The sequence below is a fragment of the Peromyscus eremicus genome, chromosome 15 (genome assembly GCF_949786415.1).
Source record: "Peromyscus eremicus chromosome 15, PerEre_H2_v1, whole genome shotgun sequence".
NCBI classification, from domain to species: domain Eukaryota; kingdom Metazoa; phylum Chordata; class Mammalia; order Rodentia; family Cricetidae; genus Peromyscus; species Peromyscus eremicus.
This window is the reverse complement of record NC_081431.1, coordinates 23008547-23060193: the sequence shown is the minus strand read 5'-3', so window position 1 is coordinate 23060193 and position 51647 is coordinate 23008547. Positions and strand designations below refer to the sequence as shown.

The 51647-nt window shown below is 42.6% G+C and overlaps 1 protein-coding gene across 2 annotated transcripts; it reads left to right on the top strand.

The window, feature by feature from the left end:
* Positions 1-10613: 10613 nt before the first annotated feature.
* Positions 10614-44763, top strand: Slamf1 (signaling lymphocytic activation molecule family member 1). 2 transcript variants are annotated; one of them, XM_059280512.1, is made up of 7 exons: positions 10614-10689; positions 18919-19257; positions 21099-21371; positions 31571-31687; positions 35690-35763; positions 42046-42141; positions 43402-44763. In XM_059280512.1, exons 1-7 carry the CDS (start codon positions 10614-10616, stop codon positions 43450-43452), a joined length of 1026 nt encoding a protein of 341 aa, XP_059136495.1. In that variant the 3' UTR covers positions 43453-44763. The 2 variants fall into 2 exon arrangements, with proteins under 2 accessions (XP_059136495.1, XP_059136496.1); XM_059280513.1 differs by having other exon boundaries at positions 21099-21389; positions 31595-31687.
* Positions 44764-51647: the final 6884 nt, after the last annotated feature.

Below are 51647 nucleotides of genomic sequence, written 5' to 3'. Positions count from 1 at the left end.
AAGGCTCTTAGCTCTGATCTCTTGGCTTTCTTCTTTGCATTGGTTCTCTGTTTCTTATTTAATAAGACAGTTGGTTACGTCTACACATTGAGGCTTCGGTAACTGTCACGCCTACAAGGTGGGGCCAAGAGAGGACCCTGAAGACCTGAGATCCGGATGTGCTGTCTCTCTTGGTTCCTGGACCCTGAACGCTGGAGGTAGACCAAGCAGAGTTCTCCAGAGAACACCACCGGACTGTGCCATGCCTTTCCTAGACCCTGCAACCTACCTATCCCTTCATTTGTAAGTTACGCCACTAAATAAACCTCCCTTTTAACTACGTGGAGTGGCCTTAATAATTTCACCAATAGCAGGACATAGACAATAGAGAGCAAACAAACATACTAAGAGAAGCAGAGCAGAGAGAGAACATAGTGAGAATAGCAGAGTTATAAGGAGAATGAGTAGCTACGAAGAGAGAAGCCTGTGAGCTGGAGGAAGTTCAGGGGAGGGGAGGTTAGACTTCCTTTTGGAGTTTGGGGAATTGGAATTTCCATTGGACGTAACTCAAATCTGTTTCTGGAATGAGTAGTACAGTGAGGTCTCCATCTCCTCAAGTGCTCCCTGGTAAGGGGTTCTTCTTGCAAAGCCTTTTACCCTAGCACTGGTATCTTGACTATAAATATTATTTAATGATAGAATAACTACCAGACGTCTAATTATGATGATACATGTCACATCCAAAAGATACCCCATCTCCCCTCAAAAAAAGGAAGGCCCACTGACTCCATCCAAAATTGAGTCTAGGCCCAGCTCAACTTAGACGATAGGAAGATGGCTGGTGGCTAGATAAAAGCCAGCATTCCCCAGGAACTTGTGAAACTGGTTCTCATCCGCTAAAAGAAGTCATCTCCCTTACCTCTGGCAGAAAGGACATATGGCTCCATTGATATATACCTGTGGCTATATATCAAAGCCCATGGGGGTCTCCAGGCTCCCTCAGTTCCCACCCACAAGTACTTGTTACATGCTTCAAAGTTCATGCTAGCTTCCTCAGGCTTCCCTCATCCCAGATACCCATCTGTTCCCACCTATCTGTTCCCATCTATCTGTTCTCTTCATGATGTCAAGAGTTTTTTTTCCCCTCCCACTGCTATTCTCACTGACCTCTCTCTCTCTCTCTCTCTCTCTCTCTCTCTCTCTCTCTCTCTCTCTCTCACCTCACTCTTGCTCTCTTGCTATCCCATATTCTCTGGCTATTCTCCCTTTTCCCACAGATAACCCTGGCCTTGTTCAATCAGTTTTTTAAGAAAAACCTTTGCTCTGGATATTTTCTCTTTAACTACAATAAAAACCTTCCCTTTAGCTGTACTACGGAGCAGCCATTTCTGCTTCCTTACTTCACCTCTCACATACAATCTTCAGACTCGTTTACTGACTTGAAAGTTCACAGTACTGCAAGAGGATAAATCGAAGTGAACAAACCTCTTACGGGTAGTTTACAATTAAACTATCCTTGCAATTTATACCCTTGTGATTTTGGCGTTGACTCCAAATCCCTCCCCATGTGAATTTTGTGAAATTGAACCAAGTATGGCCAAAATTAAGTTCATATTTTCACTCTGCTTTCAGTTTTTGGCTATGATTTGTATTTTTCTGTTCCTATTCTGTACTGATTTTTTTAAAAAACATGATAATCTTTTAGAAAAGTTTGAGTTCTTTATAACTGGAGTTTTAAACATGTAATCCATAAAATCTATCTCCCTATGTTTAACTATTAAAAGTTCTTCAGCCGGGCAGCGGTGGCACATGCCTATAATCCCAGCACGCAGGAGGCAGAGTTAGGTGGGTCTCTGTGAGTTCGAGGCCAGCCTGGTCTACAGAGCAAGATCCAGGAAAGGCACCAAAACTACATGGAGAAATCCTGTCTCGAAAAAAACAAAAAGAAAGAAGAAAAAAAGAAAAGAAAAAATTCTTGAGGATCCTTAGTGTACTTTTATTTCAGATTTCTGATGCAAATTTGTTGTGCCTTCTTATAGAGAAGCCCAGGAATGACATTCATCTGAAAGATACCTGAAGCATTTTGCCATGTCTCTGAGACTGTCCCCTAGCTTGACCTCAAAGAAGTACTTCCTTTCCATCGCTAATTGCTGCTACTTGGGATTTTCACTTTCTCCCTTGTGTCCTCTTCTTGGAAACAATAGATCTAACGACTGCCAAAGAAAAATGGTTCCTGCCTGCAAAACACTATGCCTGACATCTTAATTGCATGAATGTTCTTGTGTTTTCCTAACAGTTCCGATATGGTTCTGCAGTTTAACTCTGCTGCTCATGAGGAAGGTGTGGCTGAGAATGATGAAACAGTTTTTGGAAGGTGGCATGATTTCTAAATGTAAGAGGAGAGTTTCCAATCCAAGTCTGTCTGGCTATGGAGCCAGATGCTGGACCAGTAAAGTGGATTTGGAGGAGGTTCGCAAACTTGGAAACAAGTCATGACAAAGCTAGGAAATTATGGAGGATGATATTTTCTTAAAAAAAAAAAGTTCTAAGCTAAATTGAATGATAGTATCCCTCAGGGCTCTCCAGGGCCAAACAACACTCTATAGAAATATTTATAATAGAAATATACACTGACTTTTGTGGTTTGGGAAGCTGAGAACTGCTGTGGTCTCGGTCAATAAGGTGGTGACCCAGCAAAGCCAGTAGTGTAGTTCAATTCCAACCTGAAAATCAAAGAATCTGGTGGTAGAAATCCAGTCTGAGAGTTTGCAAGGAGAATGGGTGTCCCAACTCAAGCAGTCAGTCAGGGAGCTACAGGGATAAATCCTTTAGTCCTCTATTAGCCTTCAAGGGATTACGGCAGTCACAAAGTGGGGTGTCATGAACTTTGCTGACTCCACAGACTCCAATGCTGATCTCCTTCAGGAACCCTCACAACACATTCGGGGGGTGGGTGTTAATCCATGTTCCCCATGCCATCGAACTGAGATAAAATGAAACATCCTAGGATGGAACTCTAATCTTTCAAACCCCTAAAATCTTACCTGCTGAGATGGGTCAGCATGTAAGGGTACCCAACATCAAGGCTGACTATCTGAATTCAGTTCCTGGAACTCACATTGTAGATGGAGAGAACCAACTCCAGCAAGTTATCCTTTGACCTCCACATACACGGCATCACCACACACACACACACACACACACACACACACACACACACCCCTAAAACTTCAACTCCTGAATATTTTCTTTTAACTGGAAATGTTCTCTGATAGTCATCCAAGCTGATGATAAATTACTTCAGAGTGTTATACTTAAAACATTTTATAGATAAAGCATTGTATTTTAAACCAATTTTACGCTCCCCCTACCCCACAGTTAATGCTGGAGCATGCCAATGGATGGAAGGGAGGAGGTTATTGGATTTCTACCATTGCACTTTATCTGTGGTTATTTCCCACAGTTCGTCTTGCTCTGTACAGAGAGACACCACTTAGAATTCCTCATTAAAACTTTGTAGACTACAGCTAAGCTTGCCAAACTACTGGGGTGTCCAAACTTTTACTCCTTGCCTGGACTCACTTCAGGTCAGACCACCTTATCAGCATGCAGTAGTCCCTACTTCAGATTATATAAATGACCTGAAAGCATCTCGGGGGCTGGGGGGGGGGCACTGAATGACCTCACAGAACCACCACTTCCCCTGCTGTCTCTCTCAGGAAGTAGCAGGGTAAGTAAAGACCTGAACTTCTCAGAGACAAAGGAATGAGTTCTGCTCCTCACTAGCATTTTCTGGAAGAACACTCAGCGGCTTTATTCAAGAAAAGGAAACAGAAGTTTGAACTCTGTGTAGAGGGAAGAACAAGGCTGGCAGTAGTTATCCAGGTTTCTAGACTACTTTGCAAATATCACCATGTCCACCATTCGGTCTAAAAGTGTGGGGGATGGTCGTAGGAGGCAGTTTTGGGTGTTCAGAAATGATCTGAGGCCGGTGACTCAGCATCCACTGTCCCTGGTTCCTGAATTCCGTTCTTTCCTAGAAGGTGTAGCATGACATAGGCATTTCCCTTTCTCTAAGGACTGTTGCCAGTAACAAGCAGGCCAGAAAACTATGTGGTAAGGAGCACTAGGTAGCACCATAACCCTAACAAGAATGATTCCAAAAGTGCCGTGTGGGGAGTCTGCCAGTCAAGTGCTCTTGGATGAACAGGGAGAGGTCAATCAGGCCAGTTGGCCCCCAGAGGGGAGGATCTCCACACCACATTGGCTTTGATGGCAGGAGTAGCAGTGAAAAAGAAAGATGCTCGGAGAGGAAGTCCACGGAGTCTCTCGATCCTCAAATGTTATTGTTCTGAACTGATTCTGGAGCTCTGGGGGAGGTACTGGTGTGGAAAACTCTGTGGTGAAGAACTTGGAGTGGGTCAACTCAGCCCCCAAGGATGGTATAAGGGCTGGGTGAAGCCCGGGCCTGGATCTGAGCCAGAGACCCTCTTATCCAGTTTCTTAACAGCTCTCTCTTTATCACAACCCCCTGGGCCCCACCAAACACACACACACACACACACACACACACACACACACACACACACACACAGCCCAACAAGAAGGCTTTCTGGTTGACTGATCTGCTCAGCCCCTGTGTCAGATACCTGCCCCCTCTACTCCCATCACCCGAGGGCTTCCTCATCTTACCCAGCAGGGCATACACAGGGGTATTTTTTCCCAGTGTTTTCCCCGGGCCAGTTTTAGACTCTGCAATTACGTCTCCCAGGAGATGCTCAGAATTTGGGGAAATTTTGTACTTTCATTTTGTTTTTGTGGGTTTTTTTCTTATCCAAATAAATGTGCTCATCATGAGGCCCCATTTGGCTTGGTGATCTGGCCCGCCCCTCAGTGACTCTTTTCTGCCAGGATAGCTTGTGTAATAGAGGACTTTTAGTTAGAGGTCATGTTGAAGATGGTCATTGACTGGGAAACCAGGATGGTCAGAGGCATGAGCCTCAGATACTGGCAGGCAGGCAACTTTGCCACTGGTAGCCGTGAAGTCTCAAGAGAAAGAGAGCGGGGGTAGCAAGTCTTAGAAGACAGTCTATCTTTGCATTCAAAAGATGGGGACTGGGAAGATGGCTCAGACAATAAGGGGCTTGTCATGCAAGCTTGGGAGCCTGAGTTTGGATCTCTGACACCCATATTAAAGTGAGGTGCAGTGTGCCAGTAACCCCAGTACAGGGAGCAGGGGAACAGAGACAGGCAGATCCCAGGGCCTTGCCAACCTGCCAATCTAACTGAAACAATTAGCTCCTGGTCCAGTGAGAGACCCTATCTAAAAATATAAAGTGGACAGCTATAGAGGAATATACCTGACATTGATCTCTGGACTCCACTTGTATACACGTGTGTGAGTGCACCTTCACACACATGCATGTACAACACAAACACACAACTAATTAAAAATAAATAATTGGAGATGAGCTCACTGCAAAGCCCACTTGAAGTGTAGGAAAAGCTGTTTTCTGTATGGTCCTGATTGCTCTCAGGGTGAGGCATTATGTAGCCAAAGGGAAAGAAGTGATGCTGTGCCACAGATGATGGAGACTAGGAATGGGAAACCATACCTATCCAAGATTCTCCCATTGGTCAACTAGAAGACATATTAGATAATAAGTTATTGACCGTCATGAGCCCAAAGATTGATGAGCATTCTTGCCTAGCATACTCTACTGGAAATGGTACAGTGAATAGAGAAAGCATAGATATAGAGTTAGATGATCCAGGATTCTCTCTCTCTCTCTCTCTCTCTCTCTCTCTCTCTCTCTCTCTCTCTCTCTCTCTCTCTCTCTCTCTCTGTGTATGTGTGTGTGTGTGTGTGTGTGTGTGTGTGTGTGTGTGTGTGTGTAGAAACTCTTATACCTCTATCTATAAAATAGAAAGTTTATATATGCTTCTTACTGTTTCGAAGATTTATGGAATAACATATATGGAGACCCTGGACCTGCAGGGACTTCAGTTAATGGCATTCCCTTCCTTTCTGCCTTCTGGAGTCTTCAAGGAATATTAAGTGTACTCTAGAAAAAGAGAAAACATCCTTTCTTTACCTAGAGTCTGGATACTTGGGTTTGGCTTAGATCCAACTTTATACCCCAACTAGCTGTCTGTTCCCAGGATTGCTGTGAAGATAAAATACCAGTAAATGTTTTGGCTTCAGAAAAATGACTTTGTGAATACAAGGTGTCCTCAACTGTATATCTTTCCTCATTGGTCTGATCTGTTAGCATGAGCTCTCTACCACTGAAGGGGGCAGCTCTGTGCAGAGCTGCATAAATTCTGAAAACTTTGAATTAGCCACGTTGCCTATCTTAATCAGGATTTCTATTGCTGTGAAGAGACACCATGACCACAGCAACCCTTATAAAGGAAAAACATTTAATTGGGGCTGGCTTATAGGTTAAGAGGTTTAGTCTATTATCATGGAAATAGTCCATGGCAGAAAGCATGGTGGCATGCAGACAGCCATGGTGCTGGAGAAGGAGCTGAGAGTTCTTCCAGGTTAGCAGGTAGCAGGAAGACAGAGTGAGCCACTGGGCCTTGAGCTTCTAAAACCTCAAAGCCCACCCCCAGTGATACACTTCCTCCAACAAGGCCACATGTCCTAATCCCTTCAAATAATGTCACTCCCTATGAGCCTATGGGGGCCATTTCTACTACCACATCATCCAAGGCCTTATTAGCTTCCTGAAGCTGTTATAACTTATCACAAGATCATAAGTTAAAACAACAGAAATCCATCCCGTCACATTTATGGAGGACAAAAAAAAGTATGAAAATAAGGCATCAAGAAGAACAGGCCCCCTTAAAAGTTCTCCAAGAGATCCTGCTTCGTCTCTCCCAGCTTTGGGGGTTCTTGTATGTTCCTTGGGTGTAATTACATAAATCCAATATCTGCTATGTCTTGGTCTTGTATTTTTTTCTCTCTTCTGAAGATACTCTCATTAAATTTAGGGACCACTCTAGTTGAGTTATTGGGATTTTATTTATATTTACACTGAAAATCCCTATTCCAAGTAAGACCATATTCTGATATTTCAAGGAAACAAGAATTTGACTTGGGACACTATTCAATTCACTTACATCTAAACTATCTGTGACTCAGTGTACATTGATGGACTTTAAAGATTGCCCTGAATAATCAACCCCTTCATACTAAAACCCTGAATTACCTTGATGTCTGTCTGAAGAGAGAATCATGGGGCTATAACAGGACTCCAGAACACAGTAGGCCCCCAGACTTTAGTACAACTGACTCCATGATGGAAGTACCATTCAGGCCATAAAACTCAGCATGTAAACAGCACCTCCTGCCAAAAAAAAAAAAAAAAAAAAAAAAAAAAAAAAAAAAATCCACCACAGTCCTATTATGGAAAAATCACTAAATGTACTAACCTTGCTTTTTTTATTTTTTTTGTTTTTTGTTTTTTGTTTTTTGCTTCTGTAGATTCAATTCTGGCTAACTGTTCTAAGTATGTCAACTCAGAACATGGTTTTTGTGCTCAGAAGCTCACCGTGAGAAAGGCTCAGTGTTGCCCTTGGATTCTGAACACATAGTATAGTCACCATCTGGCAAATAAAGGCTTTCTATTGGCTTAAACCCATGTCTGAGCAGTCTTTTTTGGTGAATACCATACAACAGGGCATAAAGTAGAAATGTCTCAAGGTGAGGCTAGAGGAGGGTTAATTTCTAAACTTATCATTGCACCCATAGATTAATATGTCTCTCAACCCTTGTCTTAGTCTATGTTCTATTGCTGTGAAAAGACACCATGACAGCTCTCATAGGAAAGCATTTAATGGGGGCTTGCTTACAGTTTTAGAGGTTTAGTTCATTATCAACATGGGAGGAAGCATGGCAATGTGCTGGCAGACATGGCGATGGAGAAGGAGCTGAGAATTCAACATCTGGATACACAGGCAGAAGGAAGAGGAAGCTACTGGGCCTGGCTTGGGCTTTTGAAACCTCAAAGCCCACCACCAGTGACATGCCTCCTCCAATAAGACCACACCTCCTAATCCCTCTAAAGTAGTGCCACCCCTTGATGACTAAGCATTCAAACTTACAAGCCTATGGGGCCATTCTTATTTAACCTCAACTATTATCAGAGAAACCTTTATACGTATGGGTGACTAACACAGAGATCCCACAGCTGGCCAAGGTCCAGAGGGTAAGAGTTTGTAAAATGCTCATCTGTAAATTGAACATCTATACTGCACTCCCTCTTCCCAAAAGTGGGGGTAAAGAGTGTTGCAGGATATTTGATCTCACTGTGAACCCTAAGATAGTGTTATTTACTGGAAAAACCTGTTTCTAGTTGTGGTGTGGCTCAGCCCCAACATTCACCCTTAATACGAGAGCTTTCTGCTTGAATATTGTAAACAAGATTGAATGAAGTCAAGTATAGGTCAAGAGGCGGGGCAGGCAACCAGCTGACAGGAAGTGAATATAGGATTATTAAGAAAAAAACATAGAGAATAAGGGGAGTCAGGAGGATGGAAAGAGAGATGCACAGGAAGTAGAAAGGAGGAACATTCAGTTTGAGAAGTCTGTTTTAAGATGGCAGGTAGAAGGAGGGAGGCTTCTGGGCCATAGGTTGAGGAGGAAGGTCAGCTGGGTATTTATCTGCCTTTCTGAGCTCTGACCCCAGCACCTGGCTCCCGAGTCTTTACTGGTAAAATTGAACAATTGAGATTTTGTTAAAAACAACAGGATAGAGTGTACGAGCCAGAGGTGGTAGACAGTGGCAAGGAAACTGTCTTCAAGACGCAGCAGAGCAGCTGCACCTATATGAACTCATGGGGATTGTACCGTCATCCATAGAACCTGGACAAGCTCAAAGGAAACCAAATCTCAGCTTGGAGATGAGAGGAGGGCACAAAATCCCACCCCTGGCCACGGAAGTATTAATAGTTGTCAGCTTCTGGCAGAGTGTAGTCCCTGGTAAGTCAACTGTGCTCCAGGGGAGACCACACATCCAAGGGTATTAGGTCAGCACAAAATGGTTTTCATGGGTTGAAAAAGAAAGGACACAGAGTTGGGTGAATGTCCTTGGAAGACTTGGGGGACATCAATATGATAAAAAAAAATCAAAATTTTTAATGAGAAGGGGGTTCATTCTGGAAGGATGAAGTAAGTATTTGGAAGAAAGGGCGGGGACGGCAGAAGCACACTGGATGGAGCACGCGTTCCAGTAGCTCTGTAACTCAAAGATATGCATCATTTTTGAAAACTCCAATTTCATGGCCAGATGTGGTGGTGCACACACCTGTAATCTCAGCCCTTGGGAAGCAGAACTAGGTGAGTTTGAGATCAGCCTGGTCTACATAGTGAGTACAGTTTAGCCAGAACTACATAGTGAGACTCTGTCTCAAAAAAAAAAAAAAAAAAAAAAAAAAAAAAAAAAAAAAAAAAAAAAATGGCAGGGGGAGAATGAAAGGAAGGAAGGAAGAAACTCTAATTTACATCATTTGCCAATTTCTGTGGTATTGACTCCAGATGTGGCAGATTTCTAGCTCCCACGGTGATGACACCGAGTGTAGAGCTGGGAACACACCATACCTAAGTCACCTCTATGAAGGTGGATTCTGGAGGAAGGAGGAAGGCAAACAAAGAGGGCAAAGGACCAGTTTTCCTCCATCATCAGCGCTTTGTACCCTAAGGCCTTTGGGGAGACCAAGAGAAGAGCACCTGTGATTACAACAATGGATTCCAAAAGCATTAGCCTGGGGACCGGCAAGATGGCTCGGCGGATAAGGGTACTTGCTGTACAGGCCTGGCAAATTCAGTTTAACAACAGGAGCTCACATAATGGAAGGAGAGAAGTGATTCCAGAGGGTTGTTCTTTGACCTCCACATGCACAACTGTGGCAGACACACACACACACACACACACACACACACACACATCTAGCCTCATCTTTCAAAATCTCCTTGTGAGCCCTGCCACACTGTGCCCATCAGGGAAATGGGCTGTTGGTCAGTGGTCCATTCTTGCTTGCCCCATCAGTCTGTGACTGTAGCTCTGGATCTGACTTGCAGAGGTGTTCAATGAGATCATGGAACAGGTAAAAAATAGACATCCTATCATCTCACTGAAGGTTAGTTACAGAACTTGAGCTCTGATGACCTTGTTTGTAGGTGGTCTGTCCAAGGTCCGTGGTTTTTGAAGACCCAAGAAGAGTTACCAGACGATCTACTCGGAGAACTTGTGACACCCATTTCCTGGAAACAGCTTAGAAAAAGGAGGGTTGGGGAGGGATCGCAATTCTGCCCCAAACCAGAGTTTAACAGAAGTGACTACACAGATCCTTTCCTGGCTCCCATGGGTCCAAACACCTGACTTAGGCTTCTCAAGAACAACCAAGTGATTAAAGCCTGATCAGATATGAGCAATCCTTGAGACTCAAGCAGAAAGAAAAAAAAAAAAACCCTGTTGAGACAGGAAGCTGGTTCAGGAACTCAGTGGTTCCTGATGTGTAAACTTGACGGCAGAGGCAGCATTGTCTGATCAGAGCCTCTCCGCGGGACAACCGTGAGCAGCTGCCCGGCTTCCAGCCAGGCACCGTGTCCCTCTCTTCGCTGGCTAATGGATCCCAACAGGTCCATTTCCTTGGGCATGCTTCTGTTTCTTTCTCTGACTTTGGAATTGAGCTACGGAACAGGTGAGTGTCCGTTTGTTTAAGGGTTTGAGTCCAGTGTTTAGAAGTTTGGAATCAGCAGAGCCTCGGGGATAGTGAAGAGATGGGTGGACTGGGGCTTGTGGTTCAGTTACCTCTTCCTTAAGGAGTGTCTCTGGGTTTCTACAGTGTCTTTCAAAGGGGAAGAAACTTATGTATTCCTTGAGCCTCGCGTTCCAGGGATTCGCCCCATCGACACTGGTTTCTAAGGAAACCAGAAGCCAAATCCACCTGCTACATCCATAATTAGCCTCTTGGTGTAAGGGACTCAGGCTGAAGTTCTGAGTGGTTGGTTTGGGGTGGGTACCTTCTGGCAAAAACTCAGGCTATGGAACAGAGCCCTGGGAGACTTGTCCTGCATCCCTGCTATTGAAAGTGACTTTCACACATACACCAGCAGACAAAGAAGAACATGGTCCAGTGTAGAGCAGAGGTGGCAGAGGGAGACAGGTAGAAGTGAGAAACCTCAGACCTTTGGCCGACAACAGATGGTGGCTGAAGTGAGGTCACACTTTCTTATAAGAGATGATTCCAAAGCAGTAAGAAGGGGAGAGGATGGGAATTTTGGAACCCAGGGCTGGTTATAGAATGCGGAAAATGCAAACTGAAAAACTTAAGGTCAAAGAAGCGGCTACAGTGGAGCCCAACTGTAGCAACATTAAAGGAGCCTGACTTCTCTCCCATCCCGCTGACTCTTCTTCTTTCCAAAGCAAGCTATTGCTTTCTGCTTAGTGGGTCAGAGCCATAGGAAAAGATAATTGAGAGCAACAGCGCTAAGTGGTGATAATGGGCTGACTATGGAAGTGGAATGGGCAACTCCACCTTAGGATTTGATTAGATTGTGGGAGACAGCCTGGCGTGGAGAAGGCTTAGAAGGGGGATGGGGAAATCCTGAGGGCTTGAGCGTTTTGGTCTTGGAGTTTCCATAACTGCAAATCCATTGTGGACTATTCTAAGAAAAGCCCTGGAATGTGCCAGGGATGTGGGGATGCTGTAAAAGGAATCTCTTGCTCAAGTCTCAGATGAGGAGGCCCTTGCTTAGCCCCACTTTGAGAGCTTAGATCACCAAACCAAGCATCTTTGTAGGTAGAGCTTGGCCTTCCTCACTGAATCCTGTCTGAACCCTGCCATTGCTGGGCTCCTTGGTGACTAATAACTATGAGATGAATTTCTGTTTTTCTCCCTGGCTAGCCTTGCCTGTGGCAGCTCAGGTGTAGCTAGCAAATGTTCTGCTTAAGGGTGAGAGGTCATTTGTTAGTTAATGACAGCCCAGCCCCAGAACACTTACATGTCACCCCACTTGGCAACTATTCTTTCCTTGCTTTCCGTCGTCTAATATTGGTTCAATTTTTGCCAGTGTTCTATTTTTAATTGTGTACTCTTTTGTGAAACCCCAATAAAACCCAAATAGAAGTGCTTTGCAAATGAGACAGATCAGTCGTGTCAGAGCGACTCAACAAAGAAGCTTGATTCTTGTAAAAATCAGCACCTTCCCATTTCAGCTCAATTTTCAGTTCCCAGTCAGAACTGTAAAAAGAAAAAAAAAAGTCCACATGTCCCTTCCCAACTAAAACCAATTCTCCTAAATGACAGTTGATTTATTTATTTACCTTGAACATTACATGCTTATTTTGTACAACTTCTATAAAACATCTTGACTTAAACCCAAGAGCCATAGTGAAGAGTTACTATCTTTGGGTAAATAACTGCAAGGTAAACTTTATGCCTTTTTCTTCTCTGTTTTACTGGGAGTCGTCTTTAATCTCTTGCCCTTAAAGAAGGCAGACATATTGTGCTTATGTCACAATGTTAGTATTTATTAGACTCTCAGGAAGCTTCATATTCTTTACAGTGGATACGACCTAGGCTGCTGTTTCTGTTGTGGTTATTGTGTATATTAATTTGTTCAACAATATCATTTTGTTGGTCTCTGATACTGCTTTCCCCTTCATCATTCCTGCCAGAAGATTATGATCCTCATCTGCATAGACCATTAACTCCAATTCACAAATATTTTCATAACAAGTGCCTGAGGTTTCCATGAATTCTTGAGTTAGATGTAAAATGCCAAGTTCATGTTCTGAAGAATACACACTGAAGACCAAATATATTGTCACATTACATCTAGAAATCGGTTGGTTCAGATCATTCAATGTGTCAATAATCTTTTAAATTGGGCTTTATTTGTAGAACAATTTTAGGGCCGTATGTGAGTAGAGCATCCCCTGACCCTATATTTTCATAGCCTCATTATTAATATTGGTGCTACAAGGATATATGTGTTATGATGGATGACTCTCCAAAAATGAGGTGCTTTATTCTTCCATGTAGGTCCTTCCCACCCCCTCCATACATGTTGAGTAAGAGAGAAGAGACAAAGCCTGGGTTCTAGGCTTGAGCCAACCTAATGCAGCTATTGGCCCATTCTATGCCAATGTATTGACCCAGATACTTCTTCAAAATAATTTAACCTCATGATCTAAAACCTCACCTTTCTTTATCTGCAGCATTGGGATAGAGTTCAAAGCACCAGGGATCTGATTATTACTGCCTTTCAAAGATTCCATTCAGTACCTATCTACTGAGTGTATCTGACATGGCCAGGCAAGGTGTAGGGGTAGGTAGCAAAATGAGAAATCATAGCCTCTGAAAAGCACCTGACATAATGTCTGATGGGTGAAAGCCATTTAAAAATTATTGTTGAATAAATAATAGTAGAAAATACTATATGTTTGCTTTATACAAGACATCATGCTAAGTGTTTTATCATTTAATTATCACACCAACCCTATGACATTATTGTCACCATCATTAGTACTATTACAACTTTGTAAATGAGCAAAGATAAGTAGGGTAGATTAACAGTCTCTCTACACTCTAGACATGTCAGTGAATGAAACTGGATAAGCTTCTGTTTGAGAAATGGGAAGAATGATACAGTGTATCTAGGTCCCATGAGGAAAACTAGACTATAATATCTATAATTAAAATATATATGTTGAGTTGAATTGGAACTAATTGAAGTATAGACTATTTCAAAAGGTGAGAGGAATTGATAAATTATAGGAGAATGTAGAAAGTACATACGGAGTGAAATTTAGAAAGTAGATAGAAACTTTATTTAGCGTACAGGTTTTATTTTAACCTTTTTGTTTTGTAGAGGAGAGGTGCAGTTGCATGTGTGCCTCTAAAACTTCAACAGAACAAAGGACATTAGAATGAAGATAGCTTCTTTCTATAACCCTTGCTGAAGACAACATTGCTGCCTGTTGTTGTGTGTCTTTCAAATACATAGGTTGGATTCTGCTAGGGTTGGGAAAGAGTATTTTAGATGGAGATACAAATACAGACCTAAAGTGATGTAAGCGGAATGGCAAAGGGTCTGTTGTAGCCAAAAACCAAGGGTTTATGACTGAAGAACTTCTAAATACTCACCTGGAAAGTGGGGACAAATACTGTCTCTCATCCCACGTAGGAATGCTACAGACATAAAATGGAATTCATTTTGATGTGGAAAGAGAAGAACTTAGACTTATCTCATCATTCATTCATTCATTCATTCATCCCATTTCATTTCACTCATTTGCTTTGACGACAAGGATTTCCTGGGCTCCCATTGTGTCCCAGGTACCTGTTAGAATACCACAATGAGTAAAAGACAATCCCTCTTCTTAAAAGCTTATAACTGTGTGAGAACGACAAGTACTAAACTAGTTGAAACTGTGATAAGTGGTGTAATGGAGTGATGCAAAGTAAGATGGAAGCATGCAGTTGGAAAGCTAACTGGAGCCCCGAGTCCAGGAAGAATTTCCTCATAAAAACAAGTCAAGCTGAAGAAGACCTGAAGAACGGAAGGAATTGGCCGAACAAAGGGTGGTCCAAGCTTTTAGGCTGAGAAATGCTGGATGCAAACAGACCGAGCAACAAAGACCCAGCACTCTCAGCTCTGTGGAATAGGGATTTAACTGATATTTAGGTTAAAAATAAACCTTAGACAAGCTATTTTTCCTTCTTGAGTTTGCATTTACAACTAGAACTTTGAAGCCTGTGAAACCTATCTCTTTTCTACAAAAAAAACAAAAGAAGGAAGGAAGGAAGGAAGGAAGGAAGGAAGGAAAGAAGAAAGGGAAAGAGAGAAAGAGAGGAAGAAAGAAAGAAAGAAAGAAAGAAAGAGAGAGAGAGAGAGAGAGAGAGAGAGAGAGAGAAAGAAAGAAAGAAAGAAAGAAAGAAAGAAAGAAAGAAAGAAAGAAAGAAAGAAAGAAAGAAAGAAAGAAGAGATGTAGCAAGATGCTAAAAGCATCTATAAAATATCAGAATAAAGCCAAAAATAGAGTTCTGAGGTAGAATCCCACCTTGTGAAAGGGTTAGCTAAATCCTGCAAATTTGTTCACTTGCCTGTATGAATCACTCCACCTTCAAAGTAGAGTTACCCGTGAAGGAAAGTGAGTCGGTGTGAAGAACATAAATGTTTCCTCCCAGCCTCTTCTAGTAAACAGGGCTGACTGAATCACAGGCTCACTGGAAAACCCTCATCAGGCAGTAGGATGTTTCAGGAACAGACAGTCTACTTGAAGGGCTTTACAGCCCCACTTGTGTTTCCATTTGTGCTTGGGTGGAGATGACCTCAAGCACCCCTCCAGACTCAGCAGTCATGGGAGCAATTACATCATCATCCTTTGTGTGTTTGGGTGTTAGGGTCTCCTCCTGGTGAAGTTCTGGTTCCATTCCTTGTGCATGCAAGCTGTGAAGTCTGTCTTCATCTGCCCCATTTCTATTCGTTCACCCTTTCTCCTCTTACCCACTATCATTGATTGATTTGTTTATTTGGCTACTTCCTACTACCAATTCTGTACTCTGAAAGTACAAAACAGCCTACTGGGTCATGTGGTAGGAAAGGTTGTATGGGAGGCATTTGGAGAGTGAGGTATTAACAGTCTTGGAGTGGGTAAATTTCCCCATTTCCCCCTTCTTCTCCATATCAAAATTAGTTTAAAATGTCAACAGTAGCAATTCGGTTTCGAAAATCTCATATCTCTTTCAGAAATGGCATTTAGAGAGGTGTTCCCCAAAATGTACATACATTCAAAGGTACATGTATGGCTCTCAGTCTTCCTTCCTTCATTTACGTATATTTAGAGCTCAAGAGGTCACTATCTTGGGTACATTTTCACAATTCAGGTATGAAGCCATCAGAGGAACTGTGTCATCTGGAATTGTCAGGTATTTGTGAGTGTGACTGGAAGAAAGTTCAATGTGCTTCCCAATGTACCCATGTAAAAATAGTACTAAACAACCACAGTAAAAATAAGAGTCTTCTTCCAACTGAGCAACAGGGTGAGCACTCTGTTTTAAGAGGAAATATTAGCAATGCCCAAAAGACCAACTTCCTTGTCACCTACCCCACTTTCCTGTAACAACCATGCCTCAAACACACTCATCCTGACTTTAGCCCATGGAGACTGCATCTTTTTTCCCTGACATTAATAGTCTTTAATTAATTTGGGCTGGGTCATTTAGTAGATAGTGTAGGCATTTCAAGGCACATTAATGTCAAGAATATTTTGGGCAGTTTACCCAATTTTCCAGTAGCTCAGCTTTACCACAGTGGAGAAGGGGTCTCTTCTAGACAGGCCCATCACAGAAGCAGGTGTTTTCATTTTACTCTTTTGAATCTCTTATCAGCTAGAACAATCTATGCTCATCGAGTCATGTGCCCCTACCATGAACATTAACTTAGGGTTAAATTCAGTTATATACATGTTAGGCTAAGCTAAATAAAAGGTTTGCCAAGGTCATATGGCTTTCAGCACTTGTCAACTGAACAGATATTTATTTCAGAGTGTCTCTGTGCCAAACACTATTTCAGGCTGTCAGACATAAGCAGTGGTGTAAGGTTCTTTCTCTGGAAAAGACTGTCTTCAAGTGGAGCAGACAACAATAAAATGAATAAATGTGCACTATGCCACCAGGCAGCCACAGCAAGAGCAATGGGCAGAGGGGTTGTCCTAGATACTCCATCAGAGGAGGCCTCTCAGAGGAAAGAGTTCTCTGAGCAGGCGCCTAAAATAAAGTGAGGAACTGGGCAGTTAAGGATATAAGGGAAGAGATTTCCAGAGGGGAACAGCACACGCAAAGGCCCAGAGGCAGGAGAGTTTTTGATGAGGTTAAAGAACAGGAACCATAGTTCTATGACAGTCCAAGAGTGGGCAGGGAATGGATTTGGAGCAAAGACAGGTTTTCAGTGAGCAGAGTCAAGGACTGTGAACTTTGTGAGTGCTAGAAAGCTCTGGAAGATTAAAAGTGATAGAAGAAAAAAAAACAATAAATTAGACATGGTTTTAAAGGATCTCTCTGTCCATGGTACAAATGCCAGGAGATTAGTTGGGAGACGGTGGCAGCAGTGGTGTGGGTGGTAGAAAGGAATGGCATAGGAAGTGATTCTGCATCAGACCCACATGGAAATTAGAGCTAGCAGGATTTCCTGTCAACCAAATGTGGAGTGTGAGAAAGGACAGACTCAAGGATGCTCCCATGTTGTGGCCTGAGAAACTGGACAAATGGTCATGTTTGAACAGAAAGTTCTTTGCTAAAGTCAGAAGCCATGTAAAACTCTAAGTGCTCCTCTATGGAGGCAGTAGAGGATTAGGCAGTGAAAGGATTAGCCAACATATGTAACTGTAAATACTGCGGAGATGTGTCAAACTGTTCAGCTACATGAGAAATTGAATAGGTGTAAATAAGGAAGAGAAGGAAGCCCGAGCCTAGGCATGGTCTCATATTTTGATATCTGAAAAAAACAGAAGTTTCCCCAAGGAAACTAAGAATGATAAAAAGAAAAAATAGCAAGTCATGGAAGTGTAGTATCTCAGGGACCAAATACAGACAGTGTTTGAAGGAGAGATGATGAACTATGTCGAGTGTTCCTGAGAAACACTCAAGGCAATGATGGAGAATTAATTGATTTGGCTCTGTATAACAGACTGATCTTAGCAGGTGTGATCCAATGAGAATTTGGGAAGAATATTTGGATGGGCACAGGGGAATTGTGTCAAGAAGTTAAAGCAGAAAACATAAACAGACATGCAAGAAGCTTCCAAAAAGAAAATAAAAATGGCGAAGAGGCAGAGGATTGGCCTGAGATCAGAGGAGAGGTTTTTTATTTTTGTTTTTTTGTTTTGTTTTTGTTTTTTGTTGTTGTTTTGGGGTTTTGTTTTGTTTTGTTTTGTTTTTAGATGAGGGCAATTAAGTGATTGTATGTATATGTCGGTGAAAGAAATCCAGAAGGCAGCTGATAATGCAGGGGGTTGGATTACAGAGGCAAAACCTGAAAGCATGGGATTGTCCCTTGAGGGGAGAGGCTAGCCTTGGATAAGAAACACCGGCCATTCCTCCAGGTAGATAGATCCATTGGGATTTCCATAGACTGAAATTTGCTTTTTATTTCTTCTATGTTTTTTTCAGTGAAACAAAAAGGGCAGCCACGCCTGAGAGAGGAGGCAGAAAGGCAGGCTGTGGGTTTGAGCAAAGCGGAGGTATTAAATAGTCAGCACTAGAGTCCCTTATAGTGGTTTGAAAGGCTTTTGGGTTTTCGTGGGTTTTTTTAACCTCCCCCCTCCTTTGTTCTTGTTGGTTCAGCTTTTTTTTAAAAGAGAAATAAAATAATCTCTTGCCCTCACCATTATTAATTATCTCAGATATTTTTGGAGAACTAGGATTCCAGTTTGGATACGAAGCACACCACCTCCCTAATTTTCACAGTCCTCAGACCCGTCTCTATTTCTTATCACCTGGCTTGGTGCTTCTGGAACCATGGTCCCCTGGGCTCCTTTTTACTGTTATCCACTCTTCACCGTGCATACTGAGTGCTGGCAAGAACCTTGGTAGAAAAATTATAGACTGAGGTTCTAGTCCTGGCTCTGCCACTTACTAACGCGACTTTAAGGAAGTCATTTACCTTGTCTTCTGCGCCTTCACTGTTAAGTCTGAGTTGACAGAACCCTGGTGTAAGTAATTCTAGAATTTCCACTGGATGCTTTGAAATACTGAAGTTATGGTTAGGGTCCTGGTGGTAGTCCTTGTAGACCACCACCTGGTAATTTGAGATAGTTCAACAGGAGAGGCGAGCCTCAAGCCTGTCCGTCATTGTCTGTCCTCTACACAATGTATTCTCCAGGTCTTTCATCATAAGGAGTTATCGTCCCTTCCTTCCCACAGGTGGAGATGTGATGAACTGCCAGGTGATTAACAGGCAGCTAGGAAACGACACTTGGATGCCCCTGACAAATGAACAGATAAATAAAAGCGTTAACAAAAGCATCCGCATCCTTGTCACGAAAGGAACGTCTTTAGGAAGCAAAACCAACAAGAAAATAGTGTCTTTTGATTTCGCTAAAGGAGGCTATCCAGATCACCTGGAAGATGGTTACCAGTTTCAACCAGAAAACCTGAGCCTGAGGATCCTGGGAAACAGGACCGAGAGTGAAGGATGGTACTTTGTGAATTTGGAGGAGAATGTGGCAGTTCAGCAATTCTGCATGCAGCTGAAGCTTTATGGTAAAAATGGGAGTTTTCACACTTCACATAGGAGGCCTAGAAGACTTAGTCCTTTCTCAGAAGTAGGGTGTCTGGAATTGGAAGCAACTTGAAATATCTGGTCCAACAAGTATTTAAGCTTAAGGGAAGCATTTTGACAGGCTGATACTATTTATTTGTTTGTTTGTTTGTTTGTTTGTTTGTTTATATTTATCTTCCAAACTGCACCTCGGTGGAGGCTGATTTGATTCCTGTTTTGAAAAGAAGAGAGCCCACTGTGTGGGGCCTGAAGAGCTGGCTTTCACCTCTAACAGGCTTAGTTTGCATATCAATTTTTTTAAAAAGCGTTGGTTTTTTTTTTTTTCCTATCAAGCCCGAAAGTACAAAGTTTGAATACAACTGAACAAACCTAACTTCTCTTTCATCACCAGGGACCCCGACTCCAGGGGCAAGTGGTTTTGCACGTGCCTACCCATATTTGTGTAGGATGTTTGCTGAAGCAGAGGTTCTGAGTGAAAGAGCTGACATTCCACCCACAGCCACTCACCAAGCCCAGAGCCCTGGGGGAGTTTTCCACCTACATGGTGAAAGAAACACCTTTTTTTCTCATTTGAACCAGGATCTGGTGATGTAGCTGTTTAGTGGTGGGACTGTAGAAGCTACATCTACCTGAGCCCAGCACTTTCCTGGGCCCCTTTAACCTCTGCTTCTGTCCTTGAGACGCCTAGGATTCCTGTCCCTTAGGCCTGGAGGCTCATCTGCTTTCCAAGACTGCCTGACGTCTGTGCTGACTTCACAGCCAGCATTTCATTGAAACCTTCAGTTACCTAGGAGAGAAACAGAAACGTCTCGACTCTCTCCTGCCCCAGAGTTTCCCTCCTGAAAACAGAGAGTGCAGAATTCCCATAGCCCTCTGCTGAGTGTGCATGGAGGCCGCACATCATGTGTGTGTGTGTGTGTGTGTGTGTGTGTGTGTGTGTTTAATAACATACATATGTCATATAATTGTCCCTTTGTTCTTATAAGTTTATTGACTTTATCACACCTTATATACTCCGCTGGGTACTTTGGGAAGTGTGGTCTCTGCAACCATGACTTTCTTTGCTGAGAGAAAGGGGCAGGCTAATTTCAGAATCTGACTAACGTACTTAACTCAGCTTGGCCACTTAGAAGTTTCCTCATCCACAAAATGGGAATGATTATTTTTAGTTATAATTATTGACAGAATTAAAAGAGATGGATATGAAATGCCAGCAATGTGCTGGTCTTATAGTAGCTGTAATAAGTATGACCTCCTTTTTTTACCTTGCCTGTCTCATGACTTTAGAATTGTATGGATCGATAGGGCCTGTGGCTATGATTGAAAACCTACCACTGCCTTAGACCCACAAAGCCCTTGTTACACACACACACACACACACACACACACACTCACACACACACACACACACACACACACACTCACACAGAGGCACGATGAAATCCCACCACTGAAAACTCATGCTTCTAGCTCTAGGAGATTGTACTTTAAGCCAATCAAAACCTATCTTATTCCTGATAGAATATGGCAGAACAGTCTAGATGGTAAACACCAGGAGAGACTGGTAGGACCCTAATGGTATTAGCAGAAAGCAACTAAAAACCAAATGCCTCTCTGTTCTATCTCAAGAGGGTCCTGGAAAGAGCAGAGAGGGGTGAGGGATGATGTGAACAACAGTTTTCCACAAGAGACAACTCACACTTAAGACTTCTCAGTGAGGGGGGAAAGGCCATTTGTCTAGACTTTGTTTTGATGAATAAACCAGTCAATAGTTCCGGGAGTTTTGTTTCAGTGATGGCTCCCTTGCTCCTCCTCCTGACAGAGCAGGTCTCCACCCCAGAGATTAAAGTGCTAAACAAAACCCAGGAGAATGAGAATGGGACCTGCAGCTTGATATTAGCCTGCACGGTGAACAAAGGGGACCATGTGGCCTACAGCTGGAGCGACGAGGCAGGCACCCATCTGCTGAGCCGAACCAACCACTCCCACCTCCTGTACATCAGTCTCAGCAACCAGCATCACGACAGCCTCTACAACTGCACCGCCAGCAATCCTGTAAGCAGTCGCTCTCAGACCTTCGACGTCCGGCAGGAGTGCGGGCTAGAGTCCTCAGGTGAGTACTCACGGCAGCTAGGGCACCTCATCAACGGCAACTCCAATACTCACTGCTTCCATCGCCAACCCTTGTCAATGATACCTGTTTTCTTTATATTGTCAAAGCCGCCAGGCACATTCAACGAAGGTGCTTTCATGTTGGCCCCAGTGGCATTATATTACATTTGGTTTGCAGTTGAGGAACAAATAGGAAAGGAAAAAAACCAAAGCAGAATCAGAACTCAGGTCTTCAAGGGAAAACCCTTCTCCATGCTGTCTGCCCTAGATCCATCCTACAATGATGTCTGGGAAAGGGAATGCAGATTGCAGGTCCTAGGTTCCAAACCCATGCTCCATTGTGGTGAGACAGTTCTATGCCATTAGTAAGTACTTACGCTGCAAGAGAAGGGAGGAGATATGATGTGTGATCTCTGCACCTCAGCAATGCATTGTAAATATAAGACATGAGACGTTTACTTGTGTTATATAGGCTGTAAGAGAGGGGCTTATGTTGTGAATGGATTGTGAATCTTCTAGCCAGTTAGGGGACCAGAGGAATAAGAGTGAGAGGTAAGCTAAGCCCTGGAGTGTGAAACTTAGGAATGATAATGAAGTGATAGCACTTTTTATCAGCAAGGCACTTTTAACTGTATCATCCCTTTGGTTCACCATAAATTTTCCAGATGGGTGCTATTACCAGCTTCATTGTACATATGAGGAACTTGAAGTTCACAAAATTTAAGTATCTTCCTCAAGTTTCTTCAACTTCAAATAGTGAAGTTAATGTGTAAACCTAAATATTTTGAGTAGGTCTTCTCTTTTCCTAGATAGAAGGCATGCTTGTTCTGTTGGAAGAGAGTGCTGATTAAGTAAGTCCATCTAATCAAGAAACAGAATAGATCACTGCCCTCTTGTGCCAGACGGTGTCTCTGTCACAGGAAGGTTTGGGGAGAGCCCTGAAAGGCATTACTTACTCCCTGACATTTTCCTAGCTGGGGAAGGGAGCAAGAGTCATTCCAAGGAGACTCCCACTCACACAGACTCTATTGACACACCAGATGGGCAGGGACAAAGGAAAGGGGACTGTATATACGTTATACCTTCAGCATAGCACTTCCTGTAACAGAGACTCCCCACCCCCAGAGGATTCTCAGATAGGAAATACCTCTGCTGTACCCCAGCATATTCCTTTGAGTTCTTTTTTATGAACCTAATGCAGTCGTGTCATAGAAAGAGTCAACCGTTTCTACTTTCTAAATGTGGCCCACAAACCATGTGTAGGCTGTTCTCTATGTCTCTCCCTGCCCACAGTCATTCAGGGCATCCTGGAAAAAAAAAAAAGAAAAGAAAACAGTGCTGTATAGTAGGAAGCTTCCAGAATGGGGTCCCAGGGGGCTCTTTCTAATTAGTGGAGTAAAAAGCCCAGCTTTCTCTGAGACTTTGTTCTTCATCTATAACTGACAGCTTTGATGGTTCACTATGTACTGGCTACATGGCACATCATTGTCCTCACAGCAATAAAATGATGTAGACAGTGTTAACATCTTCACACTATGGATGAAGTAAGGAAAAAAACCCTATGAAGTGTTTAAGATCAAACACAGAGCCAGTGAGAGAACTGAGCTGTCTGGTGCTGAAATCTTCATAGGTATTCATGGAAGAGCGAATCCACTTAAAATGCCTTAAAATTAACAATGAAAAACTGGCTGCTTTTCCTTGGAAATGAGAGAAAAATACTCATTGTGCCAGCCTAGCTCTCTTTGGTTGTAAAAACCTGTTTAGGAACAGGGCAGCCAATTTTTACCTTGACCTATCTCAAAAATTGGATGTGGGGATGGGAACTTCTTTCGTGCTTCAAGATAGCTTGGCAAGCATCTAACTACTGCATAATAAAATCTTGTTAAGACATAAAGCTTACACCTACGAGGATGAAGTATGACTAGTGTGACTAAGTATGAAGCAGGCTTCTGTGAGATATGGAGGGACACGAAGTGGCAAAACATGGTGCCCTGAGTAGACCACCAACTACTACTACCAAGACCTCGTTCAATCAGTGAAGCTATTGGACATGAGGCAGCCACTCTCTTCCCTTGGGCCTCTGTTTCACCATCTGCAAAACAAAGGGTAATTACTGCTGCTTCTTCTAGAGGTGACATTTATAATTCAGTTCATGAGTGTGTCAACAAGAAGCGTTAATAAGAGCTGCTGGGGAATCTTAGTTTGCTAGAGGTATTGATGACATAAACTGGGTGCTTTAAGCTATTGGAAATTATTGTCTCAATGTTCTGAAGTCTAGAAGTTCAAGATCAAGGTGTTGTCAGCTTTGATTTCTCCTGGACCTCTCCTTGACTTGCAGATGGCCTTTCTCCTCTGTCTGTACATCCCTGGTGCCTCTCTCCCTTCCCTCTTTTGAGACGGACACCAGTCAAGTTAAATGAGGGCCATACTCGTGACCTCGTTTGAACTTAATTACCTTCATAACAACTCGTTCCCACATATCATCCAATGAGGCTTAGAGCTTCAATGTATGAGTTGGTGGGTGTAGTAATTAAGCCATAGCACCCTACTTTTAACTTGATTCTCTTTGTAAAGCTCCCATATCCGATGGAAGTTACAACCTAAGGACTTCCAAATATAGATTTTAAGAGAACACAGTTTAACTCACAGTTCAAATAAAAGTTCCTCCATCTCCAAAGATGGAGGAGGTTATCGCCAAATCCAAGCCAGACATACAGGCATTTTGTAGCATGACCTTTCTTCTACACAGGGCTGTAGAGGAAATTACCTAAATTACTGAAAACCCACTTTCATTGGTCTATCACAGTGGTTCTCAACTTTCCTAATGCTGTGACCCTTTAATACAGTTCCTCATGTTGTGGTGACCCCCAGCCATAAAATTGTTTTTGTTGCTACTTTGTAAGTGTAGTTTTGCTACTGTTATAAATTGTACTGTAAATATCTGTGTTTTCCAATGGTCTTAGGTGACCCCTGTGAACGGGGTCACAGGTTGAGAACCTGTGGTCTATCACTTTGTGTTTGCAAATGGAAGTTGCTAATTTTTAAATTAGCTTTAAATTAGTTGCTGTGTTTGTTTGCTTTGACAAAACATCTATTGATGTTTGACCGTGTTCCAGCATCATGCAAGGTACTGAGCATACAAAGATGGAAAGAGAGAGATGCAATCTTTGTCCTTAAGAAGATAACTCTGTAAATAGACAATTACCCTAGATCACATGGTATGTGTGAGAGGTTATAAAACCAAAATATGTGCAAGATAGTAAAGAGAGGGAATAAAGAGCATTGGCTCGTCAAACATTCGGATTTGAGGAAAGAGCAGAAGTTACTCAAACTCACTGACAACAGACATCCTAAGCAGAGGGAAAAGCGAGAATGTGCCGCATTCTACACCATCTTGCAGGTAACAGGGTGATCGGAACTGACAGTTTTGGATGGGAAAGGGCTCCGTTGTCTTTGTATTTCAAAGGGAAAGTGCAGTGGTGTAGAGAAGAGACTAGGGTCAGCAAGAGGCAGAAGAGAAAGAAACTAGGTATAGGAGGACATTATGACAGTAATCCATTCAATGTGCTGAGGCCAAGGTCAAAGCAGCAACTGTTAGTGCAACAAAGACTTCTTACACAGTGTACACCATGGGAAACCTCAGCCCTGGAATGAAACTATATGGTAGGCTGAGGGTTCATCAGATGTTGCCATCAGTAAGTCAGAGGAGTTACTTTGAAGACATTTTTCCACTTTGATTAATGAAAATACGTGCATGAACACATTTGTTCCTTGAAAAGAAGTTTCAGTGACATTTGTCTAGGCTCTCAGTCATATAATCATCCATGTTCCAATTGCTATTTAAGAATTTCATACACCTTCAATGTCCATCATAATGAAGTCTCTTATGGTAAGGCCTAAATTCTTGGGCTGTATAACATCCTTTATCTAGGTCATGTGAAGCACATTAATGTGGTTTGACAGTAGATCCTGTGTGGGACTTGCTGCTGTCCTTAATCACTATGTTTTGAAAGTATTATGTCTGTGCGAGGATGATTGATTCAAAATCTTAAAAATTCAGCTAGAAGGGAATGCCCCTGGAAGCCCACACTAAAAGGAAAAACTTTCTCAAGAAATTAGTAAAATGCTGGCTCAGTGGAACAAAGGGCTGACACTTGAGATCCAGAGTGTCTCCCACCCTGGTCTAGTAAAGCCTCATTTTCATAGTCACCTAGATGTTCCATGTCCATGGTCCTCTCCATTGTCATCCCCATCTCGAAAACCTGACAGCCAGAGTGAAAGAACAGAGGTTAGATACTTCTCATTGGCCAAACATGTTACAAGGAAAGCTAGGAAATACAGTTATCAGCAGCTGGGCAGCTGTGTGTCCAGAGCCAGCTTGTAGTGCCAAGAAAGAATGGGAGGATAGATGACTAGTTCCCTCTGCAACACTATCTGGGTGGAACAGGCTGGTGTGAGGGGTGTTCCCAGAAGGTGTGGGTTCCATAAAAACTTTTTCTTGGAGGCTCCCAGATGTTAAGTTAGTATCCTCTCCCCAGCCCCAGTTCTCACTGGAAACTACCACCAAAAATGCATCTCTTGAAGATTGCCGACTTCTTCAAGGAGCCCTGCTCCATGCCAGTAACCTTGCTGACAAAACCACATGAAAGGCAGGAAAGAGATCCGGTACCCTCAGACCGTTATGTGAGCATCTCAGAGGCTCCTGGATGAACTACAGTTATTTCTTGGGTTCTGTTTTGTTTTCTTTTTATCTTCTTTAAATAACACGATTTGAGGACTTGAAGGGAGAGAAGCTTTTGTGTCGCTGTGACGACAGATTTTTCAGAGACAAAAAGGGGAAGAAGATGGCCAGCATTTTCCTTGGAGGTGTGGCTCTGTGCAGGGTTTCTTACTGCTAATAGTTTTCGCACAGTTAACTACACAGCTAATAGTGGAGGGCTTCAGGGTGGAGACTCATGCCAAGCACTGGCTCCTCTAAATGGTACAGGTGTTTTCAGTCAACCCACTTAACTGCCTCTAAGGGGTTTCTGCAGGGGGGGAAAGCATCATCACTCTGGTTCAAAGAAAGAAAGGGAGAGGGAGAGGGGGAGGGGGAGAGAGAGAGAGAGAGAGAGAGAGAGAGAGAGAGAGAGAGAGAGAGAGAAGAGAAGAGAAGAGAAGAGAAGAGAAGAGAAGAGAAGAGAAGAGAAGAGAAGAGAAGAGAAGGGAAAGGAAGGGAAGGGAAGGGAAACAAGAAAGAGGAAAAAAAATGAGGTAATGTTGCTTTGTGAATGAAGGGCCTGTGTAGCCAAGGACAAGTTTTATCTGGTTTCTGAGAACCACCATACTGAGAGGCCTCACTACATGAATGAACAAAAGGAGAGGGAATGGGATCTTTCGGTTTGGAAATAGGAGCACAGGTGGTGTGTTTGGGCAAACACACTCTTTCCAGCTTCATGTTATCACAAAGCTATATCAAGTAGGTCATTGGTACTTCTTTTGACTCCTGTCTCAGAGCATTCAGAAAGTGACCCAGCATGCTTTCTGAGACCTTCGTATATTTAGCACTCTGATAATTTTTAACAAAAGTATACACGCCAGCTCTCTAAGATCCATTCATATTCAATAATTTAAGTTCCTCAAATGTATATGCAGTGACTTCCTGTCCTATATCTGATGGGATGGGAGGATGGCAAAGAATAGGCAAAGAGGACTACCTTTAGAGATTGCCAACCTAAGCAGGACTTCTGTAAATTACTAGATGAAAAACAAAACATCATTTTTAAAGAGACTACTACTAAAATTTCTCTTTGGAGGATATGCAGTACTTAAAACATGCTTTAATAGCAATGCTAGAAGACAGACAATGAACCCCTCCCCCAAGGAACATTGATGTAGCTGGGATGCTCCAAGGAAGGGGAAGATATTGTTCATGCAGAAACAGAGCAGCTGAGGGAACCGGCACAGGCCTCTAACCCTAGCACTGGGGAAGCTGAGACAGGGGGACCACAAGGCTACACAGCACGTTCTAGGCCAGCCTAACCTCTCAACAAAACAAAACAAACAAACCAAATAAAAAAGAGGAAAATAGAAAGGTCTGAGCTTATCAGGTGATGGGTGGAAGCTCCCCATTTCACAAGAGAGTCTGCCCCTTGAGTCCCTTCAGATCCTCCACAGAAGATTGGTGTAGAGTTCTTCCATCTTGCCTTTGCTTGATGTAGAAACTGAGGGAGGGATCAATCCTCCCATGAGAACAGCACAGAGAAAGACAAGTCGAGCAATAGGAACAAAGCCTCGGAGGACCACAAGGAAAACATTTCCAGAAACTGGAAACTATGCACGACCTGACCCCCACAAGCTAGATAAGCAGCATTGTGTCCATATTTGTCTGAACTCCTCAGGGCTTCAAGTCCTTGATAGTTTCTATATAAATATCATGATTAGCAAATAGCACCAAGTGGGTGAGCATTAAGTAGAGGCACCTTGGGGCCTGCTACTCAGGTGGGAAAACCAAGCCATAACCAAATGATAGGATGGGACTCAGAACCTCTGGGCTTCAAGGAGGAGAACACTTCTGCACTTGAGGGCAAATTCATTTTCTTTAAGAACTTACTGAAGATGTGTGTGCCAAGTACATTCACTGATCATGTGATGGATTCTAGACATTGCTCTGAACACTTTATTTACATTATTGTGCTGGTTCATCAGAACAACCCTCTGAACTAAAAACTTTTATGCTCACGTTATTGATGATGAAACAGGCCTTGGAGAGTATGAAGGACTCTCTGAGACACACAGTTATTAATTAGCACACATGGAGTTGAATCCATCTGTCTGGTTTCTAATACGGTCAGTTAAAATGGTTTGCACTGCAAAGACAATGGTGGAAAACACAGGTTCTACCCTATGTGATGTTCTACCCTATGTGATGTTCTACCCTATGTGATGTTCTACCCTATGTGATGTAAACTACACCTGACGCTGAAGTCTTGAGGAGAGGACAGAGTGAGGCTGGAATGTTCAGGAAAGGTGACGCTGAGGAAGGAAGAGTGGCCTGAGCACAGGGCCTGAGCAGGAGTGGTGGACCACTGAAGCCTCGTCAGGAAGGGGGGTATAGGGTGGAAGGAAGATGGCACAGAGGCAGGCTGGCCTTAGCTCCCCCAGGCACCAGAGTCGGTAACTACTTTCCTCGTGGGACTCCCATCTCCAGGGGCTGTCACAAGCCTCAAAATCTACAGTTCTCACCTTCCCAGCTGTGCCAATGACATCTTCTGGAACACTTTATATACTTGTTTCCCCAGTGTGAAATGAGTGGGTTGGGCAAACTAAGCATTCTGTACAGTTCCTTTAAGTTTTTTTTTTAAGCCAATAGTTTTATTTTTTAAAAATTCACCAATATACTCATACATATTTTAAAAGGCAAAGGGAAAAATTAGAATTGATAAAAATATCTTTCAGGATGATGGCCAGATTGCCTCTCATAGCTGACAGAAGCTGGTCATTTATGTCACGAGATACAGGCAGCAGGTTGATTTCCTCCTCCTGAGATCCTGGGAAGACACAGACCTGGTGTTACCACATTGGGGACTTCAGTCATGTGCCTGTAGTTGTTGACTTGCGTGAGTTGGTGGGCAGCAAGGCTGCCAGCAGAAGGCCCAGGGAGGTGAGAAAGGTGGATTTGGCAGGCAAAGTCCCCAGGAAAGTCTGCCATCCGTTATTCTCCAGTCTCAGAGGCATCACCTTGGTTTTTGGTCTTTTTGTAAATCTCGTATGAAATTTAGAAGAGACATTATCTTTGGAAATGATATAAATAAATGGTTGAGGTGTTTGGTTGTAAGTCAGCTTTTGTTATAGACTTCCTCAAGATACATATGTTAGAAGAAGAAAGAGGAACTCTCTCAAAATAGGAAGTGCTACTACCACGATTTGCTGGACCAGTACCACGGTTTGTGAAGGAAGCTTAGGCTGATGCCCCTGCTTTTCTCCTTGGACTGGGGAGTTTTCTCTGTGTGTCCCTAGTACTGACAGCAAAACATCTGAGCCAATTACACTTCCAGTCAGACATCCATGCACATACACACATACATACATACATGCATGCACATACGTACACAGAGGGTTCTCAGCCATCATGTACCATTCAGGGTGTCATGCAGACTGAGCGGCTCATACCTGCCTTCACACTCTATGTGTTGTACAAAGCCAACTCTCTGCTTACCCACGTTTCTTCATTCACTCATTTATTCATTTTTAAGTCAGGGTCTCACTCCACAGCCCGGGCTGCCCTTGAACTTCCAGCCCTCCTATTTCAGCCTTCTGAGTGGTGGGACGAGAGGCATGAACCACCACACCTAGGTGCTGTGGGATGTTCTGTATGGCAAATGTGTTGCTAATTAGTCAATAAATAAAACACTGATTGGCCATTGGCTAGGCAGGAAGTGTAGGCGGGACAAGGAGGAGAATAAAGCTGGGACGTGGAAGGCTGAGTCAGAGAGACACTGCCAGCCGCCACGATGAGAAACAGCATGTGAAGATGCCGGTAAGCCACGAGCCACGTGTCAAGGCATAGATTAATGGAAATGGATTAATTTAAGCTGTAAGAACAGTTAGCAAGAAGCCTGCCACAGCCATACAGTTTGTAACCAATATAAGTCTCTGTGTTTACTTGGTCGAGTCTGAATGGTTGTGGGACTGGCAGGTGAGAGAGATTTGTCCTGACTGTGGGCCAGGCAGGAAAACTCTAGCTACACCTAGGTCCTCTCCTTTTTGGCTCAAGGCTGTTGAAGTTGGTATTTGGCAGGGTCAAAACAGAGTTTACTTGAGGAAGAGAATCTGTCATTGCTATGAGATTCCTTGTGATTCGCTATATTGAGAGTCTAGGAAGAAAAGAATTCTTTCAAGACCAGAAAGAAACTACTGAGTAGTTGCCAGGCTGGAGACTTTTATCAGTTCTGTGGGATATCTGTCTATATTCTCGTGAGTTCTATAAACATTTTGTCTGCAATCACTCTGTTCCTTCCTAACCCACTTAGTTCTTCCTTTCAACTTCTGATGTATCCCTCAAAGGTTCAACAACCAGGATGTTTGTTTATTTGTATGTATTTATACTTCTGGGTAGGATGTTCTTAAACATGCTTTTCTTTCACAATAACTTTTATAAAGTGTCCTTACGTGTTTGTGTTAATACCTGTTATTGCATTTGTTTCTTTGGTAACACTAGAACTTAGTGTCACTACTTAGAAACCTGGTGCTTCAAATGGGACCTCACTGCTCGCTCCAAGTCCAGGAGGCTCTCTGACTCCCAGGCAGCTTATCTTTAGTAGTCAGCCATGCTTCCTCTCCTATTCCTGGCTCTAGTTCCTCATATTCTTCATGCCGTTTCCTTGCTTATAAAATGGAAATAATAAAAGCACCCACCCCTTAGCATTGTTCTGATTAAATACATTACTGTACAGGATTCACTATTTAAAGCGTCTGACTGTAAGGACTTAGCAACTGGCCCCTACTATGTTAGTGAGCCGTATATCTTGGTGACTGAGACAAAGGCCTTATTCACTCTTTTCCAAAGTGGTGTTCTTGATTGAAAAGGATTCAGCATCGTGGCTAGAGAAGAGAAAGCTACAAAATTTGGCTGTATGATTTCAAGCCTCAGTTAGCTTTGCCAATTTAAAAGATGACAACAATTGACAGGAAAAGCTATATGCTTTTCTTTCAGTTCGGGTCTGGTGGGTTCAACACAGTCATTTGCATTTAAAGGCAATAATAGCATTATTGTATTTATTTTTTTAAGAAGAAAAGCAGATTTTTCCTCCCAGTTGTCTCATGGGAGTAGTTTGGGGGCATGGGGACAAGCACACGGGACCATCACATCCCTTTTACCAAAAATGGATGCATAATACTTCAGAAGTTTAAAAATGGAGAAGCAAGGCAAGAGGTTGATTTAGGAGAGAGAAGACAAGTTAATTTTAGACAAGTAGTTGTTAAAGAGAAAATAAAGCTTCTTATTTAGAAACATCTTTATGAAATTAGAAATATGAAAGTCAGGGATAGTAAGTGAGGTGAGGGTAATCTTAATGGTCTAAAGCTGGTCTCTAAAGCCATGTAAACAAATGTCTCCCTGGGGAGGCCGATACGGAAACAGAGCACAAGGTGCAGTCTTCTCACTTCTGGGTGGGGTATTTTTAAACCCACAGTGCATCTGAGATTGTCCTTTGACTTTTCTTTCAGAATCAAGCTCATGGATGCTATACACTGCTGTACCGTTAGTGGTCATGATCATCATCCTGATTTCCACGGCAGTAATAATGCTGAAAAAACAAGGTAGGTCTGGCAAAAAGGGATTCTTACTGGGCTTCCAGTGGTAAGCAGAATAGATCTTATACAAGCACAGGTCGCTCTCACTATAAGCACAGACTCAACGTTACTATAGTTTTCTGCCTGGGGCCCCCTGTAAAAAAATACTGACTCAATACATCCTCTCTCAGTTCTACCCAGTTCTAGTCTGTTGAGCCCCTATACCAGGTTAAGGGAATCAGCAGAGGAAAGAGCCACAAGTGTCTAATGTAGAAGACATTATGCAGATAATTTAAATTCAGCACTGAAGTTTGACTTATACACAAGTCTAATGGAATTGAAACAGGAGGCACACTCTACTGATACTTACTAGAGAAGAGAATTCAGAGAACTCTTGGATCCATGAAACATGTCCCAGGGTGGACTAACAGCAGTAAGGCTGTGGTTCCAAGTTTAAATACTTGATCTTTCTTCCAAATTGTCCTGTGATCACTATTTCAGGGCCATGTGCACCCTCAGCCATACTGACTCCCACTCTGCCATCTGGATCAGAGCACCCTGACTCAAACCCCCTGGTTGGCCTTCCCTTGGGGAGCAACAGAACACTACGCTTGTCTCATCACCAAGCTGACAGACAGCTCATGTCATTCTCAAGCAGATCAGTGTGACCCACACACAGTCTTCTTAGAAAAGCCCTTGCCTCAGCACACTGAGGTTGGTTTTGCTTATATAAGATGTGGAGCACAGCACAGAAGCCTACCTCTATCTCATTTCCTCCATCGATGAGTTCACCAAGACAATGGGGGAGGGGCGTGTTATTCAGATAAAACTTCTGTTGAGAGCTTAGGGTCTGGGAGTAGATCCACTTGGTTTTCTTTATAAGAAAACAGTGAGAAATGAGGCTAAGAAAACAGATGAAGTTTTCCACATTAGCCTACCTAGCGAAGGTATGCTATCCTTCCACACACATTCCTCACTGCATTCTGCTCAGCACATGGCTGAGCTCTGAGGGAGCAGTACTTCCCTTCCCATCAAAACCCACTCCCCCCCACCCTCAAAACACACCCCCAGCTTTTCCAGGCACCATTTACACCTTGTAACCCAATACCATACAAACCTACACCAAAAATCTACATTTAGTTGCTATGCCCGCCACAAAACATTGCTCAAGAGATTCTGTTGGCAACGTGTAGTGGTGTCTTCTCCAGAATGCTGCCTGACTCTGAAGAGTTTTCTGGCAGGTTCATCTCCAGGAGAATACACTAGTCACAAGTATGGACACTGGGCAGTGTGCAATGAGACAAGTCTAGACTAACAGCTGTTTGCAAGTCTGAGGCAGGACGATCACTCCAGCCTGTGGATTCTGCATCAGCCCTGAGCAACACAGTAAGACCCCATCCCCAAATAAGCAAATGAGTGCATGGGACTTAGACAACATCCAAATGCAGATTTTGCCACCAGTGAGCTGCGTAACCAAGCAAACTTTCCACCTTCTGCAAAGTGAGGATATTATGCCTTTTGTGGTATTAGAGAAAACACACAGTGGTTTTCCTGGATGTTACACATGTATACACATATGTCTTTAGATAAATAAATCTCTTGAAGTTAGTGGGTCAATGTTTAAGTCTGAAGCCCCACAGGGGACTATCCCAGGAGATTCTAGAAACAGTACTTACAGCAGGTTTAAAGTACTTGAAGTTATGGTCACGTTAGACAATTTGTTGCTTCATGTGAGAGCTAAAAAACAAAAACAAAAATGGTTTATGCTCTGGTTTTACAACTACAGTATGTAAAGAACCTCACTGAGATGATTTAACCTGTTCAATGCAACACAGCAAATGCTAATGCTACTTCTAAGGCTAAGATCTAGGGCTCAGATCGTTTTCATTATATCCAAAGACTTGGCTGAATTCAAGTCAAGTTGAGCAGGCTCCTCAAAATCTGTTTCTGTACTGAAAAGGAGGAGAAAGAGAGGGAGGGAGGGAGGGAGGGAGGGAGGGAGGGAGGGAGAGAGAGAGAGAGAGAGAGAGAGAGAGAGAGAGAGAGAGAGAGAGAGAATCTAAATTATCTTGATTCAGTGGTCTTTTTAATTATTGGGACAGTCCTACCCATCCTAAACTTCACCCTGATCTGGCCTGCAAGATTGAAAGTTCTTGGAGTCTAGTCTCAATTTGTATCCCAGGCTGCACCTAGGAGGCGGCTGGGCAAGCAGGTCTCACTTTGAACACTAGTGGATCTGAAATCAAAGAATAGTATCTCATAGAAATACTTTGCACCCTTCTACTACCCCAGCTGTTTCTGAGAACCTGAGAGCCCCACCCTCCAATTCTTCTTTTTCTCTTTCTCTCTGTCTCTGCTGTCTCTGTCTCTCTGTCTTTGTCTCTGTCTCTGTCTCTCTCTGTCTCTCTCTGTCTCTCTCTCTCTCTCACGTGCGCGCGCGTGCGCACACACACACACACACACACACACACACACACACACACTAGTGAGATTAGAACCATCAGGCATGCCATACCCACTGAGGAAAATCACACTGATTTCATTATAGCTCCTTGAACTTTCCCAGAAACTGTCCATCATTTCCTCACCAAGAACCACACCCTCAATCAGCACCTCCACCACACTCACATTACAAGACTAGGTATTTCTCCTCCAAACCAAAGTGAATTATTAGAGCTATTCTCTCAGTGGTGTGCTTCCCAGCTTTTGAAGAGGAGAAATGAATTAAAGTTAAGCAAGTTTGTCCTAAAGTCTATGGTTTCTTCTGGGCTGAGCTTCCATGGTCTTGACCTAGATCTTGCCACAGTCCCTTGAAAGTCTTGTGCGGGTCAGTCCCTTCTCTTCCTCATCCTCACCCATGCGTGATGCATCCAAGGGAAGTGGTTCAGCATTAGAAAAGGTGAAGAGGGCCACTGTAGCATCATGAAGAGCCTTCTGAACACATTTGAAGTGACAAGGTCAAGTTATAGCGACACATGAGTAGAATGGCACCATTTGTGTAAAAAAGAGGAAAACCTATAACTTAAATCCCATATCTAAAACTCTGTCATCCAATATTTAATTGAACTACTATTAAGTAGCCGTTTCTCAATTTCACTTGTCACACAGTTCAAGAGCTCGCCACTTGTAGCTATTAGTCTATGCAGAGGGAACATTTATGTCTTCACAGAAAGTACTCTATTGCCCAGAGATGGACATATGGAAAACTTTTTTAATTGGTTACTTCTGGGAATGAAATGGAGTTAGTTAATGAGGGAGAAGAAGTTATATGTTATAACCTAATGTATTTCTATCTAACTTGAATTTTTATGATGAGGAGTTTCTTTATCATTTAAAAAGGAACACTGAAATGTCAGCTAAAAACTAAACTGTTTCACAACTCATCAATTTACAGAGGGCCCAGGCTCTGGGCTGGTTTTCTAGACTGTGAACAGAAGAATGACACCACTGAACTATTTTCCAGACACTTCCAAGTGGATCATCCCACCTGCAGCACCATCCCACACACACTAGCAAGCCCTCCAGAAATAGGGAGATGAGAGAGCTGTGAGTGAAGCAACATGTTACCAGATGGAGAATAAGAGAAGCACTATAAATAGCCAGCAGTGGCCTCAGAAAACCTAGAACCCTGGTAGGGGAGCAGAAACACACAAAAATAGAGATTAAAGTAACTGAATTGTACAGCGATTAAATAGCACCCAAAGCCGGGAGTCACAGCACATCCTGGACATTTGCTATCTGCTAGTATAACTGGTGTAAACGCTTTGCAAGTATTATCTCATTTGTTTCTACAATAGTCTTATGAGAAAGGCATTTCGAATTCCGTTTAATGGTAGGGACACAGGTCTAGGCAGATGAAGTAACCAATCCAATGCTATAAACAAGTGCATAGAGGCTGGGAACTAGTGCATCCTTCTTGTGGCAGTGCTGAGGGAAGTAAGTACAAAGGGGAGAGTAAAGGCCAGACAGGACTGAGCTGGAGGCTCACACTGAGGACTAGAGGAGGGTAACCACTGTGCTTCTTTACAGGTAAAAAAAACCACTGCCCGCCACCAGCGGAAGAAAAGAGCCTAACTATTTATGCCCAAGTACAGAAATCAGGGGTAAGTTCTATGCTCTTCTTGGGGCTTTCTACCATAGTTCCTACAGGATTCCTGACTGGGCCACCTTGAACACATCCATGGTTCTGCAGGGGTTCTAGAGTAGATGGAATTAGGGAAGCAGAAGTCAAGAATAAGAGCTCCCCTAAAAGTTATTGAACCTGTATCACTAGAACTCTATATTGTTTGAAATAATGGAAAACACTGGGCAATCTGGGTCATGTGCTTCTTCCTAATAATGAGATGAAGTTTGTAAACACATAACCGTGGACTCTTTGAAGCTCTGGCATTCTAGGAGTCTATACTACATGTCCTCAGACTCCCTTCCTGAAGGGTGCAGGCTTGGGGAAGGAAGGGGAGGTGTGAAAGGGCTATTGTGTGGCATGCTGGCCTGATTCAAATGAAGGTATCTGCATAGTACAATCAGAAGGAGAAACGGAGGTTCTTGAGGATTCCAGTCAGTGCAGGGTTCAAACGAAAGGTGACATGTTGAATAGAACGGAGAGAGAAACAAAACTGAGGTAGCGTGACCACTGAACTAAGAAGGGAGTGATGGGAAAACATGAGACATGATGGAGTCAGGGAACAGACGTGTTAGCAGTACGAGATAGGGAGTCTACAGGATCCTCATTAAATACTGCTGTCTTCCAGACATAGTTTTAGGGGATTTTTAAGCTCATAATTGGGCCATTTGGGATGGTGGGGGAAACATATCCTTGAGTAAAGGTTATGAGGGTAAAGGTAATTGCATAATAATACATTCATAAATTCATTTCTGAGGACCAGAAAGCAGTCCTGGGCAGGTCTCTTTTTGCTGACCGTGATAGTCTGATGGGTTTATTACATCATTGCCTTAGTGAGGGTTTTCTTGCTGAGAAGAGACACCATGACCACAGCAACTCTTACAAAGGAAAACATTTCATTGAGGCTAGCTTATAGTTCAGAGGTTTAGTCCATTATCATCATAGTGGGACATGGCGGCATGCAGGTGGACATGAAGCAGGAAAAGATCTACATCTTGATCTGCAGGTAACAGGAGTGGTCTGTCTCACTGGGCATGGCTTGAGCATATATGAGACCTCAAAGCCTGCCTCCACAGTGACACACTTTCTCCAGCAAGGCCACACCTCCGAATAATGCTGCTCCATATGGGGGCTATTTTCTTTCAAATCACCACAATCATCATAAACTCCTATTAAGAACATACCTCCATTTAAAGACGTGAGAACCCCCAATGGCACCCTCTCACCTAAATGTTTGCTTAGCTGAGACAGAGTGTGCCTTTTAGAATTTGCTTCTCAAGAATTACAAAATGAAAAAAGTTAGGATTGCATCAGACCTATTGACCTACTTGAGAAGGAATTGCGTCTTTCAGTTTGAGTCTTCCACCGTAAAACGCCACCCACATGAAGCAACAGAACATGGCCAGTTCCTCCAGAAAACCTCTGTACCGCAACTCTCCGTCTCCTCCCCAGAGATAACCACTATCCTGGCTTCTAGAAATACGAATGATATATTTCTTTTCTTGAGACTCATAAAAATAGAGTCTGTCAGTAGTTTTTCTGGCATCTGGTCATAAATTCATGCATGTCTTTGAACTCAGGATGCATATATTCTCATTGGTTTATCAATGTGTAAATATGCTGTTTTGCAATATATTTAATCCAGTTGCTTATTAATGAGCATCTGGCTATTTCCAGTTTAAGGTCATTATGAAAATTACAGTACTGAAATTCATATGAATGTCTTCTGGTGAATATGTGAATGTCTTCTGGTGAATATGTCTACATGTTTTTATTGGGCACATACCGAGAAGTAGATTTGCTGAATGATAGAGTATATGGATTCTCCAATTGACTGTTTAAGACCAAATTGTTCTTCAAAGTGGGTGTCAATTTACTTTTCTAGGAAATGAGTTTTAATAGTTGTACATGCTAGTCAAAATTTTTTACTATCAGCCCTTTTATTTTATCCATACTAATAGAGGGTCTTACTATGGCTTTGTTTTTCTGGTAACAACTTTTCATATGTTTATTGCCATATTAAAATCACCCAACTTTCAAATCTCATACTCATTTGAGTTTTAGGCCTTTTTAACAAATTAGTATAAACCAAAAAGCCATTTTAGAGTTAAGCCTTTTAGAGGTTAGATCCATATCATATGTGGATTTCCTTTGTAATTTCTCAGCAAGACCTACCGATAAAGAACATTTCTTAATGTCATGCTAGAGCAATTTGGTAACCTCTTCCTTTACAGTTAGTACTTCTTATAACCTGTTTGAGAAGTTTTTCTCAGTCCTAGGTAATAAAAATCTTCTTCTGGCATCCTCTTTCACATTTATTTATTATATAGTTGGGAAATATTTTTGAGTTTGGTGTAAGAGGAGCCAAGTTTCATTTTTTTTCCACACGGATATATTCTACTGGTCATTTGTTGCACAGAATATTCCCTGACTGCATGTCCTATTCATTTTAATTTGAGGGTACACGTATGCACAGTTCTATTTGATGTTCTGTGTTCTGCTCCGTTGTCCACTGGGCCAACTGTCTTGATTAGAGATATAAATTGTGATAACTGATAAAAATGAGTCTTCCCGTTTGTTCTTTTTCTTCCAGAGTTCTTGACCAATTCTAGTGCTTTGAAATATAGTTCGAAATCAGTTTGTTAAACCCCTCTCTCTAAATCTTGCTAGAATGGATATTAGCACCAAATAGACCATTGAGGAGAGGAAATATCTTTATTATTTTGAATCTTTCTCTATCCTTTCTGTAAGTCTTATTTCTCTAAACGATGTTTTATAGTTTTCCAAATAAGACTGTATCATTCTAATTTGTTGATTGAAGTTTTATACCTTGGTATATTGTCAACATTACCTTTTTCAAAAATTTTAGTTTCTAGCTGTTTACTATTGACATACCTTTTTTTAAAAATATTAACTTTGTATTTGCAACACTGCTGAATTGATTCATAAGTTCTTGCATTTGTTTGCAGATGACTGTTTTTTTCCTACACCACTGTATCATCTCTAAAGAGTTGGCTTTTCTTTTTTTTGTTTATAAACCACATAGCCCTACCTGATTTCCTTTGCCCTACTTCACTGGCTGGGCTTTCACACGTGGTGGTGAACAGAAGTAATGACACAGACATTCCTGTAAAACTCCAGATTTGAAAGGAAAGACTTTACTACGCCATCATTAAGCATACAGTTTGCTGAAGTTTTCCTAGTGAGCTTTTTTACCGCTTTAGACATATTGTCAGGGCCTAGAGATTACTCAAGGGTTAGGAGTATATACTGTTTTTGTAGAGCACTTGGGTTCAGGTCCCAGTCTGGTAGCTTACATCCACCTGCAACGCCAGCTCCAGGGGATGTGATGCCCTCTTTTGGCCTCTGCAGGCACTTGCTCTCATGTATGTGAACCTCCACACAGTCAACATTCCCCCCCCCAACACACATATAATTAAAAATAAAATAAATTGAAAGTAATATTATCAGGCTAGGCATGGAAGTCCATGCCTGTAATCTTAGCAGTTAGGAGGCAGTGGCAAGAAGATGGCAAATTCAAGGCTAGCCTGGTCTACGTAAAAAGTTTCAAATCAACACGGGCTACCTACCTGCCTCAAAAATTAAATGGAGGGAGAGAGAGAGAGAGAGAGAGAGAGAGAGAGAGAGAGAGAGAGAGAGAGAGAGAGAGAGAGAGAGAGAGTGGAGAGAGAGAATATTGGACAATTCTGGGGCTAGAGATATAACTCAGTGCTAAAGTGCTTGCTGGCAGTTTCAGTGCTGGAAGAGACGGGTGGGGCACAATTGTCTTCTATTCTTGGTCTGCTAGACAGTTTATCACAAGCTGATGTCCTGTATTATCAACACTCTTCTTGCACCTGTTGAGATGTTGAGATAACTTTCTGATTGGTTTTCCCTCATTTATCTGCCTCTGTAGGAGTCAAACCTATTTTGCACTCCTGGAGTAGAACAAATTTAGTTGGTCCTTTAAAATACTGCTGGATTTTGTCTCCCTAACTTGTTCAAAGTGTGCCTTCCATACACACACACACACACACACACACACACACACACACACACACACATATACACTTAGTTTCTGGGTGAAAGTGGCCTGTCATCCTTCTTCCTCATAACGACTCCGTGAGGTTTTGATGTCGTGATTATGCTAACCTTACCAACGGATGAGGCTGTGCTCTTTAGGTTGGACTGCCATAGCAAATCACTACAAACTAGGTGGTCTAAACAACAAGAATTTAGTTTACTTCAGTTCTGGAGATCGCAAATCCAAAATGAAAGTGACACACTGGCAGGCCCCCAAACCCTCTGAGATCTCTTGGGATAAGCCTTTACCTCAGTGTGATCTGGCGGCTCCAAACTTGAGCAGCTGTTGGTTTGTGGTTACACCACCATTTCTGCCTCCATCTTCAGGCAACTTTCCTGTCTGGGCCTCTGCCTTCTCCTTTCCATCTCTTAGGACATCCTTCCTCCTCTGAATGTGGGTCCACTCGGACTCAGTCACCTCACCTTGACGTTCTGACCTTATGTATCTTATCTACACCTCTGCCTCGGCCTTAAGGCCACACAGAGGCACACCCTGACTCTGGTGGCATGTATCATTCGGTGGCTGCAGTTCAGCTCACCAACAGATGTGTTTTCTCTCTGTGACTCTCTGGAAATGTGAGAGATTTCCCAATCCCAATGGGTGGGATTGATCATATTTCTCCCCTTCTATATTTGGCAGAACTTACTGGTGAAAGTCTCTGAGACTGGAGTTTCTTTGATGGAGGATTTTTTCATTATATTTTTATCGTTCAACTTTATTCTGTATTGCACTAGTATTTAAATAACTATTTTCTCTATTTTCAGTGGCTATCCTAGAAATTATAAAATACATACCTGACTTATTTGTTTCTAGTTTTTGTTTGTTTGTTTGTTTTTGGTTTTGTGGGTTTTTTTATTGATGTTGTTTTGTTTTTTGAGACAGGGTTTCTAGCCTTGTCTGTCCTAGAACTAGTTGTGTAGATTAGGTTGGCCTCAGACTTACAGGAATTCACCTGCCTCTGTCTCCCAAATGCTGGGATTAAAGGCATACGCCACCACTGTCCAGCACATCCCTGACTTACTAACATACAATTGCTCCTTTTATTCTTTAGACTCCAGTACAAGTCTTTAACTACACTATACTTTTTTATCTTGATTTATGTTCTATTTTTATTGTTTTTTTAATTTATATGTATTTTAAATATATAAGACATTATTGCTTTACATATCAATATATACAGACTTACCCACATCCTTACAATTTCCTTCATTTTTAATTCCAGCACTCAGAAGGCAGAGGCAGGTGGATCTCTAGAGTTTGAGGCCAACTTTATCTACATTGGGAGTTCCAGTCCAGCCAAGGCTACACAGTGAGACCATGTCTCAAAAAGCAAAAACAGAACATAATAACATAGAACATTAAACAATTGTTGGTTATCTAGCAGGAACCACTCCAGGACTCATCATGGCTCCTACCTTACACTGTTATTTCAATGGTTTCCATTCACAAAGAGTAGCAAAAATAAGTTATATACCTAATGTAGCTCCAATATGGTATCCCTGAAATGTGAAAATCAGTGCCTCTAACTGAAGACATGAGAAACAGAAATGTGCTGTTAAATGTGATGTTAAAATTGTGTTTAAAGTAATTCCTTATACCTAGATAAAAATCTTAAAGGGAAATTCAACAGCATTTTTTAGTGATGTTTTAGTACAGGTGATTTTTAGTACAATCTTCTTTGTAAAATTTCTCAATTGAATTAGAACATATAAGTTATTTACCCCATCTTTTATCCCTACATTTACATCTGGTCACCCTAAAATTCTCCCAACCAAGGGGAGAAGCAAAGGGTGCATCTGTGAATAAAAGTTGATTAATAAACTGCTTCTATCTACTCTTCATCTGTCTCATCCCCAATCAAAAATTTTTCATTAAATTACATTTTTCTACAAACTGTGGTATCCAAAAAATGTACAACGAGTGGGATGAACATCTCTTTTCTGAAATGCTAACAAGGGATGAAGTTGCCTTGGAAGGTTGTAAGCCCCAAGATGTCATTCTGGGAGTGGCTAGCGAAGTGAACTCTGGGGAAGTTTGGGAGAATTCTCACCAGGGAGGAAGTCACAGCAGGCAACTAAGGAGCTTCTGAACTTGAACTGCTTTTCCAGCTGGATGGGGAAAGTTGGATGGGACCCAGCTTTTTGCTCAACTAATTTGTTTCCTTTGCTTCTCTTGTAGCCTCCAGAGAAGAAACTTGATGATGCCCTGACAGATCAGGACCCCTGCACAACCATTTATGTGGCTGCCACAGAGCCTGCCCCAGAGTCTGTCCAGGTGAGTATCTCTGCCCCTCTTCACTGGATGTATGGTGAGAGGCAGAGAAGAAGGGGATGAAGTTTTTTGTTGTTGTTTATTTATTTTAGGGTAGAGATGAAGTGAATCATATTGGTGAGCTGTGGACTAGTCTAGACCACACAAGCAGCAAGGAATAGCTTGGAGCCATGGTTAGTTAGGACTTGTACAAAAATCCTTCCTTCGGGCTCACAGGCTGTGAGCCACTATCCACTGACTAGTGTTTCTCTGAGAGTCATCAAAGGACTATATCTAAAACACCTGGCATGCTTGTTAAAAAACAATGAACAGGTACCACTTCTCTCATCCACATTTGGATCTCACTAGCCCCTATAAGAACTCAATAATTTAGACCTCTTTTGACTTCCCCAAACTGTACCCCAGGACTGACAGCAAGTAGGAAAAGAGAAAGATGGAGAGGGAGAAAAGAATTGCTGAAGAATATTCAATGATGGGTATTTTGATTGTCAGCTTGATTGGATTAAGAGGTACCTAAGAAATTGGTAAAGCACACCTTTGGGTGTGTCTGTGAAGACATTTCCAGGGGCAATAGATGGTGAGGGTTCTTACTTGATTAACAGGTTCCTGATCCATGATGTACTACTCATAATACAATCATACTGTTAGGAAGCATTGAGTCCTAGCTGGAGGGAGGAGCTTACCCATTGTGTCCTTGAAAGAAGATATATGTTGCTCTGGTCTCTTTTGGTATCCCTCTTTACTGTTTCCTATCTGCCATGATGTGAGCTCTCTTGTCTTTTTTTTCCCCTCTGACTCTCCTTGCCTTATGGGAGGTCTGTTATATTCCTGTAACCAAAATACATGAGTGAACAACTTGAAGGGAGATTATTTTTGGCTTCCAGTTTCAGAAGATTTGGTCTATCCTGTGGGGAAAATGTGGCAGAGCATGGCATGGCAGATGTCCTGATTTAAGGGAGTTTCTTCCAAAGGAGAAGAGGGAAGAGAAGGGAGGGCAGGTCAAGGCCAGTCTTCAGGTAACTGGGGAAGATCTCTCATTTCCCTGATGGCACACTTATGCTTGGAAGAGAGATATAGCCCCATTTGCAGGTAGACACTTGGAGACCTGAGTGTTGGCTTTAGCAATGCCCAGACTGTGATAGACTCTAAGCATAAAGCTATGAATTCTAAGCCTTTCCTTTTCTCAGGGAATGCTGCTTCGTTCATTGCCTGTGAACCTCTCCTCTCCATTCCTTCACTCATAAACTTCTTCTTTGTCCACAGGAACCAAACCCCACCACAGTTTATGCCAGTGTGACACTACCAGAGAGCTGACCCCCAGAGACCCAGTGAGAGGACTTTTTGAAGGAAGAAGAAAGGATCAAAGTACACACTGAACTTGGCCCTCGGTTCCAAGTTCTCCGTGACAGACACCGCACATCTGTACCCTTCTCCAAACAATTCCCTGGTGATAGATCTGCACAGGCGCACCTGTGAAGTAGACAAGGAAGTGAGGCTGGCTTCCCAAGCAGTCAGCCTGCTCTGCAGCTGACACAGACATGGAACAGAGATCCCTTGATACAGCGTTCCATCTTTGCTGTAGCAGATAAAATAGATGATGGGAGTTCAGACATCTCACTCTATGCTGGGTTGGATAACAAAACCCAAAGACAAAAAGCCAGGACATGAAACATCTGTCTCAGATGGCTGAGCACAAGGCACAAAGTCTGGAGATGTTTCCGTTTTTGGCTCTCTGTACTTTACTCTAGAAGCTGATCTTGATCACCTCAAGACCTGATCAAGCCTCTGTGCCTCAGTTTCTCTCGCACTCTCTGGATGAAGAGGGAGTGAAACCAAGTGGGAAGAAGAATGAATTCTTTGTTGCCTGAGGTCATTTTATAAAAGAACCAGTATTTTATTTGCAATACTCAAGTTGGTAAGTCAATGGACTAAAGACGACTTTGGAGTCGAAAGCTTTGAACAACAGGACGGAAACCATCCAAGGTTCTTTAGAGTGCAGTTCTGAGCAAACAGCCTTCTGTTTGCATCAAAGCAGCAGATGTTCGGTAATGCTGTGATAAAGTAACCTGGGATACTCAGAGGAACTCGTCCCACGGAGGTTTTTCACTTCTTCAAAGGACTTTTGAACTTAAGTTCTCTGTTTACTCCCTTGAGAAAAGAAAATCCCTGGATCCTCAAGATTCTCCCTCCATTTGTTCTAAGCCCATTTTACAACCAGGCCTCTTGTGGAACTGTAGGTCTACCAGGCACTTCCTATTCACTGTATACCTCTTCATACTAAATTTATCTTCAAATAGAAAATTAAATTATTTTGATTGAACAGTTTCAAATGATTGGACGTACAATCACTTAGATAACAAGTTGTAGGCAGAAAAAGTCTTTCTACGTAAAATCCTATTTTCTTCATGTCGTCTGCCCTCAGAGAGGCCATCTTTCAACTTATTGTCCTTCTTGCACAACTTTGGCAAATGCTTTAAGAAATAACTATTGTGGAGCTGGGGAGGTGTCTCAGTGGATAGCAGTACTTGCTTTGCAAACAGCAGGATCTGGGTTCAAACTCTAGCATGCATGTAAAAAGATGGGCATGACTGAATGTGCCTGTAACACCGTGACAGACAGGCCCTAAGACCTTGCTGGTTAGGGGGCCCAACCTGTCATGAATGTCAAGTCCCCTGACAGTGACAGAGGAAGACACTAACATCCTCCTGTGATGTTTTCAAGCACACCCACCTACACACTCACATGCATGCACTACACACACACACACACACATACACACACACACACATACGCACTACATATACCTACACATGCATTTTTTAAAAATCTATTCTATTATTGCATAACAAAGAACACCAACTGCCCAGCTCAAAACTCTGATGTCCCATTGCCCTGTACCTTTCTGTATTTAGACAATTTACAGTGTAAGTCCTGTTGCTCCATGTATCCTGTTTTGTGGTACTAACTTCTATAAAAGGGTTTCTAATTATAATCAACAAAAGCTAACTTTGGATTTTTATGTTAAAAAACCTATTAAAAATATGTCAGTTTGGTTCAAATAACTACTAGGATATTCTGAAAAACCTTCTTTATTAGTTAGGGTTCTCTAGGGTAACAGAACTTATAGAATGAATATTATATATATATATATGAATTTTATATGTATATATGATTTATTAGAATGACTTACAGATTGCTGTCCAGCTAATCCAAAAATAGTTGGCTGTGAACATAAAGTCCAAGAATCCAGTAGTTGCTCAGTCCACAAGGTTAGATGTCTCAGCTGGTCCTCAGTAGATGTTGGAATCCTGAAGAAGTAGGCTCTAATGCCAGTGAAGGAATGGATGTGTTAGCAAGGAGAAGGTAAGCAGGCAAAGAGCAAAAGTTTCCTTCTGCCATGTCCTTATACAGGCTGCCAGCAACAGGTGTGGTCCAGATTAAAGTTGTGTCTTCCCACCTCAAGATCTGGATCAAAGGCATGTGTCTTCCCACTTCAGATCTGCATCAGAGGTGTCTATCTTCTTACCTCGAAGGTCCAGACCAGAAGTGGATTCACCCAAGCAAAAATAATCTCTGATAGGTGTGCCCTCCATCTCTGGATTGTAGTTCAATCCAAATGTAGTCAAGTTAACAACCAGAATAGCCATCACACTCCTTTGAAAGTAAATAGGATAGAGGAAGAATAGGCTGTGGTTAGGGCCATAGGTAAAATTGCAAAGCTACTCTAGGGATTGCAAAGCTACACTGGGCGCCACTATCTTATGACCATTGTCTACAACCCTGGGCATAGACGGCTGCCTTCTGCTTCTGCTGCACTAGCGACATGATAATAGTAGTTGTTCTTGCTGCATTGTCCACCACCGAAATGACTGCTCCCTCCTTCATCTTTTCATCTCTAGCTTCTAATTCAAAGTTTGACACTTCAGAGTGGCCAACCCTAGCTCACACGTCCTCATCTTACACCTCCAAAGGAGGTTACAAATTTGCTATCTGGAAGCTTCTACTCGTATAGTGGCTGGTAAACTCTACCTTTTATGAATTAGAAAGTTCCCCAAACAGAAGGGAGGCTTAGATGCCAGACAGACCAAAAAATATTCACTATATGCCCTTGTATGATCTTAGACCAAAGAATTTCATTAATTGGTTGAAAATGTCCTATTTGTACAACATATTTTGAGTGTATTCATCTCAACTGCCTTTCTACAATTCCCCTAGGAACCCACCAACCCATTTTCCTTCTGACTCAATGCCCTCTTTTTTATTACTGAGTTCAGTTAGTGCTTACCATGTGAGAATGGGTGTGGAGTCATCCACTGAGGCCTTGGGCAACCTGTCAGCAGCCACATGAGCTAAGGAAAAGTAACTGCTCCTTTAGTAGCCATCAACTGTCAATAACTCATCAGCTAAGGATGGAGCTTTGGGAGATCCCTCTCCCCATGGTATAATTTTGACTGGTTTGATCTTGTTCAGGTCTTACGCAGACAACCACAACTGCTTGTGAGTCGATGTGTGTATCAACCACATCATGTCTGGAAGACTAGCTGTCTATTCTGAAAACCATGGAGCTACTCAGAATGGGGATGTATAAAGTCTTCATTTACTGCAATTCAGATGACCCTAGCAGATCAGCTCCTAACACTTGGGTTTTTCCTGTGGCTGAATTTCACCTGACAGAGACGCAGACACCGAGAAGGAGATTCCATTCCCAAACTTTCCTGAATCCCTAGACTCCAGACCTCGCTAAGGATGGTGGCTATGTCTTAGAGGCATTCTTTTTAGCCACCCATCCAATAGTGCTTGGCCTTCCCCCCCCCCCCGAAATCCCACACCTGGCTTGCAGGGGGAAAGGAAGAGAACCCTTTCCAGTACTACACTTGTGTGCTTCAGTCTTCCCAGAATGGCCCTGAGTGAGTCAAACTCACCTTTCCCTCAGGCTGACTGCATTAAAGCAGAGGCTACAGTGACAGAATTCCCCATGTTGCTCTTCCAAGGTTGTTTCCTTTTGACCAAGAACATCTGATTTCTGCAGAAGTCAGAAGGAACAGACCCATTCTCAGTTTTAAGAGGCTGATGCTCTGATGCCTGGGTGGAGTCCTCAGCTTCTTTTGGAGTGGCACAGCCTGTGTGTGATAGTTACAGGGTGCAAATGTTGGCTTGGAAGACACTGGTGCTCATCCCTCCCCCCTAAAATTTATGGTTTACTACTTTAAAAAAAAATTCTTTCTATGCCAGCTTTGAACTCCCAGTCCCCTGATTCGACCTTCCAATTGCTGGGATTACAGGTGTGTATTTATAGTTCTACTTTTGGGAGATTAATAAAATATAGTTAATCCACCAAGAGAGGCTCACTTCAGTCTTACCTGTCTTAGTATGGCAGTGCGTGTGGATATGTTTCACAGCCCATGTCTCTGGAGCCTTGTCTGTGAACACCCAAGGTGGCTGGCTGCTTTGGTAGGATGAGTTGTGAGGCTTTTTCTTCCCCAAGAGAGTGGACAAGAGTGAGCCCAGGGCCTCTCCCTCTGCTAAAATCCAGGATCCACCCTCCTTAGAGAGGACAGAACTCTGTCTAAAGAGCACTTGATTTTTGTCACTGCTACAGTAATCCCCTTCTCTGAATTCCCCCCCCCATGCTAAATTCCCCTTGTAGAGAAATCTGGAGCAAAATTTCTCGACTGACATTTGGGGCTGGGCAAATTCTTGTCACTATGGATTGTTCTGCTTATTTAACAGCATCCTTGTTCTCTACCCACTAACTGCCAGCAGCACGTCCTCTATTCCCCCCTTCTCTACGAGTGAAGGTACTAGTCAAAGATAGGGCACTGCCTATGGTCTGAGGCCCTGAATTTGAACCCCAGCAATGAAAAAAAATCAGTGACCCCAGATATTACTAGATTTTGCCAAGTGGGCAAAATATCCAGTTGAGAACCACTGACCCCTGGACCTTTACTTAGCTTCTAATAAACTAAACACACTGTATTAGTCAGGATTCTCTAGAGCAACAGAATTTATAGACTGAATCTCTCTATACATATAGAAGGGTGGTTTATTAAAATGACTTACAGGCTGTGGTCCAGCTAATCTGTCAATGGCTGGCTGTGAATAGAAAGGTCTAAGAATATTCTTGACAACCAAGAATAGACATCACAAGTCCACCCTTTGTCAACTTGACACACAATTATATCTACTTTTTCTGATTAATTTTCAAATTAAAACAATAACCAGGTCATTAGAGTGCCTAAACACAATATAACATGTACAATCCCAAATACACTATATATTTAACCAGGTCATAATTATGACTAACATACAACTTCATACAACTACAGAAACATTATAAATTTAGAACAAGTGGCAATGTCCCTTGATGGACATTCTTTTAGTATCTCAAACTTAAATATGATAACTAATGATATTCTCTTAAATGATGTTACATCGCATGATAAAGAAATTGAGGAAAGAAAACACAAATATCTGTACAAATGCATTCTTAACAAAAGACAACAGAAACACTCATGTCAACTTCAAACAGCATCCCCATCTGCCACTGACACCTCAAGTACCATTGTGTCTGCTGGATCATATGGTCCCAATGATGGAGCAGCCTGCACAGCAGCCTGGATCTGTTGAAGAGCCTTCTCCTATTCCAGGCCCACACAAAGCTAGCAGCTAACTGAGTCATTTGGTATATGGGCTAGAGAAACACACCCTAGTGAGGAATGTGCTTTCTCCAGAATCCAAATAGGCCACTAAACATTGTGCTTCTTTCTTGGTAGTGGATGGGTCCAGGTGCAATAACTTATCCTTTACCTCAAAAGGAATATTCTTGCCTACCCCACACCACTGGACTTCAAATAATTTCACTGAGGTAGAGGGCCCTTGAATTTCAGTTGGATTTGTTTCCCATCCTCTGATTCACATACTGGTTACCAATGAGGTCAAAGTGGTAGCTACCTCCTGCTCACTTGGTCCAATCTGCATATTGTTATCAGTATAGTGCACCAATGTGATATTTTATAGAAGAGACAGATGATTGAGATCCCTAAGTTTTGACACAAGGATGGAGAGTTAATATATCTCTGAGGCAAAACAGTAAAGGTATACTGCTGCCCTTGCCAACTGTAAGCAAATTGCTTCTGGTGGTCATTACGGACAGGTACAGAGAGAAAGGCATTTGCCAGATCAATAGCTGCATACCATGTTCCAGGAGATGTGTTAATTTGCTCAAGTAAGGACACCACATCTGGTACAGCAGCTGCTCAGAGTCACTACCTGATTGAGTTTTCGACAGTCAACTGTCTTCTGCACTGGCCAGATAGGAGAGTTAAAGGGAGATGTGGCGGGAGCCACCACCCGCTTTCATCTTTCAAGTCCTTGATGGTGGCACTCGTTTCTGCAGTTCCTCCAGGGACACCATAGTGGTTTTGGTTCACTATTTTTCTTGGTAGAAGCAACTCTAAAGGCTTCCATTTAGCCTTTTCCAACCATAATGGCCCTCACTCCACAGGACAGGGAAGAGACTAGGGAATTCTGCCAACTTCTAAGTATATTTATCCAAATTATACATTCTGGTCCTGGGGAAATAACCACAGGATGAGTCTGGGACATACTGGACCTACCATAAGTCAGACTTCAGCCAGAACTCCGTTAACCACCTGACCGTGATAATCTCCTACTTTAACCGGAGGGCCACAGTGTTTCTTGGGATCTTCTGGAATCAGCATCAATTTAGAACCAGTATCCAATAGACCTCATAAAGTCTGATTGTTTCCTTTCCCCCAGTGTATAGTTACCCTTGTAAAAGGCTGTGGGTCCCTCTGGGGAAGGACTGGAGAAAGAGTAACTGCAAAACTTTTAGGTGTTTACCAAGGTCCTTCCTCAGGAGAACCTATCTGTCCCTCATCCAAAAGGTTCTGAATCTGCAAACTGGCTCAAGTCTGGAAACTGATTCATGGGGCAAGATTCTCTTTTGCCATGATCCGATGTAGCCTTTCTTTCATTTGTTTGAGAATTTTTCCACTTATGCGGATTAAGCAAAAAAAATCAGCAGGCTTCTTATCTATTTCATGCTTGGGAGCACCATGATTGATTAGCGGGTACCAAATGTCCAGATGAGTCATGCCACCATAAAACTCACTTTGCCTGTGCTGACCAATAACTGGTTAGGCCATTATGAACATGGCTTTGTCTATGCTACCCATGGTGATGACTCCGATCCCCCTGTCCTTGTTAATTCAGTGCTGCCACCTGGCCCCTGCTACCTCAGGGCCCAGTGAACCCCACTGCATTTAACTCATCCAACGGAGCAACAGCACCTCCAACCCTAAGGGCTGGCACAAGAGAAAGAGCCACAACAAAACTTTTCGACTGTGATGGCTTTGTATCTTATAGGATTAGTGAAGGGCATGTCTTCTGGACCTTCCCATTGTGGAGGATTAGGTTTTACACAGCATATCCACTCTAGCATTGCAGTTTTCCAGAGCCATAAAATCCCCTCATCAATACCAAGCCAAGGGAAGCAGGCATCTCCAGCTCCTTTTCAGTAGGCCATCTTTTGACAAATACTTCAGTCAACCATTCAAACACATTGTTTGGCATCTTTTTTTTTTAACTGTGGGAGCTTCCATATTAAACTTAGAACCTCTACTCAGAGGTCCCGTATCAATAAACTCAGCCTGATCTAGTTTTATGTTTCTTCCACAATTACCCTACACCCTTAAAATCCATTCCCGCTCATTTCTCCAGACTTCTGCTTGAATTAGTAAACTTATTAAGCTCTTCAGTAGCACACTGCACCTCCTCATGAGTCTACTTTCTACCTCCCTTCCAGGAGCCTCTGTGTCTTAACTCTGATTGGAGGTCTAAAGGCAACTATTGGTAGGCCTTGAAGGACATCAATATTGTCTTCCTGGAATTTCCTGCAGAGAAAGTCGCCACTGGCTTAGTAGATAATGAAGGGTTTGTTTCCTCAGTCAGAGGTGAGAAGGGCAATATTTCCAGGGGTAGGAGTAATGGTACTACTTAGGTGAGATAAACCCTTGAGAATCTGAAGGTGCGAAGTCCTCAGCTTCAATAGGACCCTCCCACACATCCCCATCCTGTGTGACAGGATCTCATTCTGTACCAATTAGTGTCCTTGCTTTAGCTGCTGATACACTCCCAGGATGGAACTTGAATTTTTGCCAATCTTATCATGAGGGCTATGGCTTGATTTTCTGCAACTTGAGCTCTGTGGCTGCTGGAGAGAATATTCTTTTCCAGGACACACTTAGAAAGGTTCTCAACCTGTGGGCCAAGACCCCCACAGACCATCGGAAAACACAGAGATTTACATTACAATTCATAACAATAGCAAAATTGCAATTAGGAAGTAACAATGAAAATAATTTTATGGTTAGAGGGTCACAACAGTATAAGGAACTGTATTAAAGGGTCTTGTCATTAGGAAGGTTCAGAAACATTGCTTTAGATTGTGTATATGCATCTGGAGCTGGTCACTTTTTATCATTAAG

Bases quoted from the DNA above. Each gene is read 5' to 3' on its own strand.
- Slamf1 (XM_059280512.1), top strand. From the start codon at position 10,614: ATGGATCCCAACAGGTCCATTTCCTTGGGCATGCTTCTGTTTCTTTCT. The intron at 10,690-18,918 runs GTGAGTGTCCGT...TCCTTCCCACAG, and splicing joins GGAATTGAGCTACGGAACAG to GTGGAGATGTGATGAACTGC. The intron at 42,142-43,401 runs GTGAGTATCTCT...CTTTGTCCACAG, and splicing joins CTGCCCCAGAGTCTGTCCAG to GAACCAAACCCCACCACAGT.